General features: G+C 38.8%; 1 protein-coding gene across 2 annotated transcripts; it reads right to left on the bottom strand.

Annotated features, from left to right (window-relative positions):
- Positions 1-11492: 11492 nt before the first annotated feature.
- LOC105279127 (tachykinin-like peptides receptor 86C) lies at positions 11493-49562 on the bottom strand. Of its 2 annotated transcripts, XM_011338697.3 has the most exons (8): positions 47916-48210; positions 34778-34991; positions 24087-24221; positions 21818-21898; positions 19551-19701; positions 18425-18621; positions 14855-14982; positions 11493-12041 (listed from the first exon to the last, which is right to left on the bottom strand). In XM_011338697.3, exons 1-8 carry the CDS (start codon positions 48208-48210, stop codon positions 11914-11916), a joined length of 1329 nt encoding a protein of 442 aa, XP_011336999.2. In that variant the 3' UTR covers positions 11493-11913. The 2 variants fall into 2 exon arrangements, with proteins under 2 accessions (XP_011336999.2, XP_026825861.1); XM_026970060.1 differs by lacking the exon at positions 24087-24221 and having other exon boundaries at positions 47916-49562.
- Positions 49563-62115: the final 12553 nt, after the last annotated feature.

Here is a 62115-nt window from a genome sequence, read left to right as displayed (position 1 = left end):
TAGTAATATACGATTTCGAGACTCTTCGCGGCATTTCAGGTGATTCGCGATGCAGCAAAGTCGAGTGCTTCTTCGGGGATAAAGTAGCGCCATTATCTGCGTTACTTAACAAGTTCACTTTTCAATCTTAATAAAAGCAGAATATCAATATTTGCGCGTACTTGGGCTACTACTTCGCAGATATTTATCTGTGCGCTTGCTCTTTCTCTGCAAGATTTCATTTATAATAGAATGCAAAGCTTAAGTAAATAGTTGGAGAGCCGATTTGTGGAACGTATCGCATTGCAACGTAATCTTTGAACAGTCAGAAAGGGAATTTATTTATATTTGAAGAACAATTCTGCGAAGAATAAAGCGGATACATATGAAAGAATTATTAATCTTGACTATTGCTTCTGCAATATAATTTCAATATTTATTCGATGCTGAATCGATGCTGCGAAACGGAATATCAAAACGCAGAAGAGCGCGCAAATTTTTGATGATCGACGAAAAGTGAAATCTTCTCAATTTCTATGCACCCTCAAGGCCTGCGGCAAATGTACAAGAATATGGAAAAAGAGACACGTCGCGCATATTGGATAAAGCATCGTAATATCGGGCACGAACATCGGATTCCTGAAATTTTTGCATAATGAATCATCGTGCGTCAACAGACGCGAATATCAGGAGCAAAATGGAGGAGCTATGCATATATAAGTACGCAAGCTTCGTCGGGGAATCTAAATGGCGACATTAGAGAAGAGAGAAACAAATCACAAGTGATTCATAAATATAATCTCTCTCTCTTAATACACGACAATTCTTAATACCTAAGTAATTCAAAGAAACGACACAATTAGTTGATTAATTAAAGACATACTTCGGTATTTAAATTTATGCATAAAGCCCGAAAAGGGACTGTGTCGAGATTATTCAACGAGTTTCTTATTCAAATATCGTAGCTGTTTGCAAAGTTAAGTGCTTCTTCTGTAAAAGCATTAGGTGAAAGCAACCTTTCATTTATCGGTACTCTCGGGACTGAGTTGGGCATGCTTTTAAAATAGAAACAATATCGCTTCCTCGACTACGACACGTGATGGCAAATGAGCAATCTCGAGAGAAAATGATTTTTATTTCATTTAGATAATATCTTAATTCGATTCGTTCGCGTTACAGTCAACCTAGCGACGTTAGATTCATTTCAATTAAAATGTGTCAAGAATAATCCTGTAATTGATCTCTGATGAAAATATTGCGGTGCAATCTTTACAGAAGCATTGCGGTATCGCGAGGATCAAGTCGAGCGCGGCGGTTTGACAATTATTGCGCGCACCGATGGATCTCGCAATCGAACTGCGATGTTTTCACACGCAGTGGTTCGCCGAAATTCGCCGTCTCGTGACAGGTATATACGGATGAAACGAATTCGCGAATTTTCCCGCACATCCGTGAATATTCGCTAAATAAATTCCCAAAAACCCCATTTCGAAATAGATGTCCGCTCAGTGTCGTTCAACAGCGAACACCTCGCGTGTGAAGTGTAGTGAAATAAAGTAGAGTGCAGCGCCGAACATCGTTTCGCGATAAAATATTTGTCGATAAAATATACTGTTGAAAAAGTGGCTATCGCGTCGCGAGTGTGGATACTGATGTGCGTGTGAGTGAAGTGGAATCGAGTGGAGGGATAAAGGATCGGAGCTGAATGAGGTTTCGGAGGACGAAGGTTCTGGATGCAGAAGATTTCAACTGCGACAAGTTTCCAAGGTGCGACGGATTCCAGATGCAAGAGAGGACCGATTTCGTCGCTGGACCACGATGGATTTCTAGGAATTTCATTGTAGCAGAGACAGCAAGTTTTCACGTCCGAAAGTACATGGATTCCGCCTCGCTAAATGAAAACTTTGTTTCCATTATATCCGATATCGCTTCTTTTCACTGTGACGGACATATTAAACGGCGCATTAAACTTTCAAGTAATTAAGACCTTGCTCGATGAAGTAAGAATTGTTTTCTTCTCGTTTGGTCATCACGACATGTTCCGTAGGAATTTAAGTTGTCCACACACTGATAAAAATCAGTGCAAATTTACAAAGGCATTTTACCTTAATTTTTATAGGTTTTTACTAAAGATGTGTATTTTTTCTCTTGGTTTAATTGAAAATACAGGAATTTTATGAAAAATGAACTAAATCTGGTATTTTTATTGGTAAATTAGTTTCCGGTATTGAAAAATGCACCCATAACATTACATATATGTGCTTAAATTTCACTTCTATACAATAAATTTACAGTCTGGCATGGAATTGTACTCTCAGTATCGTGATATGACAGTATTTCAATAAATATGGAGTATGCGCGTACAGAGAATTTCATCATCCTAGCACGCGATGCTTGCATTGTAGTTTTGATCGCATAGAATCCACATAGAAGATCGGGTATCACTAAACAAAAGAAGAAGATATTACAATAATTCACAAGTTAAGTCCATAATAAATCATGTACTTTTAACATCAGATAGTAAATTGAAAAACTATTTAACGGAAACTTGATTCCATTGAAATGGTAATTTGAACGTTTTGAAGTAAAATTACAAATCATTCTGTTACTCTTTTACAGCGTATATCAAAGGTTAAAAATGACCACCGATTTTCACAGAAAAATGGTGACAAATTTTTGCACAAAAAGCGATTGGATTTCTAACATGATTTCTGTTATTATAAATATGAGTTTACAATGACAATGATTTCTTTGTTTCACTTTAAAGAGCATTACGCTATACGCGCAACTTCACGTAGCCAACTTTTAAATTAATTTTACAAATATATTGAAATTGTTAAATTACATTGTCGGTATTTTGACGAGGCATTCTGTAAGCATACTATTATGCAGATAATTAATGCGCAGCTAATAGTCTCAGTCATTCATTATAACGGTTTTTCTAAAGAGTTCACACCTGCGTGCAAGTGACGTTTCTGACGAGCGAAATGCAGCAGGCCAGGATATCAATCAGCACGTATATGTACACAGAATTATCGACGTGCAACATTGCACGGTATTTATACAGGTAGAATATTCAGGCCGCTAATTAATGGCGATCAAACTCTAACGGATGGATTTAATATTGATATATGTACCGATATTACCGGTTCCGATAAATTTATCGTGATGAACTACCATTTTTTGTGAGCGCTAATGCACGAAGGATGTAATCCTTTGACGTTTTTATGCGGCGGTTTAAATACCGAATTACATTATCTGATACTCTCCCAACTTTGAGGAGAAACAGAGCAGCAGTAATTGTGAAGCCGGAGACCGCGACAATCCGCGATTATTCCGCGGCGCGAATGAATGCGTTTTAATGTTTTATTCCTTTTATGGATTATTGGTTCGGTAGCGTCCATTTGCTAATAAAAAGCACATACAACCAAACCATCTTTTTTCACACGTTTGCAAAGAACATGAATATTTAAAAGTCTTGCTATTTTTTCATGCTTTTAGCGTGAATTTAGCGCATAAGTCGACGTAGTCGGTGCCGCCAGAGCTGTTCTCTTTTTTAATCAGTATATTGTTTTGTAATAAATTATGCTTGTGTCAAACGAAGATTTTGCGTTATTATTTGAAGACATTAACTCGATCCACTTGCGTTATTTCTAACTAATGACGAGAATATTTTACGAAAATAAAAATTCATGAAGACTTTGGTCACGTCTTATTACTTTTCATGAGCGTCCTACTTCTGCGCTTGTTTGCTCCTTTTTAATAAAAGGAACAATAAGATCGAAACAGAAGGGTCAAGGGATACTAAAGGAATTGCGACCTTTTTTGGGACAATCAAGGACACGTTTTCTTAGGGTTCGCGAGATGCATTATTAAAGAGACAAAGCCAAACGTGCAAATCGGCGGAATTACATGATCGAATAAGTGAATTTCTTTGAATTTTCTCGATTTTATTATTTCTAATTACTACTAAAACTGCAGAAAGAAATAAGCATTACCAATGCGCGTATAAATCTCTAAAAATAATGTTGGAGAATTTGCGAATGCGTTTAACGCGAGAAGCGTATCAAGTTGCATATTTCCATTTATCTTCTAATTTAATTGTATTCCGAAAGCTAATACAACTTGTAATTACTTGTGAAGACACTAAAGTTGGAAAATTTATTAAAGGTTACTTTATTAAAAGTTCCGGTGCACGCGGATATGGTAAGGGAAAGAGGATACCATACGTGAACGCGCCAACTTCCAGCATTCCGATTCGCCAATTTCAACAGCTTGCCATTTAAAACTTACCACGGCGTCAACATTTTGGAATTACTTGGAATTAGATGTGTTCCTTCTTTAAATGATCACGACTTTGCCATTAGCCGTTAATAACCAGCGTCAGTTGGCACTTATGATCACATAAATGTGAAAACTGACAGAATTTGAATCATCCGCGAGGCTGAACAGAAACTTTAATTAGTCAGTTAAATTAGCGAACAAATTACAATTTCACTATTTGCTTTACATGAAAATTCACAATTCCCCTTTCGACAATAACACGAGTGTTCTGAAAGGGCGCGAAAGCAGTTGCATCGATCCGATTTCTTGTCTTGACATTCTCAGGAGGACACGTCCATATAAAGGCACGTTTCAACACTGAAGGAGAAGGGTCACAAGATTCTCTGGCCGATCTGGTGATCCTCTTCTTGTTTTCCTTGCACGAATAATGTATAATCAACAGACGATTACGCTAACTACGCTAAAATTACGCTATATTATAAGTAATATGGAACATCCGCTTAGAAACTACCTTTTGTACCTAGAATCATAATTAATTGATGTAATCCCTTTTAGCGTTCACTGACTAACTTCCTCGGAAATTCCGCCAAAATCACCATGCAATGTCGTTCTGTGCGCGAACGTAGGCGTCTGCCGGAGGATCGATGAAAAGAAGAGTTTCGAAGATAAATGTGCGAGAGATCATTTATCTGAAGCGCCGCAGAAGAACGAGAGAGGGACAAATAAAAATTGATGCCGTTACGAGCGGGAAAGACAATGCAATTTCGCGGCGCGAGTACATGAGCCGTTTCGCAGACACGGTTAAAGCAAAGTTTATGCATCACGAATTTTATCCACTTTGACAAAAGTGAACTTTATCTTTAATACAGAGCGAAGCGCATCCCAATGGACTCAGTTCGCCGAGTCGGTCTGAGACTAATCCGTAACGCTAAGTTTGATATTAACTCGACAAATTGACGTTCGTCCCACAAAAGTGGATCGAAGTTCCGGCATCTTCGCATCATTGCTCACAGAGAAAGGACGGTGTTTAAATTTTTGAAGTGCCAAAGATATTGCCCGTAATTACTCGCAGAGTCAGCTAAATTCGAGCGACGTTCTAACGAAGTTTCCACGCGAGATAGGATGACGTGCACAGAGAGAAAGTACTCTTTTAAAAGCAACCAACCACAATCAGTGCACACCGATGAAGACTAAATCTTAATAAGAAAAAAAAACTGAGAAAACTGAGAAAAGTTCTGAAAAGAACTTCTCCGCTGCGAACGGACTCTGCGGTGCTCGATATTGCAGCTGTACTTTACAATTTCGTCGGACACGAAATTGTCCTATAATCTCGCGTTATCGCCGTCGACGTTATTTTTCCTCGTTCGTAGCGTTCCGACACACGTAACTCTCAATTACGAACTGCACGTTATGCAATATGAAGCTAACTGCCATTCGGGGACTTCATTCCACGCTGCGAAGTGGATTTGGATCCGCAGGGCCAGATACGCGCACATCACTCTTTGAGTCCCGAGGAATTTCATTTATTTCCGAGCCTTCGCGCGTGCATTAAACCAGAAAAAAATGTATCGATGTCAGCGCGATGGAACTCGAAGTTTCGGCTCTCGCGGGAAATCGCTTCCGCTGAGTGGCGTTATCGCGCGACTTCCCTCACACATTCTCTAAAATGAGTTGCGCCCCCCGTACGCAACCCTCGATGAAATCTGTGTCTCTTCTCGTTCACCGCGTTCAAATCTAGCGATGCGTCGTGGCTACCGACGCGTTGTCATCCTCCCGACGGACCATTTACCCATTTTCAACCCTCTGTGAACGTAAACGTCGAATTACCTACCGGACACAGCTTCGTGTGATGTAACCCAGCTGGTTTCCGCGGAAACCGCATACCCCCCCGTTTTCTGGTTTCTTCTTTTCTGCTCTCGTTCTGACCCACGTTGTGCGTGCAGGTATACGCAACATAATTTCATTTGTCTAGTTTACCAGCCGGCGTTTTCATAAGACCGAGCTGGAAAGCGGATGTGCGCGCAGTCTCGTGATTTATTTCTGCGAGCGATGCGGACGGGATGACGCGTTGTCCCCTTCGCATTTGCGGAACTTGCCACGGCGGGAGAGTGGCCTTTTGGTCACTCACCACATATTCGCGCCACATGGTTACGTGTCATAAAGATTACGCGTAGGCTTGTAAAATCGCGCGTCAGTTTTCAGCGTTTTATTTCAAGCTTTGCCACCCCGTGGCCCGGGCAACGTGGTGAACGTGACGACGCGGCACATCGCACAATCCCTGACACAAGCCCTGCTTTTCATTCCTTTCATTCTGTATAATTACGAATAATAAAATATTTAGCGTACACAAAATTAAAGCATTAATCACGGCGGATCTCTAATGAGAACTGAGGCGAGCGCGTGACGTTACATTCTGCACGCGCTTCTCTCTCCCTGTTCACTGCTTTCTTCCTTTTTAGCGTAATGATCTCTGAGCAATAAAGCGCGATTAAAAATCGCCGCACGTTGGGACGCGCGAATAAAATAAAGCGAAATGATTCGGGAAACATGAACAGACACGTCCGTCCTCGCTGAAGTGAAAATATCGTTTCCGCGAGCGAGCGCTACGAAAATTCTGTAAAAAGGAAAATGTGCGCGCGGAATAAGACGTACGTCGTATATTACAACTTTATACATGTCTGCGCTGTTGAAAGACGTCTACGAGGAAATAATTCAAAGTACGAGGCAAATGTGCCATGGTAAGGCAAGAGATTATTCATACAATTCATATGATTCATACGAGATGTACTCTACCGCTCTTGACGCTCTTATTTTGGAACAAATGCGTTCGCATTTTGCCGAGAACATTTGCACTTTTGTTCTCGCGTGAGTTCGCTCGTTACTGCAAAATACCGTAATCCCGAAACATCGTATCCAATTAGCCTGTTATAAATTACAGTGCAAATATGCAATGAACGTAGCGGCGCGGGCGTTTCCGAAAGACTCAGAAAGACACACAGGAATTCTTGCATCACGCTCTTTACGCGTCCAATCCATTAGCGTGATGGTACGTGGTGTTGCGTGGTGGATTATCCAGCGCGTTAATTAATTGCACATAGCAATATCGCGTAACACGGAGCGATCTTCCAATGTAACAATGCTCCCTTGTCAAACGCTCCGTCAGCGCGAAGGAACCCTTTTGTCTCCAATCGGCGTCATCGTTTCACCCTCGACAGTGGATTCCAACATTTCACGGACACGCATATCACGGCAATCCCCGCCGAGGGAGAATGGAATCAACCCTCGCTCGCGAAGCCAAGTGCAAACGGCAAATGTGATGGAAGTAAATCGCTCAAAGCTCACACCTCGCGCATCCCGTGCGCCGTGTGTTCGTTCGATTAAATTGGGGTTTTACGAGCGATATGAGCCGTGCGTCACGCCCTCGGTACCTCTAAGTCGCTCTCATTTTCGTTTATACTCGCCGTATCGCCGGGGAAATTTATCTGCGGACGAAAATTCCGCCGGATCACGCGGCGCTTCTTCGGCGAAGCTCTTTGGAGAACTTTCGGCGCGTGAAGAGGACGTGATCGGGGGTGATATTTTTGCTGCCACGTGGTGCATTGCGTGCGGATCCAATTCACCAGGGGTCTTTCCTTCGCGTATCCTCCTGTGATATTTGCAGTGTAGGTATTGTACCACGTCGACGACAGATGTTACACGCACGTTAACACAACACGTTAACACGTGATATTGATATATCGTAAAACTTCCTAAGCAAGAAAATTTCTAGAATCGTATAGCGAACCGCATCGCGACGGGCTTTACGTCTTATAAATTAAGCATGTTTTTCATGCTGAACCCGGCAATGTCGCGTACAACCGACAGAGCTTTAGTTTTTCATTCATTATACACGTCGGAAACTCGGAGACGTAGCCGCGGGGATGGAAGCCTGCTAGCAAGAAATTAATTCCCGTCTGCCTGGATGCAATCGACACCATTTCGCAAATGCATTCCGTGAATAACACGTGAATATCATAATTTTTCAATCAGTAACGCGTGCTCGCATACGTGATCGGTCAGTTCAATAATTTCGTCAAGTTCGATCGGTGATTGAAAGGAAATGAAAAATATCGACGTGGCTATCGCGCTATACGATTGCCACGTTTGAAAAATAGCATAACGAAGGACCGTTCTCCGTTGAAATTTTTATTGTACAGAAACAAAACGTTTTGTCTCTCGCCAATTTCGTTTGCCACTTTAATTATCCTCAAATTTCAATAGCATTTTTCTCTCGTCCGAAAAAAGATCTTCCCTGTGTTCAGAGAAAACAAATCGACTTGTTATGCTGGAATGACGGGATAACGGATGTAAGGGATATCGAAACTCATTATACGGAGAATAATCGCGGATTTACGGTCAGTCCGCGTAACCGTAATTTTAACGAGAACCACGCTCTTACGCTAATTGAGTATTAAAGAGTATCTATATTTGCATTAAGTGATAACACGAGCTTTACGAGCCCTACGAGGGACCCCTACTGAAATATAAACGAGAAATGAATTCGAGACTTGGGTATCGAGCTCTACTTCGCAATAAACTACGATATCTCGCCGGGTCGCACGATACAGTGGCACATCAAGATATACTTCTCGCGCGACGCTATAAAAGGCAGCTGCGCGATACAAAAGTACGTCACGCATTTCAAAAGGCCCGATTCACGGTATAGAAAATGCTAAAAATCTCGTTTCTTTCAAATTCTGTCAAAAACGTGATTGTACGCCACATGATTATACGGAAGTGACACAAAGAATATTCTCTCTGTGCACAGATTTTCTCTTTCTTTCTCTCCTCTCTTTTCTCTCCTTTCTCTCTTTTCTTCTAATCAATAAAAATAAAAGATATGGTAATATATATAAAAATATCACGGTGTAGATGATGCGCAGTTTGTCCTGTTCAGTCGAATGACTGACGCAATTCTGGGATTAAACAGGAAAATCAAATTTAGGATCAGATTCATGGGGATCGCATAATAATACGCAAACGTAAAACATACCATTGATCTGTCGCGTCAAGTTCACGCTCACGCACTCCGTCTCCGAGCAAGCTTAAAAGTGATCTACCTCTAACTTATCGGTCATCGTGGCGTCTAATACCATCCGATAATGCGACGTTAATACCTGGATTTAATATCTGAACACCTCGTCATTCCCGTTCGCGACCTTAAATGCCGCCCTGAAAAATCCGCTGAATGGAAAGAGAATAACTGCATCCGCAAACTGTCACAATCAGAACTGGACCTATCAATATATTGAAAGGTTGATTGCTTTTTATGCTGCGTTCTCTGCAGGTTCCCGCGCGCGGTCGTTACGTAAGCTATCTATAATTGTTCCATGAAATACTCAGACTCGGGAGAATGCAACCGATTTAATCCAAAGTAATATTCCGCGAGGTAATGAAGAAAAACATGACAAAATTCAAAATAAACGGATGTAATTGCCTCGCAGTGGACATTTTTGTACGTTTCTCTTACTCTTTTAATTGAGCAGTTATCCCTATATTATTTTCATTTCCTCTTTCGAGTTTTTGATGAGTGTAAAAAGGATCGCCAGATTTATAGGTATACATTCATTGCTTTGATGCAAGATTGACAATGAATGTATAATCACGTACGAAATATATTTTTCTCATAAATATAGCTATAAATTTTCGCATATACACACACACATCTGAGAGGAGAGTATTATATAAAAAGTCCTGCAAATGAAAATAATATTGATCGCATATAGTCATCAGTTTTGAAGAAATGTATCCTTGAAAGATTAAATCTTGTCTGCATGATGTTTTCGGGCATGTCGATATAACTGTAACAATAAAATATTACGATAGTATCGTCAAAATAGCCATGCGACGTTATTTGCATAGATAAATCATTCACATAGATAAATAATGTACTGATTTGCTATTGATAAAAAAATGGGTTAAAGAACGAACTTTATTAATCATTGCAACATCATGCAGACAGAGATCTGAGAGACTACAGGGAGATAAAAAAATCTGGAACACGTTAGCATATATTACAGCGAGTGAATATATTTTTTTTGCATTCTGCATTTTGCGCTCGAGAAGCAAATATAGTTAATTCTGCGTACGAAAATCGTATGGCTATATTCTATCTAGATTCTCTCTTATTTAAATTATTATTCAAATACGATTCCGCGAGCGATAATATAACAACATTTATTTTCGCTGCAAATATAATTTATTAAAATAAATTTTCGGACTTATTTCGAGTTGATGATATCATAATAAACATCTCATTCGGACGTTTGAGACGAATACGAAATTAGAGTGAGCGCGTTCTCCATTCTTCAGGTAATAACGGAGACCGGTAAGAAAATCAAGTTTAATTTAATAGTCCGCGCGTTATTTCTTGCCGCGTTGAATGAATATAGCTAGCGCATTCAAACCTTTTGACTCGTGTAGAGAGCCATTGTTTTGTATGTCTGCACCATGAAAGCACCTGTTTTTCTCATCAAGTTTTTCAATATGTACATTTTACGTGCATTTTCTCTCGGTTTAATTTACATACGTCAATTACACTCGGAATCAATTAATAATTAAAATATGTTCTCTTGTCCATTGAGACAAATCACGATGGCAATTTTGTGTGTTGATGGTTAAACTGGAAAATTACTTTTATTTTTATTATATTCATTATATTTATTTTGTATTATAACGATGAAATTGCTATAATACATATCACATGTTAACATGTAAAAATTGTAGATATTTTTCATTTAGCAAATTATGTCAAATTGAAGATTGTTTAAGAAACAATAAGTTCTAATATGTATTAGGAAATAGGGGAAAAAATTCAACTTTTGATATAAACAAGTTATTCCTTCAGTCTCGAGCATTATATTTTTATGATGGTGCATTGCCGCCAAACATAGAAAATTTATAACGAGCCTTCACAAGCGCTAATGAGAATAACATTTTATATGATGTCAAGCAGAAAATATTTATTATGTTAATTAAAATGCTTGCACGCTCGAGCACAAGCATTTTAATTCATAATATTCATTTGAATATTATGAATATATTCACATGAATATTATGAACATAATATTCAAATTCATAAAATTCATTTGAAGCTCTTACTGCGGAAATATTTAATTCAAAATAAAAAATTTCTTATAAAACATGTATATCAGAAATTATAAAAAATGCGGGAAAGAAAGGACTTTACGTCCGAGCTGAATAAATCACGTTTATTTCGTAGTATTTACAGAATGTTGTAGTTGCAAACTGAATGGTAACAGTAGCTCTGAGAGAATAGCGAGTACAGTACATATGTCGATGTACAAGAGACGCATTACGAAGTACATTGTCAGAATATTACAAATAACATCGAACTTTCTTCCGCCATCATTCCATTCAACCTACCTTTTCTCTTTTTATACGAGTAAGAAAATAATGTCCTTTGAAAAGTGATGACAAAGTGTTTGCGCATAATGAATTGGCGATTCGGTGATTGTGCAATCGTATGTAAACGTTCAGTAATTGCTTTCGACAATCTCTGACAAACTCGTTGCAAAGCACGAAGATAATATTATAACATCATCTTGTGACGGGTACGTTGTTCGCGCAATGGATGATTAAGCTTGACTCTCAGATTATGGCGACGTCCTCTTTAAACTGGAGCCTCTCGCATATTGTACGGGTATTCATTCGAAATGTTTGCACCTGGCTCTCCGCCACGCTCTGCCGCCACCTGATTGACGTCGATCTGAAGCGACCTGGAAACAAATCGAATTGCAATCAGACTTCTGTCTGCCAAGCTTATTTTCCCTCGAAAACTTACAACGTAGTCTGGAGAACGTGCCGTAATATGCCGCGCGTGAAGGGCGTGAATTACAAAAATCGCGCTCGCGTCTTATTGTTAGAATTTCGGCAACGTGTTGTCCAAGTTGTTTCGTTACTTTTTGCGATTGAGAAATAGAGAAAGTTTGGGAACAGTCAAATTTACATCCGTACGATATCATACGAATTTAGGCGAGATTTTTTGGACAAAGGCACATGCGGTGCCCCTTTGCGGTGACAGGGAATTTTCCGCAGCAATGGTTCTCTCTACGACACGACCAATCCAAGCCACAAATTGCAACTATTGCGGATGATTGAAGTCGGGCCGAATTGGTTCAGCTCGTTCCGGTTCTGGCGTATCAAACTATTTTTAGCTTAAAAGCTTTTGACACTTGCGGCAGAACCATTTTCTTAGACACGCGGCTTTTAATCTGAACGGCGGAAAAAAAGAGAAGGGCTGGTGCATTGGCTGTTACATTACGTAATCGTATCGTTGATATTTTCCTATCGCAATAATTAATTATTAATTAATGAGCGTCGAAGACACGTTACGGGTAATCTATGGACTTCGCTCTTTATCCGCGTGATATGATATTTTAGAGACTAAAGCTGAATTGATGACTCCCTTAGAAAACCGAACATGTTTGGCGCGCTTTAGTAACTTGCGCGCCGGGGATGATTCCATTGTGAAAATGAGGACAAGATTAGATTAAACAATATCTCTGCGGACTGGTTGCCCGGAGGCTTAAATTCCACGGATAGTTGACGCAAAAATACAGCGGTGCCGGTTTAAAACTTGACGTTAAATCTTACGACAGCATTTTTCACCATAAACTTGTCGCATCGCGCGCTTAATAAAGTATGCGAGACTCGCTCGCAGATATGCAACTGCAAACGTTATGAAAGCCTGGTTGTGCCCTCTGTTGTAAAAAAAAAATAAAACGTGGAATCTCTCATGAAATAATAAAAAATAAACGCTTAAAGTGAGAATTGTGCAACTAAATCGCAGATAGAAATACATAGAGAAATGCGTATTATAATTTCGTCGCAACGAAATCGTGTAACGTTGATTTAAAGACGCGAGATTTTCCGAAGCCGAGCATTGAAATTGCATAGAAAATTGAATTTTTCCCTGCGAGGGCGCACGCTTTTAAAACTTTTCTCTCAGAAATTCAGAAATTAGTGCAATTGCAATGCTCGATTTATCGTAGACATCGTGGGCACGTGTCATCTTATCTATTACCACAGACTTTAGGGTATATGCGGGAGAAACTAGAAGCAAGTATCTCTTTCGCCTCAAAGTTCTAAATGTTACATCTTCAAAGGTGATTGAGCGCAGATGGAGGATACCACTCTTGATATCTAGAGTTCCTGTTACGTGCATACATCCGTAAGTCTTTTCCGCATTGACGAGTTCGTGTGGGCGCGATGCTCCCACGCGGTCAAGAATACATCGAAATCCCACACCTCACATCCCACCCTCGTGTGGAGAACGTCCCATTTCCGCGGACGTGAAACGAAACAATTTCAACTCTTTGCAATCGCGGAGATACTTGCAGCGCAATATCGCTCGCGTAATCAGGTACCAGTCGAAATGCTGCCTGTCTAAACTTCAAATAAAATAATTCGACGACTCTCTCTCTCTCTCTCTCTCTCTCTCTCTCTCTCTTTCTCGATATGGTGCATTGTCAATAAGATAGCTCGGATTTAACGAGCATTTACAGCGGATGAAATTGCAGGCAGAAACACGTGAGCGAAATTCATATTTGATCCACTAAAATATTATCAATTGAAATTCATATTTTATTAAAAACCGAAATATATAAATTGGACACGGTAACATAATCGGATAAATCTTTCACTAACGAACGATACTGTTAATATCGTTTCGTAAAATAATCTCATATAAATATCGTAAAAATATACAGGGTGTTTCCTAAGTAAGTAGACAAACTTAAGGAGGATATTCCTTGGCTTATTTTAAGAAGAAAAGGTCATATAAACATATGTCCTAAACTGCTTTGTTTTCCAAAAAATGTATCTGTCATTGTAAATACGTCTTGCTTGACGAGCGTTTCCATTAGCAAGACCGTATACGAAATGCATATCTGCCATTTCGGCGTTTGTGTAATTTACCATAATTAATAAAATTACTAAACTTAATAGGAACTAATAAAGTTTGCGTCAAAGATAATGTGATAGCAGTGATGCCGAATAGCGTGCTTTTGCAGTACGAGTCAACAGCGGTGGGGATGGAGTGGGGATGGTCTCGCGGCGGTCGCGCGGCGCAGTCTGAAACGAGTGTTCACTTGCGGCGCCGCGAGATCATCCCCACTCCATCCCCACCGCTGTTGACTCGTACTGCAAAAGCACGCTATCCGAAAAGTGAACGAAAACAGTGATGTACTTTTTTTGGAAAACAAAGCAGTTTAGGACATATGTTTATATGACCTTTTCTTCTTAAAATAAGCCAAGGAATATCCTCCTTAAGTTTGTCTACTTACTTAGGAAACACCCTGTATATCGCAAATATCGCAAAATCATTGATTGTCTTATTCGACAAAGCAGTAAGTCGGGTTGGCGGATATCTCTTTAGAGTGGTCCAGCTGCATCCACTCGCGTCTAATAACTCGGTCGCAAACGCGCGAGATTGTCGTGCACTGTTCGTCGGGGTAAAATGAAAATATGGCGAAATAGATGACACTTCCGTTCGCAACTCGCCAGCGAGAACACTCGCGCGGATACTCACCCGAATTGCAAGGTGCGAGCTCCGAGCGTTGAAGCGCAGCTAACTCTTGCGTTTCGCGGTTCCGCACATCCGTCTGGCCCGTCATGCAGCAGCATTTACAGATCACCAATTCGAAATAGACTCGGAACCTGTAACAGTCGATGCGTGCACCACGTCAGTGCGTCTATAAACGCAGAGAACTTATTAAATCGGAAGGGGCAGCAAAGTGCATTTGCACTGCAAATTTTGCAGTGCTTGAATATATTACATCTTGGCAAGAGCAAGACGATGCGCGACAATCTATCCGCTCGATAAAATCTCAAGTGAAATTAAAGAAGATCGCCGCTATTAAACGGATTAACGCTTTGAGCTCGGATCAGATATGTAATAAATGATACTCCCGCTTCCTTCCCGTCCGAAACTGGATACCGTGGAATCGATTAAAGCTCCAGCTTCAGCAGGATATCCTAAGGGGTCCATTGTGCTAACTGCAGCATGCTCTCAACACTTATCTAGTATTTACAACGAGCGAACGCATCTTGCTTTTTGTCTTACAATGTAATATTACGCTAAGAGCTAATAGCTCTTGTAATCAACTGATTACAAGTCAACGCTAATTATTCTTTATCGCTAATCAATTAATCGGGAAGGTATCGGTTGATCTCAAAGATTTAGCAGATTCTCGTGAAAGCTCTGTAATTAATATCGCATGGAATGATATAAATATAATAATTTTACAGATTGCATTCGACGTACATTTGCGCGGGCGAGCATTTCTTTTCTTCTATGTACAATTCTACTATCCGTTCCAAGTGATTGAGACCTATTCATGCGCGCCGATCTACTCGAGTAATCCTCTCAGTTAAACAATTTTTAAAGTAATCTAGTATTACGAATGTGCCAACATTTCTTCATTCTGTGGCTCGAGTGAAGTGTACGCCAGAAGACCGCACCTCAAGGGCCGTGACTCACTCATATAATACTATTATATAATTGATTATTTAGCCTATCTCTTTCTTTCGATGAAGGAAGAAACGTTATTTTTATGTTGAATCGTCGATGGAACTGGCAATAGCATGTTGCTAGTAAAATCGATAACGCGTGTGCTGCAGAGGAATAAAATGTTAAAATAAAATACAAGAGTGCAATCCGTTCATTGTTATACAGATTAATTTGGAAGAGTAGAATGCTATGTGATCGAGTTTCACAAAATTACATGTAATCTTCATTACCCTGATCATTTGTCAATTATTTACATTGCAGCGAAACGATTATTTGCTACGCGATTTAAACAATATTGCAACGATACGTGATATTGTGCACGATCAAAGTTTTAATTGGTAATGCAATGGTCTGCTTTGAGATAAAAAAATTGTAAAACTCTGCAATTGTTACAGCTTTTGTTATTTTTTTTGGTTATTTTTTTCATCGATAGATAACTATAAATTTCAGAAAACGTAACAGATGCTTACGAGCCACATTGCAGGTGTCATAAATCTATTTCCTCTGTTTTGCTATCTGTTGATTTCGCCGATATCGAGCACCATTGTGTCATTTCGGGCATTTATTATGCAGAATCTAATTGTAAATCAATCGAAATAGCAAGAAACGTCAGGAATCATATAGGTAGACCATTTCATTATACGTACCGTGATCGTTTTATCACTTTAACGAAAACAATGTTTGTTTGCGATTGTTACGCGGTTGTGCGATATAATTTTAATAAAACGATAATTGAATCTACGCAGTGCGGTGTGCATCGCAGGCAAGTAGTTGAATATGCAATGGTGCAGAATACAAATATTACGCCTGATATTGTTGCGCTTTTGCGCCGGAGGACGCCAAACCTCAAATTTAATCAATTTACCGCTACAATGTGGGAGACTAAGACACAGAAGTATGCGTCTACGTGCCTAGTTTAACGAAACAGTTTCCTATTACCAAGTCCATCGAATATGATAAAGAGATTAGTTTTAGGCTAACGAAATTTTAGAAATTTGAGGAAAACATAATTTCAAATTCAATTTGAGATTTAATCGCGTGCTAGATTGATGATACAAAGAATTGCCTTAAGATTTGTGCCAAGATCATAAATATCATTTTTAATAAATTAGACTTTCTTAAAATTTCGTTAAAAAATATAACGTAAAAATGAGACTGAGACTGTCCGTCGTTTTTCATTGCGAGATACTCTTAATTCTGAGATATCCTTAATTGTTATTTCAATAAAATAACGTATTATTTTCCGATCGATTATAAAAAAGAATCAAATCTTTTTAAAAGAAGTCTCTAAATTTGCACGATTACTATATTTCATATAATGCGGGCAATCATCGATGTGACACGTGCAGGGGGATTATTGGACTAGCTAATAGAGTCGCATAAGGGTTCAAATGATAAGGAGACGTTAATAACGAGGTTTCTTCCGGGTGCAATGAAAGAGAGAGAAGCGAGAGGTATCTGATGGCGATGATCATATTGCGTCCGACAGACGCGATCGATTTTCAGGATGAAAGAACGCGATTCTGGCGAAATAGTGAGACCTTCTCTGTCGCGACACCTGCAAATCGATACGCGAATATGGCAATGTATAATTAGAACTGAGGCTCTATGTTTAACCGAGGAATCAATACCGCTCGTATTATTGATCAAGGTATACAGTCGCGAAACTGCAAAATGGAAAGCACTACAATTGTTTGCGGAAGGGCGCATCTGTGCGGTCTCTTACGACACACAACTATTCCGGAGAATTGTTAAATACATTAATCAGAAGATATGATTCCCTGGTAATTTATATCTGCTTCAGAGTAATATTAATTACATCGGAACCCTCTAATCTCACGCGGAAGTTGTCGATAAAGTTTCCCGATGAGGGAGTCACATTTTTGACAGCGCTAATTTCCAATCACCGTCCTTAACCCTTTAAATTGTCGGCTACTGTTTTGTGTAATCCCGCGAGTCGCTGTCCAATTTTTCAAAGTGTTACGTTTGATTGGATGTTGCTAGGATTTACGTAAATCTCATCTAATACAGAAGGCTTGGATTTTCAATCAGATTGATGTTAACACAAGAGAGCTCGGGTATTTTTATTTCACACCTTATTTCGTCCTGTTAATGTCGTTGACGTGTCAGAGCATATAGCAACCTTCTTTTCGCGACAACATTAATCTCGGACTTTCCTCTATCTGATTTATTGCTCTCGGATAATGAATTGACGTCTACATTTCTGTGGATTATTCAGTTTAACCAATTACAGAAGTATTGCACGTAATTGGATATTCCGATCGGATTTGTATAAGTCTTTCTTAACGATCATCATTATTTCTGTCAATATCTTTGTTGTAAAACGTATTCATATTCTTCTTTTTAAAGTCGGTTGAACGCGGAGGTAAAATTTACTAACTTTTCGGGTAAACCGATTTTCTAACTTCCCTGCACTTTGTAACGGCAAGCCTTTCCATCCGTCTTACGAAAACTTTTCTGGAAAAATAGCGGTTGCGTTTATTCGTCACAAAGTTTTTGTTGCAATGATTCATATCATAAAAACGAATAACAAATACAATAAATAATAAATATATAACGAAGCGAGACCTGTTGTTCATCCAGTAATATATGATCGGATTGACCATGGAGTTGGACATGGCGAGCCAGTAGAAACCCAGATACACATGTTGCACGTAACTGCTCTCTGCAAAGTGACGATGGTGGTACACGAAAATGAAGAAGCCCTGATATGGCAACCAGCACACCGCAAATATTACCACCACGCAGATAAACATTTTTACAACCTGCAATAAGTTGACAAAATGTTAGTAAAATGTCAACATGCACTAAAATATTCATAAATATTCACTTTTGTCAGCAATAAACGCTTCGATGTTTGAAAATAATTAAATAAAAATGATCGAAATATTATTTTTAACTTTTTATGCATTAGCGACATATATCTTGTAATCCAATAATATAGATACAAATTAATCATGATATTCAGCGAACGGCTGCATTTTTGCAGTTTGCACGAAGACATGATAATAATTGCAAAACTTTTTACTATCACTACTATCAGCAGCTCATTTTGGAACTTATGATGATGTTTCGGTGGAAATATTAAGGAGAACTTAATAGCGATCCATTGTGCCAAAGTTTACGCTTGCAGACAACAATATTCGCTCAATTCTCGCGTTTGCGTTCGCAACTGCTCGTTAATACGACACTGTCGATGGTAATTTCAAGTTTCGTGTAACGTGCGCGGACAAATAGTCAATATTGCTGCTAGTTCAAGCAAATAAATATTTGCCTTGAATTTTTAAGCACACGGAAGTAAGAGCTTCTGATTTCTGATGCAGATGAATTCTACAGTAAAATAGTGAACCGACTTGCGCTCGTGGTGTTACAATGACCTAGTTTATGGAAGATTTGAAATTTTTAGAATTTTTAGAATGGGCAATTTCATGCTTGAGAAGGATTCTCTAGATCCCTGTCGGCATTTTGTCTGCGACAAATCCAATTTTTTTTACACACCTTCGCCTTTCCCGAGAGATTCCCGCGATCGTTTAGCATGATACTCACGCAATAACGCGCGCGCAAAAATATTTTCTCTCCCGTGTTTCAATGCATCGCGGCAGTTTATCGACACGCCTCGCACATTACTCACAACGTGCACGTCGCAAAAACGTTTGGCAGGCCGACAATGCGAGCAGGGATCGATGTGACATACCTTGCGCTTAGATCTCATCGATTCTCGCTGGTAGTGCGTAAGCTCGCCGATGGACTTGGAGCCCCACAGCTCACGTCCCATGCACGAGTAACAGAAAGCCATCACTGTCATGGGAACCAGATACGTTACGGCGAGGAATACGATATTGTAGCTGCAGAATAAATGATTCACGAAATCATTATGTTTGCGATCATAAAGGATCGCCATTATTACACAGCAAGTTTATTAAAGCCGTAACTCGTCTCGTAAGATACACGTGGCCGACGCAACGGCGATTACTCAAAGGAGCACACACAGGCAGGAGATCTGTCTCTATTAATTGAAGCACGGGAGCTTAAAGCGCGATACAGCAGTAATAGCTAGACGCGACAAATTGAGTCCTTTATCCTGTCGATGAATACGCGCGCGTGTTTAATAAATTTTATCTCCATGTATTGTTACGTCGATTATATTGCGACAAACTTCAACCGGATGCTATTCGATCGATTGTTTCGTCCCTTGTCGGAATAATATTCCGGCAATTGCGCTCCCGGGCAGATATCGCCGCGCGGATCCGTAATTCCGACCTTGTCCTTGCAGACACTTTCGACCAGAGTTACAGACTCGGAATCTGGAGTTACAGAGTCCCATCCGAAACCCAGGAGTGTACATGGAAATCAGTATCGCTGGATAACTTAAATTGCACGTAGGAGGAATATTCAGAGAGATTACTGCGGACATAATATAGACAGTGCCTGTGCAGAACTTGAATGCCATTTTGACATGCAGGGAACTGCGCGTCACTTCCGGCTGAGATGTTTTAAATGATCCTATTATCCGCTATTAGGGGCGGCAAAATTGTTATATCTGTTGTTAAGTAAAATTTAACTTGGCAAGAGACGTTTCCCGTAGATACGCGGAGACTGGAAACATCATTTATTCGTAAACTCGGACATTGTGGGACGTACTTCATAAGAACGGATGTTCCCTGCTGCAAGCGAATTATTCGACAAAATAAAAGTTTCATGAATGCAGCTGAAGTTTTATTTGATGAGCATATGAAACGTTCTTCTGAATGATACGACCGAGATTTATGGGACTTTTTGTTCAATTAAACTGTTTGTTCAATTAAAAGTTGGTTTCTTCTCTTAGAAAGTTTTATTTTTCTTTCTACCAAAAATAATGAAATCACGAATCTATCTGGTGGTGGTTTCATTGCACACAGTCATCTATTTGTTTTGTACAGAAGTTCCACGTATTCTCCAGTTCAATTATTTCTTTACACAGAAGAACAATTAGGAATTTCGTTTTATTATATTCCGTAAATTGGTTTCTTGTGCAGAAAGGAAAACCGGAAAAAGAAAACTCGGTATTTAATATTGACTTTCCAAGCCGTGCCACCCCATACCGTGCGCGTTTCTTTTTCCTTTTCTAGTCACGTCTTTTCTGCCAAGCAATACTCAAAGAACTTCACACACACTTTAAATCGATTCTGCAAAATTTCTGAAATATGTAGGTAATATAAAGCTATCAGCTGACGTTCATGTTCAAAGTATCTCAAGTGTCAAATATAAACTCATGTTTCTTATCCAAAATTCACGAAGCTTCCAGTATAGTGAATGGTGAAATACATAATGCTGTTTAAATTGTTTCTCCGGCTACCAGGACAAGGTCGATACGTGCCGTGCGTGCGTTATCTGTAATCGCAAATTTCGTCGTTCAGCCGCATTAGCCATTCTTGGTTAATCCTGATACGTCGTTTCGAACGAGAACGAGTTATGGTAAGTTACAGCACGAAAGCGCAAGTGCCAGTTAGCCCTCTAATTGCTAATGGCTCCCGATTGACAAGGGTGGTCATTTGGTCAATGAACGCTAACGGCAAGAATCAAATGCGACTATTCGAATTAAGGTGAGCTGCTCTTGTCATTTTTCAGCTGATACGCTGATAGCAGATGTACAGCAATTTCCTGTGCTACCTTCTTGGGTCAATCATCGATTCAATCTCTTTCGCATCCGTAATGGATCGCGGCCGCGCGCACAGTTTACAGGAACTTCTCCCCGCACGCGATATCACGTGCTCGTTTCCCCTATTAAAAAAAGTCTAATAGCTTGTGATTCTACACGCGCGCAACTGACATATTTCCGAAAGCCCGGCTTCCGAGTCTCATATCGTATCGACGGTGGTTTAGTCTTGTGCCACGAAGGGTCAGAAAGCCGAAGTTTCCGTATCGTGTTTCTTCCTATGCCAAAACTCAATAAACTTCCCAAGAATGAAGCTCGCTACTTACCAATACTCCGTTTTGCTATGCAAATAACCGCCGTCGGGCCACAACAGATAACAGGAAATTCTAGTCGTTCCATTGGAATACCTGCAAATGATACCGTTAACGTCAGTCTCCCGGAATAATTTCAATAAATCAGGGGTTGAAGTATGACGATGGAGCGACAATAAACGATATTATCACGGCGAGTCAAGCTACCACGTTAGATGTATTCGATGCGATTTAATAAAAGGCATTTTTTCGCACTTTTGAGTATTGATTGCTCCAAGGGCTGGAAAAGTTTGCCAGGTGCCATGTACCTTCCAAGATGGTATCAAAATTCAGAAGAAGGATATGGAAGGAACGTAAGAAGAAAAACAGTATGAAGGTAGAAGCCATTCGCACGGAACATTGGCCATGCGGGAGAGAAACATGTAAAGTGAATTTTGGAGCCATCAGAGTACGTATGCGCGATTGTAAGTTTCTCATGCTCACGCAAAACCTTAATGAAAGAAAAATATGATGATGCTTATAATGAAAGCGTCCGGTGTATCATATAATTTTAGCGAATCGAAATTGTTATTCCTGGTTTTAAGTAAATATTATATAAGATATATACTCGATGATATTTCCAAAACGATACATGATTCAGTTACAGTTGCAAAAAGTAACTGTTTGAAAGCTCGTTGGAAATTTATGAGGCATCACTTATCATAGTAGAAAACGCACACGCATGGCTTGGCTTTGCGGAGATACAAGTGGCTTTGAGAGTACAGGGTCGGCTTTAACACTAGGGTGCCTGGCAGTAGCAGCAGAAATCAATAAAATATCTCGCGAAAACATCATCGATCTCTCTCATTATTTTGTTAATATTATTTATTCGGTCATAAAAATGATTAAATGTCACAGGAGATATTTTTTTCTCTAAATTGCGAGAAATGGGAATTCAAAAAGTCCATAAAACAGCTGAAATGACTCCATCTGACTCTAATAGGCATTAGAGGGAGAAAAGGATCAGATTTATATGTATGTAAGATCAGTAAATTAAGTACGTAATATTTTCAGTCAAGAGAATTTCCAGAAGCAGTATTTTCGCTATATTTCGCAGTGTTTCTTGTTGAAAGTTATCTTTCTCTGCAATCGAAAGATCGGAATTTTTTTATTTTATAAATCATAATTATCTTTACCCTTCTAAATAAAAATACTTTACTGTCGGAGGCAGTCGATATAAATTGTGGATGTAAGAAGATTACAGTGTATGTAAGAAGAAGAGTCGGTTTTTGTATCCTCTGCGAGCAGATAAGAGGAGCGTTGCTCGACTGTAAACGGATTATTGAATAAATATGTCTGCATGGGTATAATCTTGTAGCGGTAAATTCTTTATGATTTAAATTTGAGGGAGGAGAATATGAAAATTTAAAACATTTTTTGAAAAATGTATCAATTGAGAGAAAACTCAATAATTATATTTTAACTGCCTATATATTCTTAATATTAATTCTTTTGATTCGGACAATTTGCAGCGCGTTAGTTTATTTTACTCAATTATTCAAGAGAAATATGGAGTGTGTGCTTATATTGATAACAGTCCACGATACGTAAAAGGGATCATATAAATACAGGAGTACATGTCCATATGAAACAGTCCGTAAAGATAGAATTTGCAAGCCGAAGATATCTTACGGACGTTGATGCAAATGACGTCAAATGCGGGTAGGTACATTGAAGCCGAGGACTAAGTCGCTGTAAGTGAATCGTTATACAGGAAATACGGCTGTAAGTCGAGGCCACGTCCCGACAAGACAAGTCTAAATCTAGTGATTAAAAATTTACATTTTTATCAATACAGAAATAAAAAGCGACATATATTTTACTTTATATACGTTCTGTATTTTTTCCCCAAAATTTCCCTGGTACAAGTGATTTTAGCATGCATTGTAATATGCAATGCATCCTCGTATACGTGACCGAAATCTTGTTTGCAATGTTTGCAACATTCACTATCTCTGAACGTGCCTCAAACGAGGATGCGTTCTTCAAGCAATATTCCGTGATCCGTTTTATTATAGAATTTAATGCGGGATGTAGAAAACAAAAAAGCACAAGGTATTGTCGTGATCAGTTAATGAGAAAACAATTATGCTGCCTTTGCACTCTACCCTTAATGGTCTATAAATATAAAACGACATTATAAAATAATAAGGGATATACGCGCACACACAGACATAGATACATTATAACAATATCAAAATTAACAAGCGAGTCGGTTTAACGATCCATTTCTGATTACATTTACCTGCGCGATGACGTCGTGGAATATAAAAGGCATGGGCTCGCCAGTGCAGATGAGATGCCCCAGATTAAAATTAAAATAATCACCGTCCTCCTGCGAGACATATGGTGTTTAAGAGGATACATAATGGCCATATACCTGCAACAAACGGCATAACGACGGATGCTTATTATTCTCCTCGAGACACGAGAAAATTACAGAGATTTATGACAATCGAGCTTTTGTCGACAGGATTTTTCGATTTTAAATTTAATCCACATAAAGAACTTCGGACTTTCATTTGTCATTATCGAACGTTACTTAAGAATACCTGGCGAAGTACAACAAAAATCTTGACAATTATAGTGGAAGAAACCACAAGAATTGATGTATTTATTTGCTACTTCCGATAAGACTCTTTCGTTTCATGATCATCTTTTCTTGAACGGTAACTTGCAAACTGTACAGCAAATTGCGCAGTTATCCAATAAAATCATTATTCACTTTTGCACATAATTGTTTTGAAAAAAATATATATATACAATCAGTTTGCGCAATTATTAATACAGGGACTAGTTGTCTCGTGTCATTCAAAAATGCCAATTAAGATCATGCAGAGCGATTTTAAGCTAAATACCATTGCGTGCATAATGGAAATAAAAATTACTGGTAGAATGGCGTGACATATAGTCCATGAATTGTTGTCGTGCGTTATCCCGTGAATGTATTTATGAGGCTACAAACAAGTCTTTTGTTTGACAATGACATTGGCTGCGTTCGGCAGAAAAAGCTGCTTTGCAACTGTTGTAAAAATCGTGAATCTGATTGGCGTATGCGCTTAATTTTGATTGAATCTAAAAGCATACGCCAATCATATTCACGAATTTTACAACGGTTGCAAAGCAGCTTTTTCTGCCGAACGCAGCCATTATTACTGTTATAACATTACATCTGCGTGCGCACAATAACAGTACAACAGCATCCCAAAGTACCATTCAAATGGGACGCAATAATTGATTACTCTTATTGGTACATCTGCAGATTTGACAATGTTGTTTCACGCACGCGTGGATGGATTCTAATTGGAATTTAATCACGATACTAATTTAATTAAATACGGAATAATTTAATAATCAGTTATTAAATTCTTGTTAATTATATCCTAAACGAAGAATAATTAATATTAAACACATAAATCTTCGTAAGCCAAATTATTTCTTCTTGTTGTATTCTCACTCAGAGAAAACAGAAAATTCAAAAACGAATAATGTTGAATCAAACATGAAAGTACAAAGTATAATTTACGCAATTTCTTTATTAAAATTTATTCCCTATACACAGAAAGCATTCCAACGACGCGCAATAACAGATACGCAATTACCTGGGCGTAACACGTCCCATCAATTAATCGAACGCGCAAGTGAAATATAAAAAAGCCGGGCGGAAATATCTAGGCGGTAAATTATTCGAGGTTCGTGAATTGAATTGCATGTTTCTCATGGTAGTCTCATTCGGCCGTCGCCGATTTAGTTTCAGCGGGGGACAATAAACATCCTACGTTTGGAGTACGAATCCTACCTATTTGCCGTGCAATAAAGTGTGCAGCGCCGAGTTGTACGGAGAAGGAGGTGAAGATGGAAGGCTAAACTTGACAATTACTTTTGCGCTTGCGTTCTTCCTCCTCAGATCAATGGAGAAACTCGTGAACGTGTGAGTCTGTAATAGAATGCCTCGCATAAATACGGTGCGGACGATGCAACGGCGGTGTGCTTCTATGCCCTGGCGTAGATTCAATCATAGGAATGAAATCATCCTCGAGTCAGCTCGGTAGGAGCTCGGTGGAAACTCGTTAGAAGGGAAATCCTCATAAAGGATCTCGTGATCGGTATTTAAATTTGCGCGTGACGGGGAATACTACCGAGCACTCTTGACTTTTTCACTAAATTTATTTGCGCTCATTCATTTGTCGATCGTCGACTCGTACTTTGAGTCAATTATTGTAATTATTTTACACGCACGTACACTGACAATTTTACACTCCTTGATACTTTAATGTTTTATGTTTGCACATTATTCGGAAATCTCTTTAATTGAATCTTAATTGAATCACCGTTGAACAATCAGGCGATAACATTTTCCATTTTCCATTTACATGGAGTTCTATCGCTATTGTAACATTTGCTTGTAATACAGGGTGGTAATATCGATCCACGCTAAAACGATTTTAATATGTATGCAGCTCCAAACAAATCTGCTCTCACCGTAAATAATAGATAATCTAATATTTGATGAGCTATTTGATGAGCAATTGCGAATACACTGCTAGGAATATACTCCTTATTATGAATACCATTGAAACTCCCTTTCAATAAATTTGTCGGAGCGCGATACGTATCTACTTCGTTACTAAGTTTCAAGCTTTATTCAAATTTGAGCAGCGCAATTAATTATTATCGCGTTTCTTGAGATACAAGTCGCAACTACAAATGAAGAGAAAAGTCCTTCTTATTACGTTAATTATATATATTATTACACGTTTTTCGTAAAATAGCCTTATTCAGCCATTTCGCAATTTAGTACTTAATATTGTCTCAGAGGGACTTTTCTCAGAGGGAGACTTACTTTTACTTTACTTTTACTTTTACTTTAACGTTAAATTTAATAATGCATCCGAGATATTCGCGATTGCGACTTAACAAGACTGCTGATCAGTACGCACATTTTGTGAAGAGAAAAAAATGCATCTCCAAATCATTTGGAAGTGCATTCCCGGTACAATTTGCGTCTTCTCTCGATCTCGCGCTGCAAACTCGAAAATCAGACCATACCAGTCGCTACCATCATGTCGTATTGTGTACGTTAGAATAATGGGCAAAACGGCTGCATTGTTTTCCACGATTTTTCGGCTGAGTGCACGGTGAGAACCATCATGGCGAACAATTTCGGGCGTGCGAGACCGCAACGACGATATTTCGCGCCGTAAATAACACGTTCCATGCACGCAGAATAAGAATTGCGAAATAAGCGTTTGCGAGAACGTGTTAAATCATTTACCGTGTGGCAAGTTGAAGTGCCAATATATAAAAGTCTACACTACGAGCACGGGCAGACACGAAATTTGAATATGAATATGCTCTGTTTCCGTGCAGACTAGACGATCCTCCACCCCCTGTCATTCTTCCTTTAAACTCCTGATATCATTGTTATGATTCTTTTCTCGATTGAAAAATGTTTTCGCGCATTTAGAATGACACATAAAGGAGAGATAAATTTCTCTAGCTGTGGACATTGGCTAATCGAATATAACATAATGTAATTACTAGGGTGTGACACTGCCACGAGAGAATATCAAGCATCACCGCCAATAAATTAAATTACGAGTATTTCTCATTCAGGCGATGCGCGGCACGGAAGACAAAATCCCCTACGGACCATTTGTTGCGACCTTATCACTTCGCGGGAATGAAACTCGACGTAATCTCATACGTAGGCACCATACCACAGTCAACTTAGTTACGCGCCTTATTCAGTTATTCATGGGTCTACTGAAGGTAATGAGATACCTAAGTGTGACACACGTTGCGGGAGGTAAAGGCTGCAAAGTAAGGGCTAATCAATGTTTAATGGATACCGAATATAATTTCCGGTAACACCTAGCTTGGCCCACGTACAAACCGCCGCACGTGAGAAGCATAGTCGTCCTGCTCGTTCGTTTCGTCGCAAACTTCGATTTCCCTTCCACCGATCAGCACGTGAAGGGCATCGCAACGCAAATGGCAATGCATCGGAATTTTGTTTGATGCTCTTCCTGGATGCTCGAGACGTTTAAGGTAATCCACTTTTATCCAGCTTTTCATCCCGATCATCTCTTCGAGAAGGAGAGTGCCAAACTGTGAGTGCGTATATATTCTTCGGTATTTGGCGAGCAGACGAGCGAGGAAAATGATTTCGCATAATATTATTAAGTGATTACCGCATTATTCGCGCCTCAATAATGCCAATGTGATGGGAAGATTAATTTATTGTTTATTGATTGCATATAAATGGTTAGGGTTGCGAAACAGTGCTTGATATATGAGAACTAGTATCTAAAAGAATGCTTGTCTATCTATTGTATCACGATCTGAGAAAGTAAGTTTGCACTCGACTTTAAGATAAAGTAATTTCGATGATATATATTGATTCGGAATCGTGAGTGCGTAATTATTCTCTGGTACTTAGCGGGCATACTAGGAAACAATTTCGCATAATATCATCAAATAGTTACCGCATTATTCGCGCTTCAATAATGCCAATGTGATGGGAAGATTAATTTATCGTTTATTGATTGCATTAACGGTTAGCGTTGCGGAAACAATGCTTGATACATGAGAACTACTATCTAAAAGAGTGCTTGTCTATCTAATGTATCACAATTTGAGAAAATAATTTTGCACTCGACTTTAAAATAAAATAATTTCAATGATATATATTAATTCGAAGTCGTTTATTGCTTGTAGTGCTTTTATTTTCGTTTATGGTTGCACCGTTACCAAATTGTTGCAAAGTTGTTTCCACGTAATTATTTATGTCCGCGAAATTTGTTAACGCTAATTTTAAATTAATATAAGATCGAAATTATTTTATCTCAAAGTCGGATGCCAACAATGTTTTCAAAACGCTAATTTTTTGCGTTAAGCTGCAAACGAAATTAATTTTGCTACAAACAATTACAAAGAAAATGCTAATAGTATGCTTTGAGTATTCAAAATTTAATTTATTAAAAGTGGAGTGTCATATAAATCAACTGGCACCATTTTATACATAGAGCCCCATACCGGAAATGAACTGCACCTCATCTCCATGAGTATTGATCTCTCTCTCTCTCCCTCGCGTGTGCAAGACGATGTAACTTGAAACTGCGGCGAAATGTCAAACAGCAAAATATTTCGTACATGCCCTTTCGTATCTTTAATTGGGTAAATGGATTATTGTTCGATGGCTAGTGGCATTGATTAATCGTTAAATTACTTCTGCCTCTAACGACGCGTTATTAATTGATCGATTCCCGATTAAAAACTCGTCAACAGAAATTTGCAGAGAAATGATGAACTCGACCATTGCCGTTGCTGCAAACTTCTGGTCTGCAATACTCTTACGTCATACTTTTGACATTTGGTATCATATATAAAACTTTTATACTGCACAGAATAGTTTCAGCTGCCGATTCCTTGTAATATCCATCAGTATGATCTTAATGCGAGATATTACCAAATTGATCTGAGATTCTTCCATTATTCGGATAATCAGCTTGGAACTCGTAAATATATAATATTAAATGCAAATAATCTGGGAGCAAGCAAAGCAAATCGCCGGTTGGCTCAATTAGTTCGCGTGCCGGATTCCGTAATTTAATCCATCGTTCTATCGTTCTCAGTATCGGCCGCGAGTACGTCAGCCTGACTGATCCTGACTGACTTATTTAAAGACTGGAATTTCTGTTGAACCACCATGAAAATTGTATGAGTTATAGAAATCAGATTGAAAAGAAATGATGATGCCGCGCGAACTTTTAAGTCGATTCAGCAACGATATATCAATCGCTCTTCTCGATAATTTGAGAAATTCCGTTCACCCCGATGACAACCAAACTTCAAGTCGGTCCTGATTCTCCTACATCAATTAACGTTCATTATACTTATTCTGCCTCATCCTTTCTTCCTTCCCTTCCTATACCCATTTCTATTCCTGAAGTTCCGTGCAACTTTAGCTTTCCAGCGTACGATTAATTTACCGTTGAATAATTTAAGTATAAAACTTAAATTCTTTTCTCGTTTACATCTTGCCACGAGTAATTAGTTGTTGACAAATTGACAACAATTCTTTAAAAAATTTACGCGATTATTTAGTTAACGATGGCTTTTATGAGTCGTGATAATTATTCGTTTTCTTTTCGTTTACGTCGGAACGCTGATTATTAAACCCAGTCCATGGTTATTGCAAAATAAGTTATACGAATCGGTCATTAAAACTTTTCCAGAAGCAAACGGAATTGTATGATTTATGAGAAGTATATATGTGATGATAAAATAAAGTAAAAAATAAATTGTATCTTCTGTTTTCCGGAAGTGCATCCTATAAACGCCTTGAAGATGCATGAAAAAGTAATATCGCGATATATTATCAAAGCGCATCGTAATATTTACAATAAAATCTCATAAAGGAGACTTCGTAAAAAGATTCTAATATTGATACATCATCATATTTATAGGCCATTAAATCTTCTATATACGCAGATACAAAGTAAGTTATCGATAGTTATTACTAGCAGATGCTGTACTAAATATAATTCACTATCCAATATGCTCGTAAAGTTCTGAGACAGGTATTTCAGGAAACTCCCTGTTATAAATCAGATCTTACGCGTTAAGTCCGGTTATAATTAGGTCGTTCATCATAACAAACTATTATGCAAAGTATCCGGAATTAGTGCAAGGAAACTGCACTCAATGAAATACTTCGATTAATTTAAAATCAGTCATTGAAAGCAAAAGCAGTATATGAAAAGTTCTTGTTGAAACTCTACGTTTTATTTACAAAAGTTTGTACTCCGAAGGATTCGACGACTCTGAAGACCGTCCATGCAATATTGCATCTTATATTCTGTTGCACGTGCAAATGTATAATTATTCCAATTGCTTTCCCCTTTTAATATCTTTTCACTCGTATCTAAAACTTCTATCAAATTCTCGTTTAATGTATTTTAATACTTCATGGACTGGGAGAAAGAGGATTAGATTTTTTATGTCATAAAAAGATACTTGCACATGAAAGCTTTCGTGCGCTTAAAACTTTCAAAGAGAAGCGAAGTTGAGTTAATTTAAAGGATCGACATTTAATAATGATGGGAGTCAATAACATACTTTTCAATACTGCATTGCAGATCAATTACTTTCTATTTCGAACGATGGATTAATCTACGTCCGATCGGAATGCAATGGATAATTGTCATTGCAATAAAATAAAAATTAGAGCAGCATTATAAGGACGGTATATATAGGAGATGGAACGAATCGCTTCTCTTTCTTGCAGAAATCGTGGAAATGAATCGGTAGAGATCTACGGTCTTCGAACTGACTCCGAGCTGATAACCGAGGGCGATAGAATGACCGACATGAATTTCTACCTTATCTTTCCCCTACAATCCCCAATCACATGAAAGCCCTATAACATTTATCCTTTATAAAAAAAAGAGACGAAAAAATCTATCGTGCACGACGAATTTCTTGTATTTCTTGTATTTTCTGTAACTTCGGCGCACGATATCGGATTGAACTAAGTAAATATAATAATACATACATCGGTATGATAGTAAAAAAAAAACACGCGAATACTTTTTACTTATGGATTTGTTAATTCGTCGAGAGTTGTACTTTGCATCCGTTCGAGCGCAATATTCTTTGTTGCAACTTTCCGACTTATTTATGCAAGAACTATTTTAATAAGCAAATATTAAATCAAGATTATTACTTGAGAAAAATGTTCTCCCAATTGCAATGGTAATTAAATATTGTGCTATGTTCTTTCTGTGTTTATTTTCCATTTTACTTTGTAAATCTTTTTAGTAAATCGTTTTGCGAGAGTTTTCTCTTTAATAGTACGAAATTTATCGTTCGTGTTTGTTACATTCTCGTGTTCTTACGGCGAATGGATGTTACAACTGTACTGGTGGCATTTTTATTAATGAGAACTTCTCTGAGCTGTTAATTAATTCAATAGCACTGGGAGTAAACGCTATCCATCGCATAGGTACACCACAGACATTGATTAATAATGCTTGAGTACACATTAGCTTCGCGCTAATCTACAACTGTACATTTGTGATTTAGCTGTGTAAGCGCATCGCACACAATTTCCAAAAGTCTCTCTTTTCCGTTTTTCTCTCTTTTTATTATACATACACGCGTAAAGCTATTTGCAACTAGTGATTTCTGCGGGCGAGATACGTTTAATGCGTAATTTCCGTACATTACGTTACGCATTTTAAGCCACGCCAATGAGGAGTAATAAACGAGAGATAGCTATTATGAATAACCGATTGCCCATGAATGGTTTAATTTGCGCATATGCATTATCCTTTAGTTCATAGATAATTCCCTATGTTCATCCAAAATTGATATTATGGAGTAGATAGAGTGCAGTACAGCAGTACTAATGTAATGCACAAAAAAGCAGGATACTTTATTTTTAAATCGCTAGTGCATATATCGAGAAATATTTCATATTTAATATTATAATAAAAAAGAATAAAGAGAGAGAAAAGAATTCATTGGCGTTCGGTAGTAATCACGTAAAATTCAGGATGAGTAATTAATTGATACATCGATATTCGTTAACTTAATACGGTTTATGCAAAACAGGTCATTAGTAAGTTTGAATAATAATTATATAATATAACAGAAGCAGTGCAAGAAAGAAAGATACGTCGAAATTTACAGTAAATTTGGTCTTCGCGTTTTGCGACCGCCAAGATAGCAGAGCGCCGCTTTTATTCAAGATAAAATATTACGTTTCTGATAACAGTGAGAATCCAAGTAATGAGAATAATAACTCTCTATTTATACACAACGAAAATTAAATGAAGCGTAACATACATCGAGGACTTCTTTCCCTCTCTCGCTTTGTGCTGATCTCTTTGTCATGTATTATGGCTTGTACAAAATTAAGTGAGATAATAAGTTTAACTAGCAGTAAAAACAAGAGCTTAAGAGAGCTGAAATTTAATACTTATTTTTAAATTATGTCGTTTAAGCTGGTCGCAGAATGATACGATTAATGAAGCATCGAGAGAGTACACTGTTTCAAGATGATAGATGGAAAGAATTGTTAAATACGTGTCGAACTCAATTAAGTCACTAATGAGTTGCTTAATGGGTGGGATACGTGCAGAGCGAATCAAGACTGCTGCGGACATTTCTGCGGAGGTTTCTAAAAGCAGATCGATAGATTTGATCAACGACCCCAAAACTTCGAGGAATTAACAGCCAGGCGCAAACATGCTTTTGGGATCCCTTAGAATTTAATTCTGCGATATCCGGGGACGCAATGTCGTAAAAAATCTGAAGTGGAGGAAACGGTGCGGGGTAGGTTAATAGACGCGATAAGAGCGTCGACGAAACTTGGAACCAAGGAATATATATATATATATACATAGGACCACATTAAATATATGCGACAGCCCGATAACCGGGAATGAAACAAAGAAAAAAGTAACACAAAATGTGCCGTCTCTCGGAAAAACGACTTAGACGTCAGGTGAATGGCCGGATGAATGGAACACGAGCAGTAGGCATGAAACAATATTCTTGCCTGTTTGCCAAGGGGGGGAGATGAAATCGCTCTCCCCTTGTTCACGTTCGACAAATAGCACGTTTGCATGTCTAGCTTGTCCCGCGATTTTGGGAGGAAAACACAGACCTCTCGAACGGGAGAAGATCGAACATGTGACTCTGGCATTTTTATTTTACTACGTCTTGTACATGACCGTGCGCATGAATAAAACATCAGAACGGCTGCTCAGTTTCACGGAAGCACCTTTACCACCTTTAGTTTTTTACTTAATGTCACACGAAAGTAGTGTCAGACACGCATGCACGCAATGCACGTGTACTCGGGATGCAATTAGTGCAAATTAAATTCTTCGCAGTATCCTAAGAAAAGGAATCGCTAAGGGTGAAACTGCAGAACCGAAGCATAATTTCGGTTCGGATAAAGAGAGGGAATTGGAGACCGACTTGGCGGAATGTATTATCGCGTATTTGCGGAACACCTTACTCGTTTCCCGCGCAAACACGTGAAACGACCGGAGCTGGCACATGACTATTCTCCATCACGTAGATTGCACTCGATATCGATTGCATATAAATAGCACGAAAGCCAAATCGCGATGTTCCGCGGCTTTCACCTTCGCTAATCGGGGTTGCGGTTTTCAGCGGCGGCGACAGCTATCGCATGTCACCATTAGGTCCAAAAAGAATCTGTGGAAGCAAGTGTTCGTGTGTCTCTATTCTCCCGACGTATTTCAGGATTAATGTAAAGCCATACGCGCACGAGAGTATCCCCTGTCGACGGGAAAGTGATTGTTTTATTCTTCGCGAAAGAAATCGATGAAGTAAAGGAAAATTAAACTGCACTTGTCGCAACTTGTTGGAAAAATAGATACCTTGAATTTATCTCAAAGCTGGGAAGCTAACTTAACCAGAAGCCAGCATATACATATACGAAAGCACGTTCTCGAACGTAGCGCAGCATCGATTGCACCTCTATGTGTGAAATTGCGACAAGCGACGTAATTAGAAATTCTAATTTTAAAGCAGAAAAGGAAAAAAACACGTTACATGAAAAGTTCGTACATTTTTTTCTAATTTTCATTCTAATTTTCTGCCCAATAGCTTTTCAGTTAATCCTTTGCTAGAATACAAAACAGACAGGGAGAAATACTTTCTTCATTAAAAAATAAAAGAGATCAAATTTTTGAAATTTTTAGAAATAACACGAGATATCTGACATCGAAAATGAGCGAAGAGCTGTGACAATTAAGTTCCCATGAGTTTAAAAGAATTGTTATAGTAAATCGCGTACAACATTCTCCAGATAAGCGGCGCTGGTGTGATAGAGCACGACGCAGGCAGAAAGAAAGACGTGCACGACGGGGAAGTTTCGCAATAAAAACTCACCTGTCAAACGATATTACGACGAGAGTAAAAACGCTGGAAGCGACGGTCACGTGTGCTACGAAGTTGTTGATGGTGCAATACACCACCCCGAAGGGCCAATTAGAGTTGAGGAGGAAGATAAAGTTGAAGATGCAGTTGAGCACTGACATCATAAGATCTGCCACGGAGAGATTCACCAAGAAGCAATTAGTGACGGTACGCATTCGCCGATGAGCTGTAACACACAAGCAAACGAGGAAAAGGATAAACCACCTGCTTCGCAGTAATTATAAGATTGCTGACGCCTTGATAGTATTCCGTTTCTTAACTTTCTCTCTCTCTCTTCGTCGTTTCCCCTCTGTTTCATTTTTCTTTTCTCGTTTGAGAATTATGATCTCTCCGCGAAAGTGTTACCGTGACTTTTGCGTCACTTCAACGACCGCGAAGTTTTAGCGCGCTGCGTGAAACACGCACAACCTTCCGCTATTAAATTAAAATACTAAAGGGGATGCCTCCGTTGTCGCGAGCCAAGAAATTTGTTTAAACGGACATCTCGGAGAATAAAAGCGTTTATTTCTAGCTGCGATATTTTTCTTTGTGACATGAACACTGACTTACCATTATTGCTCCCAATTTTTAAATGTATAAATAAATAGATGTATAAATAAAATTTAAATGAACTCATCCATAATATTTTATAAATATAATTCTAATGTAATTAAATTTCGATAATATTTGCAATTATAATAATTAATGTTGTTCTTAACCATTATAACGTATTACAGTATCACGTATGTTTCATTGCAACATTTATATTATAAATGCTCATGATATGTGACGTGCTTTTATGCATGTGAAGATGCTTCGCGTTGTTGAACAGCAACCTCTAATATCACGCTACATCGCCCGGAATGTAAAGTAGTCCTTTGTAACTCAGAGGAAATCGTTATTACGCTTATCTTATTCGCTAGTAGTACCTCGGTACACACAGATATTGGTAAGTAATATATGCGGCCGCGTTATGCAGGACAACACATACTCATTAACAGGGAAAACGGGATAGTGTCTCGCATTAATTTTTCAGAAGCAGTACGATGTCTGGCATGACGGATATTGATGCTTTCTGGGAACTTTATCAAGTCGTGAGCTTAAAAAGTTGAGAAAGAAAAAGTCGTATCGTAAAAAATAACGATGTAATGTGCTTCAGTAATATGCGATAATACGAAAGATGAGCTGTGAAATTACAAAGTTGCGTATTACTCAGAAATATACGCTTGCCTGTATTAGACCTTAACAACGAATAAGGCTTAAACAAATGAAGATGCATTAATAGTACGGTAATTATATAAAACAAATTCTCGGACTAAAGCAGAAGTGGATAATGTAGTACGAAAAAATTTCTGCGCGTTCCGGTAATCGTTATTTCTATAATTAAATCTTTATTAAATGAAGTGTCTCGCTGTACATGATTGTTCTATGAAGAGTCCGCGATAAACGGATAAACATGAATTTTCTGTGACGCGAATTTTTCATCACAAGCATGAGCTGACGTCTGCGATGTCACAAGTAAATCTTCACCACATCATAGAAGTCAAATTGTATTTTCAAAATACTATTCGTCTCTGTCAGAGATAGACTTGATTTACGACGTCGGCGAGGCTGAACCAACTGACAGATTTTTTTCTCATTCGATGCATACGATGATGATCACTTCCACGTCATTTATCACCCTCGAGTGATCGTCGCGTAACACCATCACGTAATTTGAACAATGAAATTTATCGCCTGCTCAGAAAACAATTCTACAAAGCTTTTGCAATGTCATTTACGACTAGAGTTTGATAAGACCAAGAAGGATTTCATCTCGCGCCACTGATATTCAAATACGCGGTTAGTATCATATTTGCTCGCGTTCAGAGAATGTAAATACATATTTCGTTGATCTTGATATAAAGATGTATTTAAATATAGGTATACATAAAACTGCATCATCTGCTTTGACGCGGCAGCGCAAACAGGGTTCTAGTTATGCGAGTTCGATGACGATACTCGAAGATTAATCCACCACAATATAACGAGGCCGTGCAGATATATACTTCCTCACTCAGTTGAAGTAGATTTATTCAACTCCTACGTAGGCGAAACTTTGTTTTCGAGACTGATTTAGCAGCCGCCTGTTATCAAATTTATGTTAGTACTTAATTTCATCATCACCTGTACGATGCAACGTGCATTTTCTTAGGAGACTTGCAACTTCGAGTCCGCGAATATCTCTTGCACCCTTGCACCTGTCGCGTGTAAATTTATGCTGGAAAATTGAGAAGTTAATTTGTGAAGCGAATTATGCGGGTAAAATGCTTTTCCGGACGTAAAAGTTACCTGCGTTTTGAAATACGTTTTAATATTTCATAATGAATAATAGATGAATAATAAGTAAATAATAAATTTTGAGTAATAAGTAAATAATAAATTTTGCCTGACATCGAGAAATTTTGCATAATTATTAGATAAGTGATGGACAAATATTATTTTACAAGTAGTTAATTAATTTTTCAAATATGCATATTCAAGTGCATATTTAAGTTCTGCAATAAAAGGGTGATTGCAGAATTCAATGTTAACTCAATGCATGATGAGATACTACAAGATTTGTGTGACACTGAATCTCGTGAAGACCCATAACCGAGTTCGCGCGATTCGACATTTTTCATAAACGTGAATATACTGCTGGTCTCCGTTGCAAAATGCCCCGTGCAATAACGACTAAGAACAGGAACTCAAGATTAATGCGCAATACATTTCAATATGCAATAAGTAATTGCATTGTTCGCGACATCGTAACAAGGACCGTAGGCGTCATAGACGCAGACGCAGACGCCTACGATTCATGTGCAAATGCAGCGCAGAAGTATTCTCTGCGTCAGGAGCAATTATTTTCAATTCTAAGGCAGGTCTTTTATAAAACCAATTTCGAGAAAGTAAAACGAGTCACAAGAGGACGCGTGGCTTGTTTCTTTTCAATTCGAATTTCGAATTACGGATCAAAAGCGGATTCTGCACGGTAAATCGTTCACATATTCGATGGAAAATGTGCGCGCTATCGAGTCGATAAAGAGTCGATAGAAAACCAATTTATTTTTCAAATCGCGATAATGATATCAGGTTACTTGGAATCCTCCATGGAGGACATTTATCGTCCGGCATATCCGCACGAGAATCACCGATGACTGGTCCGAATTGTCGCCACTCCTCCGAGTTTTCGCTTCTGTGAAATTCTCGGCGAAATTGAGTCTTCTGTAAAGCTCGCTAGTAAAGCTATTATCGAGTCAGAAATTTGCATACGACAAAGACGGAGCACTCTTGTTTCACGCGGAGTCTTTGATGATACATATGTATAGAGTTAGCGTTTTCTACGGTTTCGAAGCGGTTTGGAAATGTACTGCAATAAATATGGTATAATATAGTAAATATAGTGTATAGAAATACAATCAGCGATATTTACACACAGAGAAATACGAAAGAGTAGAAACAGCATTGTTGCAAGGGAAAATTTTGTAAATTGCCTCAACAATTTTCATTACTCCCTTTAAAGGCTAAAAATGATTTCTCGGTATATTTTTCATCTGCATGAAAAATCTGCAGTAATGAATAGATTGCTGTAGTAAATATACAAATAACAAATAATGCACAGGATGCCACTTAAGTTCTTAAAGGATAATAATGATAGTTTGCGTAATTTGATTACGGATCGCTCCATTTGTGGAAAGTACAGAATATGAAGGGTAAGTGCAACGTAACATATAGACGGTGACAGGAAAATAACGACAGAGTTGTAGCAGCTGCAACCGAGCGTATTTACCTTAAAACCTGGCTTGTTGAAAGTGATGAAAAACAGACGAAAAATTGATAATTGTAAAAATTACATTGCGGACTGCGGGATCGCGGTGGAAATAACGAATTTTGAGAATTAAACTACGCCTCGCCTCGAGGAATATTTGCATAGTTTAATCTGTTTTTTAATTGGTCCTCTTAATTTCGCTCGGCGTTACACGATCGCTAGAGATAACTTACAATAAGAGGAATTTTTTTGCGTGCCGTACCGTAAAACTATCAAATGTAATATACATTTTTTTACATATTGCAAAAATAGTAGAATCGACAGAGAAAAATCCCGGCTCTTTTAAATTTCTCTGCCGGAGAAGAAAGAGACAAGACTTTACAGAAAAAAAATGGACCACACGTGGCTCATGTAAGTGATCAAAAGTGTTTTATGAGCATCAAAAATAACACAATATCCATAACACCAATATCCATTACGACCATTACATGACCACATGTTGCAGATACAATATGACGCGCTCGGAACTCGGTTAGTCATTCCTCTCATCAGCGGAATGTTTCAATATGAAACGGACGTACTTTAGCCGGGTGAAACATTTATCTACATCCCTTGTCGTTTCCCGCGGTCTTCTCCCTTAGCAAAACGCAATACTGAATGGTGAAAGCGTAAAGGCAGCGCGTAGGTAATTCAAAGTTCTCCAAGCATCGCTCGTGATGATGAATACAATTGAGCGGCCGTTAAGTAGCATAATTAAATGTCTATCCGATTCGGACGTGGGTATATGCAGAGCCGTCTGTCTATTAAGCTCTCTTGCGAAATTCTCGAGAATTTCATGGAACACGTAATGTTAAGCGTTACAACGTAATTACGCGGCGGTATGCAGCAGAGTTTAATCTGAATAACAACGGCGCCGTGGTTGCAGCGCGAAATCGAATTCTTGTGTCTTGAATATGCATGTTTTTCGATGCATTACATATCAGGTGAAACGCGTTTAATGCGACTCGCTATGTGACTGACAACTAATGTCATTGCACAATTGTCACCCTCGGGATATTTCGCCATCATGAAACACTAACAAATTATTCCCTGGGTTGGTCGTGCCACCCCCATTACATGGTTACACGTCTTTTAATACATTCGCCAGCAGCGTGACACATGAGCGACGCACCGATCCCTCGTGAAGGATCACCGTTGTACATCTGCGACAGTGATCTTTATTTCGTTTTCATGAAGCCAGAGAAGATCTGTCTTTTCAATATACATATATATATATATATATATATATATATATAGTTCTGTTTTAGAAATCGATTTAGAAATTGTCTATCGACGTTGTCCACAATCGGATTCTTAGATTGTGCGTCCATTCTCTTCTCATATCTTGTCAATATCAAGTTTATATTTTTCCAATATCAGAAATAAAAATGATGCATCTTTCTTTCCTCGCTCTCGTTTCGAGTGATCTTATGAACTGACGTGATCTTCTGAGTGACGTTCTGAACTGACAGTGTCTCAGACTCAGTTACTCAGTAATTATGTTATATTTGTATACATGGCAAATCGTTAAACGATTATATGCGCTTGCACCGGCTCTCGCTACCCGCCACAGACATTCCTGACGTTACGACCCGCCAAACGTATCTTATTCAGATAAGAACCTTCCGCAATCAGCTCGTTAACGATCCTCTTTGAAGTACGCGCGCGATCTTTCAACAATCACGACGTGATGCAGGGTGGAAGCTGTAAATATGCCCTTGACTGATGTTGATGCGTCGTTACGTACGTAATTTTATTGTCCGCCAGCATCCCCTTACTTTCGAAACGGCAATCCTGCTTCGTAAAGTGTTTCTCGGGGAAAATAATTTTCCGCGTGTGCGCCGCAAGACATCACCAGAAGTTAGCGACTTTTCTCACGTCAAAATACGACGTCGAGCTTTCCCGCTGAATTTTCGTACGCGCAAAACACAAACAGAACTCACGTTTTTCACCGATAATAATAGCAAATTGTGTTTTTCGTCGATCGCGAGTCTCCGGTGCAACATGCATTGCGCATTTCGTATCTACATACATGCCTGCGCTAATGAAGAGCTAGAACACGACCATGTTTCCGCTGACTAGCACGGCGGCGATGAGGGTGAATGACGATGGGAGAGGATGGATGATATATACCTACCTGTGATGCAGCCGGCGCATTGAATTCAATAAATGTCACTGTCACGAGACTCTCTTGCGGGTTTTCCCGAAATTTATATTCGCCGTAGAGTCACCACAAAATTCGATTTTGCGCTCAATTCACCACAAGTGGGCTGATCATTGAAGAACAGAAGGGTCCTCTCGAGCGGAATGTATAGAATGCGATTCTCTAAAGGAGCGTTCTCCGCTCTCCGTGTCTTTCGCCCCATTCACCCCCTATATATCCGATAACGAGCGTGCCAGATTAATCCGCTTCCGCTTGGGCGAGGGAGCTGATTCTTTCGGGACCAAAACTCGTGCTGAAGGAGTGTCTTCGAGTCGCGTATAAACCGCAAGTGTTTGAACAGTAGGACGCACGTGCGGCTGCAATAGAATGTATCATTATCTTTTTCGTTTAACTGCTATTGTCACCAGAGAACCGCGCGTGATTCGGCCACAGAGTGTGCGATCAATAAGTATGCCTGGTGTGGCAACCATATGCGGACAATATTCTGACTATATTATACTCATGATACCGATAACGCTAAGCCTCGTGCGCATTCGTTAAGATTTATATAGTAGTCCATTAGCAGAGACGCCTCCGATGAACGATCGATTTCGCTGCAGCGGAAACGCGATAAAAGAACGTTCGTTGCTTCGCTGCGCCGGCGCTGTATTCTGGTAAATCAGTATTATGCACGTATCGCGCCTCGAGGTTTAGAATTCTTACGAGATACGTTGCTGGAGTCTTTTATGGATCACTAATGTGGAATTTACGTGCTGCTAACTCACGGCGAGCTAAATAAAATAACTAGTAAGTAGCAAGTAGCCGCACGCGACCGCGGTGTAATTTTGCTCTCTCTTTTTACGCTTGCTTACGAAACTTTTGATACGTCACTTAGCGGATGAGATTTCATTAACCCGAGGTCCCCTGCATCCGTATAATCACCCTCTTCGACCGCGACAGTGGATTATTAAATCGAGTGGAACAGCCTCTCGTGCCTGTTATTAAATTTAGACGGTATTTCTACTCGAAGAGAGGGTGTATTTTATACACCCTCAAGTACATTATTAGTGTTGCGGCACTGTGAACACTGCGCGAAATTCTTAATTAATCTTTACAATTTGTAACAGCAATTTTTCGAGAGAGAAAAAGAGAAAGAAGTTTATTAGGCAACAAATGGCACGCTTTCATGTGACAAATGCCATTCATCAAATGGCATTCACAAACAATAGGTTAAACGGTTTAATTGTGTATGATTGACTGAATCCTAATTATGTTTAATTTATTAACGAGGGAATGTGCCAAAACAACTCGATTGAAGAGATAGGAGCTTTTCCGCGCCATAATAATTATCTCGGTAATGTGACGTACTCTGTAATATCACACTTGTTTGAAATCCTAAAAATAACATGATGCTATTATCGAAATTCTATCAGATACTATCGTCACACGTACGATTATTCGTCCTATGCGGGAGAATTGAACGCGTGCAATTGGGAAAATTATCGGCGGTGTTATTGTCGGAATACGTATCTCTACTCGCTGCGATAAAAATATCTGGTTTTGCTTTTTGCGTATCTTCCGTAAGTGCTGGTAAATCACTTTTTCGTTACGGAAATCGATACCGAAATAAATTCCGAACTCCCACGAGTATCTCAAAAATTTTAGAGTATATGGCTAAAAATATATATTATACTACCAGATTCATATAATGCCGTGAGTGCCGCATATGTAAAACTCAACGATAAAATAATGACGGGACGAAATGAAAATGTGCCCAGCAAATTTCAATAATGGAGAGAGAGGATGACAGTCATCTTATCATTGATTGATATCATACGTTTTTGTTCTGCCAACATATCATGATATTAGTACAACACGTATAATACCACGGCGTGTGTCTCATAAATCGTCACGTATTTGGAACGACAGTAGATCCGGGTGATTCTATCCGCTCGTAACGGGAAGTGTTTTATGGAAGAGTGTTTTTGAGGGTGGGATGAGTGTTTCGGCGTCTAAATCTTCTGGTTCCTTACAGCAGCCCTTCTGGCCATTACTTACGTGAAAATACAATCTCACCCTTACCAATCGTCCTTTCCGCTGCGGACAGAACGCGAAGTCACGAGAAATATGATTGTAAAGTCAGAAAATTTCACGCCATCTTGGTCAGCTCGTTTAATTCGCGAAATTACTGAAGTTTTCCCTGTTCTCGTGATCGATTGGAACTCTTTCTTCGGTCATGCAAGATAAAAGTTTTTCGCGGATCTGTTCGGCGGAATCACCGGAAATAATGTACAAAAAATCGCGGTTCCTTCTTTGCTGGACAAACTCTTGCTCGTAAATCTTCCTTTTTGTTGCGCGTCGGATTGCGTTCGATTACAAGGACGAATTATTTTTACGTTCAAAGAGAAGAGACAGAAAAATACGATATTGACGCAATGATTTTTAACATTTATATCTTTTAAGCGCCAATTAAAAATTCATGATGCAACATGATGGAACAAAGGATGCAAAGCTTCCACGGAATATGGTTATCGTAATACGAGAAAGTTTCATATTCTGTCGATTGCAGATTCCAACTGTGCGTTCTAATCCGTTATCTGATTCGAAGTTAAATGGCGCTCGCGCGTAATAAAGGGTGGTTTTCTGCGCCGATTAACGTGGAAACGAATTGGAATATCTGCGAGACAAGTCTCCCAAAAATTATCTGTCTTTATCGTGTCGTTAGCGTCGACGTTTTCCTACGCCATTTTTCCCTTTGAGTTCCTCAGCGTTCTCGCCTTGGTCGTTTCGTGTCGGCTTACTTGCGCAGAGCGGCATTGGGTTTATCAGCATGACGATCTAACTAGCAATCTAAATCACAGTCGGAACAGAAGAGATCGCAAGATATTGCACCCGCTAAGCTATGAGACGCTCGCAGTGTAATTATCAAGCTTTCTGATCGCCGCCATCTGCTACCAGGCGAACGTTTTGCGCTTAGATATTTTACGAGGGATGTAATACCATGGAGAAGAACAAGAGACACTTTTCCATATTCTTCTCACCACGTGGAGTCGTCTCATACCCGCACGACTGTTCAGCTAATCAACATCGATCAACTTCACAATTTTATTAAGGGAATATTCGGCCGAGGCGAAAAGTTTTGCCTGCAAGTTTCGCAGCTGATGCGAGAGTAACGCGGGGGAAGTACTACATTATATTATTCCAATTTATAAAGCTCCTTCGATTCGCGATTTCGCTAATTAGTCCGCATAACTTATTTCTCAGATCCTACACGCTTACACGAGAGAGAGGAAGACGCAATCGAAAATCTCGTTCGCGTTGTATGCATCATCGTGTTATATGCGCGCGTCCACTTACAGAAATTTAATAAGAGCTTGCGAATACTCCGCAGAATTTTTATTTTGCGTTATATCCATAAAGAATACATATATGCATGCCAAAAAGGACAAGCAGGATGATGTAGCTCACTGACCATTCAACAGCTGGTCGCCGTTTGTCGGCATGGTCAAACATATTCGCTGGCTATACACTTCAAATTGCTCCATCACGTGAGATAGATGCGCATTTTACGTAACGGTCTTTTTCGCAATGAGATCACGTATATACATATACTTTCCCCGTAGAGTGCATCTTCTATAAGTGCAGCTTCAGATATGTACGTATATGTACATGTATATTTATGTAACCATCCTATGCGAGTGAGGAAATTTTTTTCCGTTTCGGTTCTACATCCAGACGCGAGTCCCTACATCTCGGTCTCCTCGAGCTGAGGCAGCATCGTTCAAATAATCCCATCCTTAAACGACGAGGACCGAATATACGAGTTCATGTTAGAGATATGAACGGCGCAAATATTGACGAGCGCGAGATTTTAGCGTTCAAAAGGATGCGTGATCGATAAGGTTTGTATTGAAATGTAATCGAAGGGAGTAACCCGCTGGCATAGATACATTTTTATCAGACTTTGAATTTTTATGAAGCTTTATTACGGTACACGTTATGAGAAAAACGCTGAATTGATTACGCAAGTATTACCAGCAGCAAATTTTATTATGCCTCCGCTAGTTACGCGTACCTGAAAGAATAAATCAAAAAGATGAATAAGAGCATTTGCATATCTGGACCGCATTGCTTTAAAATAAATTTTGCCACAAATCATTCGCGAGCGATGTCCGCATGATATGCAACTTCATTCATTATTTTACTAATTTCGTTATCGTGGGTTATAATTGCACTTCAGCGTAAAATGCTGCAAAAGCGTCTACAATTACATAGTCAGCATCCCAACGAATTTACGATAATTTCTAAAGGTTGCGCGGAAATGAAAGGGAGAAAAAACAAGTATGCAACCGGAGGCGGTATAATGTTTCGGTTCATTCAAGTGTTAAACAGGTAGATATACATGTAAATGTTAAATACCAATGAGAATGCCGGCATATAGTGCAACCATTATAGTACAAGCATGCGTCATTCAATTTTCTCTCGGGATGGAAGCCTAAAAAAAGAGAGAGAAAGAGAGAAATAGTGAAGTTTTTCACGCTGGCTACAAATTACAAATTTCTCTAATTAGTACAGGCTAGGAAATATAATATGCATTTATATAAAACTTCTCAATTCATTTCTCAAAACGGCAAATACAAATCTATTTATTAACTGACGCTTCATACTAAATATAATAAATAAGAAATAATAAAGCCAGGAATTTGCCAAATGGCTTTAATTACAAGAAGGCTATCACAAAAAGTTGTCACTGAGACACGATTTCACTTAGAGAATATTATTACAGCATTTTTCGCAGCGAATATAATTTATTCATAGTGATACATATTGATTCTAATTAGAATAACAACTGTATTTTAAAGTATAACAAATCCCGTTAGCGCACAGTTGCTTCGGTGAGAAAGTTTTATAATCTGGATATCGAGAGTAGTGTCAGGATTTGATCCAAAATATGAGTAATATTATTATAGGATTTTCTGGTCGTCCCACGGTTTCAAAAACTGAATAAATTCGAAGTCCCTTTTATTATAAAACGTGCACACGGTTTTCCATGTAGATAAATGATACATTTAGATGCAATTTACATACGGTGCGCAATAAAGTTGCTAATAATCGACGATAAATACGTAGGTGTACATTACGCATGCCTGTATATATTTAATAAACATATGTAAATTTATATAAATTTGCGTTTATTAAATAACAGCTGTGCGTCAATATTATATTTGCAATTAATGATTTCTGTCATGAAGTTGAACCTTTTACTAATGGACATTTTAAATATAAAATAGATAATAAATAAAGCAAATAATTAATTAATGCGATGAAAGATAGACTGCATAGACATGCACATTGGATTGAAGAAAACATTTCTCGCGAAATGTGCGATATATTGTATTTGCACTGATGAACGTCAAGATTTTATGCAAGGGAGTAGCTTGCTGACATAGATACATTACACGTGTTCATCAAGGCATTTGTCCACGATTATTTCCCATATGTTCTGTACGTGGAAAATACACAAAACCAGATACGTGATTCGTATAAAAAGATATCGAATCCTCTTATCGATTCACTGCAGTCGTCGGGTGGCGTTTGCTTTTGATCGAGGGTGTTTGTCATGGCAAAACATACTGGAATCAGCAATATTCCAACGTACGTAGCAAGAATCAATAGCTTAGCGTAAAACATACGTGAAGAAACAGAGAGAAAAGTCATAAAAAAAGGAAAAAGAATCAGACAATGCTTGACCAGTCGCGACAAACATATGAAAACAGATTTTTAAGCGGAGACTTTTATCTCTCCGACACGCGACGAAAGTGTTAATCGAGAAATAGGATAGATATTGTAAAACATCGATATCTTATAAAATAACTATTCACGTTGCGTTTTCTTCAGTAATTGCAGTAATGAGAGCGACAAGTTTCCGGAATTCTCTATCGACAGGAAATTAATCAATTTGCCAGTCACTCGTGCCCACGAAATCGTGCTGAATATGTATGTCATGCGCTGCAAATGGAAACGAGTAGCTCAGATAACGCCGCTACAAGATAACACCCATGATCACGTCTGGATTATTTAAAACAATTTGAGAATCTATCCCGCCAATCCTACAAGCTCTTACATAACACTTACATAAGGTAAGGAGTGCGCCCCTCGGGTCGGTCTTCCCGCGCGAACGCAGTGACGTGCTTTATCGTACGCAAAAATTTACTTCGCCTCACGTTCTATTTATTCTTTATTTATTGGATATCTAGTCGATGTATCGAGAAAGGTTTTCAACGCGTGAGGGGTAACATGAAATATTCAGTTGGGTGATCGAATATTTTACGTTCTCCGTAATGTTGGTAACATGGACATGGACATTTCGTATTGTAAATTAGGAAATGGTAATATTAATTGGGAAAGTGTGACAGCGGCCAATTCCGAGCAAAATGCTTCGAACATGAACATATGTCCACTTTCCGACAGCAGAATTACTATGTACGTACGTTTCTCTTCCTTTCATATAGAGGACGAAGTTCGATTGAATTCTATTACTAGCAATAGCTTTCATATGAGAAAAATAATTTTTGTTACAATAACACACTCTTTTAATTACTCTCCTTTAATTACTCTCTTTTAATTACTTTTTAAATTTTAGTTCCAGCAATTTTATTTAAATGGACATATTATTCCACAGCAATCTTCAATATCGGTTATAATATTAGGTGCTTGTAAAAGTTCATATAATAAAAGCTATTTTTATTCATTAATAGCAATGGGATGACTAAATATATTTTAATCAAGCCCGTTGCTATCAATAATCTTTTGCCATTATTCGGGTAATAGTTTGATCCTGCGACGATAAAATGACTCATCTTTTGAGGCAATCTATTCATTCAGTGACGAAGCACGTAAGCAAGCACGTAATGCAAAAACGAACGATATAATAAATTAATTTATTATTTTAATTGACTCTTCCCTAGAGAATTCCCCTTTTTTTTCCTTTCCGTAGAGAAGAATTTAAACTCTTATGTCGAAATTCAAATACGATTCATCTAGACCCATTTGTACGAACAGGAAACTTAATTAACGAGATGCAAATTACTGGAATACACCGGTATCATACGCTCATGTAGGAACTAAAATTGGCTTACCAAGTACGATCCACATGACGATGATATTGCCGCCGGTGGCCATCAGTAGTATCACCGCGAATATCAGCGACCAGAAGAGCTTCTGCCACCAGGGTAGATCGAACGGTCGTTCCTGGTTGACAAAGATGCAGTCCGAGAGCGCGTCCCGCAGGACATCACGTCGGCTCGATTTGTTCAAGGCTTCCTCGACGAAATGGTGGAATTCGCTGCGGTTCAGCCGCGACAGCAGGGTGACATTACGCTCGAGGATCAACGCGCTGCAATTGTACAGACGTTCGAGAATCAGGCCGCTCATATTTGCGGGGGTTGATCGTCGCGCGGATCGTGGCGGCGCGCTTGTGAGACCTCACTTATTGTCCTTCGATGTGATCTTCTCCTTCGGATGGCACACAGATCCGTTCGCAATCGATTCTGCCGTTCTCGAGGGTTACCGATCTCCTGCGATGTCACTCACAACAGAATGGCCAGCGGCGAGCACCATTATGGTGGCCTTAACGCGATTGTCTGAGCTGAAGAAGTGTATGACCGCTACTGATACTAAATTACGACATGCGGGAGTCCTGCATTAACAAAGTTCGCCGTGTCTAGTCAGCACGTTCGACGTCTCGGCGTCGTGACACCCCGCTGCTTGCCAAAACTTGTTGACCAGGAGTTGAGGAGACCTATCCGCCTATGTATGTGTCTTTATCGGGGTGCCTTTCGATCTGGTCGATCTATCGATCTCGCTGGTAAATTGTCCAAACTTGGGAATTATTGTTCCCCAGTGACAGGCTACGTGGATAATAAGATTGGAAGTTCCGAGCGAACGCTGCGCGCCACGATGATTGTACCTTGTGTTACTTCGCAGCCCGAATCCTGGGTATTCAGTTCGAGAAGGCCGCCTGAAAATCTACTTATGTCGATCGAAGTCGCCCCCGGTGCTCACAGTGTCGATTTCACAGTGGCGAGTGTTGTTAATCCGACGGATTCCTTCCTCCTGGGGGATCTCTTTCTATCGCGACGAATATCTCGCGCACTTCCTCACCCTTTCCGTAGATCACGTCACACTGATTCGACACTGGCACGGTATCTTTGACGTATTTTTAGCATTTTACGTTTCTTTCGACGGACTATCGATGTTGACATTTACCGCTGCTCCTAAACGAGCTATTAGCTTATAAAGTGTCATTAAGCAAGTGGAACGTCGATTAAATTTTTAAGCATCCTCTTTACGAAACACGCGATCCTCCCGTGCTTGCGCACTTTGCAAGCGCAGGATCTTCAAACGGCATATTTGCTGTTCTTCCTTTCCTTTTCTCAAACTCTTTGCAAACGGTCAAAGGAAATTGCGGGTCAGAGATGAAAGCGCTCGTGTCATCGTCGCGGGTGGTAACGCGAACACGACGAGGGTTATCACGTTGCCTCCGGGAATCTGATGACGCGTATCCGCATATCTGTCAACCCCCTGCCGTCACTCGCTCGTTCGTGATATGTCGATCGGCTCATCAATCACTGGCATTATTGTCGGTGGATCCTGCACGAGTAGTACATCCTCGATCTTTCGTTCGATCTACATCGCGTGCCGGAAACGTGGCGACCAGATCAAGAGGTACCGGCACACCGTACCGAGGAACCTCGTAGGCGAAACTGAACGCTTCAAAAGAGCGCGTTCATTCAGAGATGCGTGCGCACCACGCGCAACCCTCTCTTGCACACCCCCGTTTCTTCGTACCTCGCCGCCTTTGATCACACCCCTCACGGCCCCGCCGTCAGCGGTCGAGACTTCGCCACTTGGTCGCGAGTGTCAGCTGATGGGAAAATACGCGAGTGTCTGCGTCGATTTGAGCCGGGGTATCAGCACGTCCGTCGATTTATGATGGCTATTCCTCAGGATAAAAGCCGAGAGATCTACGTCACGTGCAATGGGATACCTCGCAGATTCAACAGATGTTCTGCATCGCATTCTGCATGTCTGGGAATGAGTCCCCGCGATCCCCGGAATCTCTTAAGATTTAACGCGGCTGTTTATCCCGCGATCTGTTAAACGCAACGTTGTACCGCGTTTTATTGTCTCCAAATTTCGACCGTTTCTTCTTCTGAAATCCGCAGGTAATCTCGCAACGAGTTACGTTACGTTCTGAACAATGTTTGTCGCAAAATTATATTGTCTATAGCTTGATTGATGACAGAATCGCGCGCTGGGACATGTTCGTCTGAAAAGCGATCGCGTTTCATTGTACTTTCATTGTATGCGATTTTACCACCGTTTCGCCACCGTGACAGACACAAGTTGCACATTTGCTTGATAATTCAATTTATTTATGCGTTTAATCCGTTTTGCGCGCGTGATCTTATTGCTCTATTTGATTTAAATTAAATGAGGATTTATCATGCGCAAAATACGCATCAAAATACATCATGCATTATATTATACCATATCGTAAATCACATTTTGGTTCCCCTGCGAATTACACGAGTATCAATCCGCCTGCGTCTCTCGACCTCTCATCAGCAAATTTTCAACAAGCGTGAATCGGATTAATTCAGAAACAGATGCGAGCAACTCGCGTGTGGTGTAATATCCAAATAAGGATAACAGTACGCGAATGAGAATAACGTTAACGGTGTGCTATTTACCCGGCGTTGCGAAAACTTGGTATGCTGTAGAGTCCCTATAATAAGAGTCTTGCCATAAGGCAATCTGGGCAAAATCCTGAGAGAGAGAGGGATACATTAGGTGCTTTCCAATTGCTTACACATCTTAACACAAAAACATTTTATTGGCTATATATTATTTAAAAAACCTTACAAGATAATATATAGCCAATAAAATGCTTTTATGTTAAGATGTGTAAGCAATTGGAAAGCACCCAATGTATCCCTCTCTCTCGCAGGATTTTTCCCCGATCGCCTTATGGCAAGACTCTTATTATAGGGACTCTAGTATGCTGTGGTTTACACGCGGTGTGTACGTATGCTAAATATCACGATTCAAGAAGCCACTCTCAGAAAGCGTACTAGCATTCTACATTAGCGGAGGCTTCTTGTTGCCGAGATCGTCCTGCACAAACAGGGATAATATAACGACCGTTAACGCCTAAATTACCCGAGGAAGATCAGCTTGTGCGCGAAAAGCGGTTGCACGTGCATCCTTCTGCGACAATTTCTCCTCCGCTATTTCTTTGCTCGCGACAATCTCGGATTTCTAATCTTGTCTCTTACTTTATGCTTCCCCGTCTCCTCTTTTTATGAGACCGTTCTGTAGTTTTGATGGATCTGCGTCGTTCGCGTTTGATTGAGGAGGACTCGTCTTCCAAGAAACGTCATCTTCCCTGACGCGTGCGAACGAGTGCGATGGTAATCGTAATCTTATTTCGTTACAAACGGCTGGATTGCGGAGGTCGGTACACCCACGTCACTTGTTACGGCATTAAAAAACCACGAGCCGCCAATCTACGTAATAAATAACAAAACGCGAGCACGCCACGTCAATCCGGCGATCATCCCCCGAGTTTAACTTCGTTGCTTCTTGTACATACACGAGGCTCTCGTAAAATAACAAAAGCTTATACCGCGTGTCTACATATATTAACATAGCTGAAGACAGGTATAGTAACAGGCTAATGTGCAGTGCGCGCCTGTATACCGTTATTATAATCAACGACTTAAGTTTCCAACGAGTTATTGTTCAGGAAAATTGAACATGCGTGTTCGGTGAACGCAACGCAGTAAGTCATAACGCGCGCGATAAATCATAAGTCAGATCATGGATATCAAGAAAAGTATGCTCCGATTCGAGTTTATTGAGTATGAAGTTTAAAGTTTGCAGTCTGAGATGGATTGCAAAGAAAGAGAGCATCTTTCTCGTTGGCTTTGAGTGTATCCGTATCTGGGCGTTCGAACTCGGGGGTAAAAGTGGAAAAGTATTCGCCTCACGCACAGCTGACTTCACATTGAGTGTGGTCCATCACAGGAGATACAAGGATGTACGGCGAACTTTTTCCCAGATGCTCTCTGGATGCTGCTTCGGGTATCGGTTACTTATTCAAATCACTGCGAGAGCATAAGAGAAGAGAGGACTTTGACGGCATTAACGGATGGAGATACGACGTTTATCGATTTCGCGAATTGATACCCAGGAGAAAGATAAATGGATTTAACCTCGTACCACCGCTTAGAAAGAAATAATATCGGCAGGGATCCATCCGGGAACGCTTGAAATATATTATGCAGCAAAGTTTTAATCGTCGACTGGAATGCTTTAAATGGGATTCATCAAGTGCGATCAAGGATTCATTTTGCTTTTTATGCAAACTGACTTTGAATAAGAGACGCGCGTAACAATTTATTACGCAATGCGAGCGATTTATATTATACTTAACAGTATAAATATAAAAAATATTAAAAAACTGTATAAAATGAAATTAAAAAAATAATTGAGAAAATTAGAAATATTTGCAGTTAGGTATGTGCGTCGCGCAAAAAACCTACAAAGATATTTTTACGGTTTCTACTCAATTTCACTTAATAATAAGATTACAACTTAATTCTTCTAATACCACACTTTTGCTTTAAAACGTACTTTTTCTCAGCTGTTATTTTACAAGCTATGGATTAAGCTATACTTTCAGACCGTACAGTTCCCTGGACTACGGCAAATCCCGCTCGTAATTTATTTGCGAAGGATTAAATCATTTGGATGAACACAAACTTCAAAATTTTATTCACAAAGTTGTCTTGGGAATTTCTACGAAAAAGGAAGATTATTCTGTCCGAATATACGCACACACAATCAGTAATGCGTAGGTCGCCCCGTATATCTCGCGATTCTGTGTCACGAGTGAGACGAAATTTGATAAATTTTTTATTTAATAAACCTACTGGCGTTTGGAAAAAAAAGAAGAAGGAAAGTGTTTTTTTTACTTCTACTTAGAAATTTCTCGTCTCGAGATCCCCGAGTAATTTTGCTAAAAGGTACATCTCAATACAGACCAGCACTAAAAACTGTTCATGGTTTTTCTCACGTAAGCGATTTTATTTTGGACAGTCATTATTTATTATAGCTGGTTAGCATTTTCGCGATGCGAGACAATTTTTAATTATAATTATATAAAAGTATAATTACGTAAAAGTAAAAACATTATATATATATATATATCGTATTCTGGATGTTGGATCGCGTCTTCCTCGTCGAGGTCAACCACATGGATTTGCAGGTACCTAATGCCCACGTGTCCTCAAATTCTGGGACGGGTAATGTGTATGTATAATATATCACTATTCACCGGGACCTTCGGAAAAAAAGGTATTTTCGCAGCTGTTTCACTGGAAACATCCGCGACAGGATATCGACGCTCCTCCACCCGAAGTCAGATACAAAATACCCGAAATTTTTCATGCGAACATGCCGCTTGGTATGCAAAGCAACGACCGAATTACACGATCGACGTAAGAAATTTATTTGCGAAACTGATCGGTTGTGTTTGTCGGAACATTCGTGAAGTGAATGAGAAACGTTCGAAAGTATGCAAAGTATGCGTGCCGAGTAGATTCTCGAAAGTGGAAAGTGAAGATATGTATATGCACCGTTTAGATACGCAATCCGCTACAAAGAAAATAGCGGTGGATGTGAATTCCGTGATTAGTACCACAGCATAACTCTAAACGAAAACAACTTGTTTGTCGGCATCGCCATCAATAATTTTTCGCATGAAAAACGTGAGTTTTATTCCGTACCTGTACGCGAATAATTTGCCTAATGCTAAAATAATGTAAAACATAAAATTTAAAATGCGCGTAATTTAGGCAAACCATTTGTTACATACCATAATACGTTCGCGTATTTTGCAGCACATTTCGTTTCAGGATGCAGTCGGGTTCTGTCGAACCAAAGAATAAAGTTTCATTTACCGTGATTTTGTTCAAGCTAGACTACATTTATAATGTACATTTAACTAAAGTTGAAACAAGATTTATATAACACTTCGAGGGAGGGAGGGAGGGAGGGAGAGGGTGAGAGAGAGAGGGGGGGGAGAGAGAGAGATTAAATGCAAATGTAACTCGAGATTACCTCCATAGATAAAACGCAAGTTCAAACCAACTTGCCCTAATCGATCCTGGAAGACGTGAAGACTGAGTCTTCTTATAACCTAAGGAACCTGCTGATAGCAGGTTCTAGACTTACATTTACAATTCTGCCGACGTGACTTATGAAGATTTTAGCATGCACGACTCTGAATTATATGATTCCAATATTATTTCTGTAGGGTACGATAATGTACTCCAATTGTAATATCATTTGGGTAAATATATACAATAACGGACCCAGCCTCAATGACCTTGACCTTGACATATATTGTAGTGGTCACCTCCCTGAGTGACCTTCAAGAGGTTTTAGCCGTCGCTCGTTGTTTATTAAAAAGTTATTAACAAAAGAAGTTTCATAATTTTGCACGCATTTTCAGCTGTCCACGCGAAGCAAGGACTTGAGTTTGACATATATTACAAGGTCACCTTCCTGAATAACCCGCACTAGGTTTCACCCTTCGTTCGTTGTTTGTTAAAAAGTTATTAACAAAAATGTTTAATGAATAAAGCATAATTTTACGATACCATATACGTTTACGAAAGAATATATTTGATGGAATTTTAGCTTTAAATCAGAAATAGGTTGGGTTAGGTTATATTTTCCGAAACTGGAGCCCCGAACACATACGCTCGTTTTCAGCCCGCTTCGCGGGAGGGCGGGGGGAAGGGGCTTTGCCCCTCCCCCCGCCGGGATCCGTGGCGTGTATCAGGTGATCAAAATCTGCACGGTGAAATCTGTTACACTGGCTCCGGCGAGGGGAGGGGCTTTGCCCCCCCCCCCGCCCTCCCGCGAAGCGGGCTGAAAATGAGCGTATGTGTCCGGGGCTCCAGTTTCGGAAAATATAACCTAACCAGGTTAGGTTAGGTTAGGTTAGGTTACGTTAAAGCAGAGAATATTTTGTATTTAACTGTTTGTGCTTTTGGTTAAAGTGAAGAATACTTTGTACTTATATTAAAAGAAACTATTCTATATATTAACAATTCACTGCTTTAAATGACTTTCCTTTCTTCGTTCATATACATATTCGTCGTTTATATCTTTCAATATTCAAAATAACTACTATATTTTCGAAATTTCTTTTGTTAATAACTTTTTCATAAACAACGATCGATGACTAAAACCTAGTGCGGGTTATTCGGGAAGGTGACCTTTGTAATATATGTCAATATCATGTTCTTGCTTCACGTGGATAGCTAAAAATTCGTGCGAAATCATTAAACTTTTTTGTTAATAACTTTTTAATAAACAACGAGCGACGGCTAAAACCTTTTGAAGGTCACTCAGGAGGGTGACTTCTATAGTATATGTCACGGTCAAGGTCATCGGAGCTGGGTCCGTTATTGTATATATTTACCATCATTTGTTCTTACAGCTGCAACAAACAGTAAAGAATATTACGCGTGCAAAACAAATATTTAATATGTATGTGCAATAACAATTATATTTTCTATTAGACGCAACCAATATATTGTTTCATCATCTCTCCGATTTTTTTTCTTAACCAGAATGCACTTACAATGTGCATCTAGTGCGAAATATTTATTAAAGAAATGATATAATAAATCGCCTCTGCCATAAAATATTTCTTTCACCAGAGTACATTTGCATCTGGCTAAAATATTTATTACATTTTATTTTATTTACATAATACAATAAAAATAATATTCTATAATTTAATAAACAATTTTAAAACAATTAAATAATACAATTGATATAATATAATAATACAACAAATTGTCTTATCATTTATTGATAAAACAACATGTGTTACATTATACTGATAGATGTTGACATTTTCAATAAAGGTACTTCTTATTACTTATTTAAAAACTATTCTGTAATAATAATGAATATTAAAGACTTTCCGTCAGTGATGAAAAACTGTTATAACGAGAAGTTCAAAAAATAATCTTTTCGACTTCTCACGTAAAGTAAGATTCAAATAATTAAAAAAATATGATTGCTGCATAGATATAAAAATAATTAGTCATAGAAATATTAAATGTATCTGTAAAATTTAATTTTATACATTTTGTACATCACAGACAACGGCAAAAATAAAAAAGATTTCACAAGTAATAAGAAGTATGCACATAACAAATCGCATAATAATCAAATCGCAGAATAATCAAAGTCATCTATCAATATATCAAAGTGTTGATATATTCATAGATGGATATTCTATATCTTCAGATTTATACATTTTGCAGTAATGCTATCGCTTCGCAAACCTAACTAAGCCTACTGAGAGATTTCGCACGCATTTAACAATAAGTTTCTATTTTACAAATTAACCTGTAAAATAACAATTACAACGTACCGCTTTTCCTGCAATCCTCATGACATTTTCGCAAAACTTAAATTGCATTATAGTGTTTCATGTAGACAGATTTATCTTGTACGTTTTTCTATAATTCGTTTACTATCCTATTAAACCTCTTAAATTACATATAATAAAAATATTAATTTATATACAATAAATATACTTCTACAAACAATTTATGAGCATAATAATAGTCACTGAAAGAAATTTTTATTAGACATAACATTATTTCCTTTTCTTTTACACATTTATTTCCTACAAATTAAAAAAAAAATTTAAAGCTTTTTAAAAATTTTTAAAAATTTCGTAGGAAATGTATATGTAAAACACATTTAACTCTTTTTGTGAAACTCAATACGATTTATAAACTACGGCATGCATTACTGCTACTTTACAAGCGAAACATTTTGTTGCTTATTACTCACCAACCAGTCGCGATTCAGGATCGACCGCATTCTGCTACATACTTCTGAAACACAAATGATGAAAAGCTAATTAACTTTCAGACACATATTTAATAAATATATAAATCCTTGCGGTGTTACGTAGCGATTTAAATTAACTTAACCAATGCATTTTGAACCACAAGACCGCAAAAAAGTATAAAAAATGTGAAATAGAGTTTATTAACTTACCTTCGAGCCGAACCTGCTTGGCCCGAACCGAATCCCCCGGTGCCGCAAATCTGTCGCAGAGATCGTAAGATCCGCTCAATCTGGAACAGAAATAATTATTCCAACTTTTATTATTGCAATTAAAACTTGTGATTAATTGATGTTGCAAGTCAAATTTGATAGAAGAATTTTATTTATCTCATTCATGAATAATAAAACGTGAAAATTCGACTTTTTGTTAAATACATTTATCAATTACTCATTTATTTTTGTTAAATAAATTCGACTTTTGTTAAATAAGTTTATCAATTACTTACCTTACAATTGCTCTGGCATCGCCCGTTGATCCTCCTGAGCCTCCTCCTCCTCCTTTCAGTCCTTGATTGATTGCACTCGAAAATATTTATTCTGATAACCGGGAAATAAAATCCTCTGGTATACGAAAGAAACGCCAAGAATACAACCATCAGAAAAATACACATACATAAATAATGATACAAAATTTAAACGGTAAACCTGAAGAAAAGGGGAGCAGTCTCCGATGACCTTGACCTTGACATATATTATAGAGAACACATTCCTGAGTGACCTTCAAAAGATTTTAGCCGTCGCTCGTTGTTTATCAAAAAGTTATTAACAAAAAAGTTTAATGATTTCGCACGAATTTTCAACTGTCCACGCAAAGCAAGAACATGATATTGACATATATTACAAAGGTCACCTTCCCGAATAACCCGCACTAGGTTTCACCCGTCGCTCGTTGTTTGTTAAAAAGTTATTAACAAAAGAAGTTTCAAAAATGTAGTAGTTATTTTGAATATTGAAAGATATAAACGACGAATATGTATATGAACGAAGAAAGGAAAGTCATTTAAAGCAGTGAATCGTTAATATTTAGAATAGTTTGTTTTACTATAAGTATTTACAAAGTATTCTCTGCTTTAACCTAATGTTTGATAATTATTTACAATAAGGCCTTTTCTGAATTCTGATTTTTTTAGCAGTTTTGATAAAAATCTTCGTTGTGACTCTAACATTGATAATCAATCGGGGGAGCCCGCAAAATACACACCCTTCATATTTTTTTACAATAACTATTTTTTTCCAACATAGTTTTCCGGATCTTCGGCAAGATTATAATTTTCGTGGTCCCAAAGTTTGACAGTGGATTCTTATACGATTTTGGATGGGAAAAAAGAATCTGAAAGTTTTAAATCGATATCTCTATTGGTTTTCGAGATATCGATTTTTTCGTGTAATTATATATATATTAGGAGAAGCAGCTCCGATCATGTTCACTTTAACATATGTTATAGAGGACCCTAAGTAACGTACAGAAGGTTTTACTCGTCTGTCATTGTTTATTAAAAAAGTTATTAACAAAAGAAGTTAAATACTTTTACACAAATTTTACACACAAATGGAGATCCACGCGAGAGGGTGAGAATCCCTCAAGGAGCCCCGGACACATACGCATCGTTTTCAGCCCGCTTCGCGGGAGGGCGGGGGGCAGAGGCTTCGCCCCTCTCCCCGCCGGGTTCCATCCCGTGTACTAGGTGATCAAAATAGGTCTGTTCTTTTTAGCTGCACTGCTGAACTAGTGAAGTTAGAGTGAAAGAAAGTATATTCGTCTCATTCTAACTAACTGCACTAGTTCAGTAGTGCAGCTAAAAAGAACAGATCTATTGTGATCACGTAGTACACGGGACGGAACCCGGCGGGGGGGAGAGGCGAAGCCCCTGCCTCCCGCCCTCCCGCGAAGCGGGCTGAAAACGATGCGTCTCTGTCCGGGGCTTCAGAGTCGGAAAATATAACCTAACCCAACCCAAGCCCGTTTTTGATTCCCGCTTTTGAACCCCGCGAAAACGGTGAGGAAGAGACTCTCCTTCAGTATTACCTATTTCGAAACTTCTTTTGTTAATAACTTTTTAATAAACAACGAGCGCCGGCTAAAATCTTTTGAAGGTCACTTCAAAAGATTTTAGGGAGGGTCACCGTTATAACATATGTCAAGGTCAAGGTCATCGGAAACTGCTCCTCTTTTCTTCAGGTTTACCATATAATATAATATAAAATAAGTAAAATAATATAAAAATTGTAAATATAATATAAAAGAATACTGTAGTCTTCAAATAATAACAATTCAAATATATACATATCTTAAAATAGCACACAACGCAAATGCAAATATAATCACAAACATAAATTATAACAAGTGATTCGACAAAAAGCTTTTAATAGCCCGAGGGGTCAAAAAGAAAAGATCCAATTGAAGAGAAAATTTATCCGCCATCCCGCACATACGATTCAGTGGCTTATGTTGTCCATAAGAGGTACTATGGTGTCTTATAAAGAACAGAGTATTATGCCTTAGGGACTTTTCAGGAACATGCAAATTAATGCATTCCAGCAGCTCCGGGCAGTCAATGCGACCACAAATAAGATTACATAAGAACATCACATCAGTTACCGATCTACGATTCGTAAGTGTCAACAGGTTCAATTCGGACAAAATAAATTCGTAACTGTGATCACATATATCCATCGGTTTACCAAGTTTAAAGCTAGCGCTGCGTAAAAAATACAGCACTCCCGACGCGACGGCCTTCGCGAAGCGTTAAAACGCGGTTTAGCACCATGGAAGGATCGCGTCGCGCGTCGGCTGATGTGCGGATCAGCAAACAAAACGTTCGCCCGGGCTGACAATGCATGACAGCAGAACGAATACTCGCGACGCGTTTCATACGATGGCCGTCGCTTAGAGTCTGCGGATCTCTAATTTGCGGCATTATTCCAATCTTTTTGCGATAATAAAATAATTTCATATAATGTACTTCGATGCACTTGCCATATCGCCGGGGCCCGGCCGTCTCGGAACTAGTGTTGCCAGTAGTGGGACTCTAACAGTAGACGGTAGTATTGGTGGAGATGGAGTGGGGATGGTTTCGTGCGCGCCGCGATTTCAGGTAACGTCGGGCAGTAGAAGAAGACAAGCATATCACTGTTTGTCTCACTCGCTCGCGAAGATCGCAACAACGAATTGGCATTATTGGCGATGCGCGGTACAAATCTGAATACAAACGTAATCTGTAATTCATCTCTTCATTGCTATATATATATATATATATATATATGTATATATAAAAGCTACCTTCTGTTTGTTCATAACTATATAAGAGGAATATATTTGCAGTACAAAAACAATATATTGTGAAAATATACTAAATATATTTTTATGAGAAACAAGTTGGTGTTGCTGCGTGAAACAATAAACGTTATAATAAACGTTATAATAAAAAACGTTAAGCGCACGCGTGCAAGTACTCCGCACAACAGCGAAGCTTATTTCCGCAATAGCGGACATTGCTCCGTAATGTATTGAAGATTGTATGTACGATATATTTATTACGAGGTTTTAGTTTTAGAACGAATTTACTTTTAATTAAATTTAACAACATTTTATGTTTTACGTTTCTCTATTCAAAATAAGATTTATGACGCGATCGTGAAGTCTTCCAGTATATACACGAATAGCATATAAACGAATGACCAATGGGATAACGAAAAATTGAATAATAAATAAACTAGAATCACGATTAGATTGCAGCATCTTTCAATAAATACTAGTAAAATAATTGAAATTCTTTTTATTTTATTGTTTGGTCGCGTGTATAACCGCGCCGCGTTTCTAATAGCCGTGTCTCTAATAGCGTTGCGAGAAAAATATATATTCGATCAAATGAATTAATGAAACTAACTACCGCAACAATTAATATTAATTCATCCGAGAAAGTATTTACGCGAAATCTGTGTGGCGCCGTATTTGATACGACTGCTGCGAATTTCAGTACCGCCTTATTCGACGGTATTTGAACAATTATGTATATCCACGACAAAAACTTAAATTAATGATTTAAGCGGTATAAATCAATCATGAAAAAAATATATATATATAATATAGATTCTGTTACGAAAACAGTCAATGTTACCGACATCGATTCGGCGACTTAGGGCGGTCGATAATGAATCGATCGCGCTAGAGTTTCGGGAGAGAGGGGGCGCTCTACTAGACCGGTTTTCCGAGTGCGCCGCGCGAATTTTCCATTGTTCGTCGTTCTCTCTGTTTGATACGGCGTCAGTTGCTGAGAGAAGAAAAGTGTGTTCTCAGCGAGCAAAGGACGAAGGGATTTAGAGAGGACAGTGGGTCCTGCGAATATCTCCTGACCATGTGAGCGAGACCCCTCCTTCGATTGCGATCCCTCAGTGCGAGGATTTTCTTGGTTATCCCTCAGTGCGAGGCGAGTTTACAATCCTCATTGTCGTCCCTCAGTGCGAGGCGAGGTTACACGGATGAGCTTTGCGGAAACGGAAGTAAGTACAGTGAGTACTTTTCGGCCTTGATCAAGCCGAAGCCCTCTTCAGGGTGATAGTGTCTCAGGTAGACACTTTTTCCACGCCCCGAGCGGCTTGCGTCAGCGAGACGCACGGTTACAAGGTCAGTGAGACGCACGGTTTCAAGGTCAGTGAGACGCACGGTTTCAAGGTCAGTGAGATCCTTACATTTCTTTAATTTGGGACGTGTCAGCGGGACACGTTTTTCACATACTACATTGCTCGTGTCAGCGAGACACTCTTTCTTTCACTACGATAACGTCAGTGAGGCGTTTTGGTTCTTTTCTATTGCAATTTCAGTGTCAGTGCGACACTCAAACATTCTATTATTTATTCGATATTAATTTTCACTACGATAACGTCAGTGAGGCGTTTTGGTTCTTTACTATTGCGATTTCAGCAGTGTTAGTGCGACACTCAACCATTCTATTATTTACTCGCTATTATTTCAAACGATTTTACTTACAGCAATTTTATTTACACCAATATTATTTACACTGTTATTTGATTTATGTTCGGTACTTTGTCACGGCGTAACACACCAGTTTTGTTATCAAATAAGAAGCATTTTTTACAAAATAAACAGATTCAATAAACTGGCAGAAAAATATTTTGGATTTAAAAACAAATTTATTATGAAAACTTTTAAACTGAACATGTTAAGATTTATACCAATCTTCAATCATTAATTCGTATATGCATGCACAACTCTACATAGAAAAGCATCTACTCCTATTAAATCAGTAAATTGCACTGACAAGGAAGATATCCCAGATGTCCTTATCCGATTTTAATGACACTTGG

This window comes from Ooceraea biroi, chromosome 1, assembly GCF_003672135.1.
Source record: "Ooceraea biroi isolate clonal line C1 chromosome 1, Obir_v5.4, whole genome shotgun sequence".
In the NCBI taxonomy this organism is placed as follows: domain Eukaryota; kingdom Metazoa; phylum Arthropoda; class Insecta; order Hymenoptera; family Formicidae; genus Ooceraea; species Ooceraea biroi.
The sequence above is the reverse complement of the archived record's forward strand: the minus strand, read 5'-3'. Positions and strand labels throughout refer to the sequence as shown.

Coding starts and splice junctions, on each gene's coding strand:
- LOC105279127 (XM_011338697.3), bottom strand. CDS start 48,210: ATGAGCGGCCTGATTCTCGAACGTCTGTACAATTGCAGCGCGTTGATC. Junction 24,222..34,777: donor GTCGTAATATCGTTTGACAG/GTGAGTTTTTAT, acceptor CGTTTGTTGCAG/GTATATGGCCATTATGTATC. Junction 14,983..18,424: donor TATTACTGGATGAACAACAG/GTCTCGCTTCGT, acceptor CGACTGTTACAG/GTTCCGAGTCTATTTCGAAT.